The sequence below is a fragment of the Triticum urartu genome, chromosome 6A (genome assembly GCF_056163025.1).
Source record: "Triticum urartu cultivar PI428250 chromosome 6A, HENAU_Tu73, whole genome shotgun sequence".
Classification (NCBI taxonomy): domain Eukaryota; kingdom Viridiplantae; phylum Streptophyta; class Magnoliopsida; order Poales; family Poaceae; genus Triticum; species Triticum urartu.
Window position 1 is genome coordinate 75,478,715 of NC_141878.1, and position 72,089 is coordinate 75,550,803.

General features: G+C 46.3%; 1 protein-coding gene and 1 pseudogene across 2 annotated transcripts; both read left to right on the forward strand.

Annotated features, from left to right (window-relative positions):
* The first annotated feature begins 25,992 nt into the window (after positions 1 to 25,992).
* LOC125516108 (uncharacterized) lies at positions 25,993 to 29,511 on the forward strand. 2 transcript variants are annotated; one of them, XR_015607354.1, is made up of 5 exons: positions 25,993 to 26,152; positions 26,287 to 26,348; positions 26,509 to 27,823; positions 28,333 to 28,412; positions 29,287 to 29,511. XR_015607354.1 is itself a non-coding variant. In XM_087526668.1 (5 exons), exons 2-4 carry the CDS (start codon positions 26,320 to 26,322, stop codon positions 28,379 to 28,381), a joined length of 1,308 nt encoding a protein of 435 aa, XP_087382794.1. In that variant the 5' UTR covers positions 25,993 to 26,152; positions 26,287 to 26,319; the 3' UTR covers positions 28,382 to 28,412; positions 29,287 to 29,511. The 2 variants fall into 2 exon arrangements, 1 of the variants encoding a protein (XP_087382794.1); XM_087526668.1 differs by having other exon boundaries at positions 26,509 to 27,738.
* Positions 29,512 to 31,267: 1,756 nt separating this feature from the next.
* On the forward strand, positions 31,268 to 31,898 carry LOC147964037 (uncharacterized; annotated as a pseudogene).
* The last annotated feature ends 40,191 nt before the right edge of the window (positions 31,899 to 72,089 follow it).

The following is a 72,089-nucleotide window of genomic DNA, read 5'->3' on the forward strand; positions in this document are numbered from 1 at the left end:
CCACTATAGGTGGAATAGAATGGTGGTTGTGGAGAAGACAAAAAGGGAGAAGAAAGTCTCACATCAACTAGGTGTATCAACGGGCTATGGAGATGCCCATCAATAGATATCAATGTGAGTGAGTAGGGATTGCCATGCAACAGATGCACTAGAGCTATAAATGTATGAAAGCTCAACAAAAGAAACTAAGTGGGTGTGCATCCAACTTGCTTGCTCACGAAGACCTAGGGCACTTGAGGAGGCCCATTGTTGGAATATACAAGCCAAGTTCTATAATGAAAAATTCCCACTAGTATATGAAAGTGATAACATAGGAGACTCTCTATTATGAAGATCATGGTGCTACTTTGAAGCACAAGTGTGGAAAAAAGGATAGTAGTATTGCCCCTTTTTATTTTTTATTTTTTGGGCCTTTTTTTCTTTGGCCTTCTTCTTCTTTTATTTGGGACAATACTCTATGAATGATGATCATCACACTTCTATTTATTTACAATTCAATGGTTACAACTCGATACTGGAACAAAGTATGACTCTATATGAATGCCTCCGGCGGTGTACCGGGATAGCAATGATGCATGAGTGACTTATATGAAATAATTATGAATGGTGGCTTTGCCACATCTAAAATGTCAACTACATGATCATGCAAAGCAATATGACAATGATGGAGCGTGTCATGATAAACGGAACGGTGGGAAGTTGCATGGTAATATATCTCGGAATGGCTATGGAAATGCCATGACAGGTAGGTATGGTGGCCGTTTTGAGGAAGGTATATGGTGGGTGTATGATACCGGTGAAAGGTGCGCGGTATTAGAGGGGCTAGCAATGATGGAAGGGTGAGAGTGCGTGTAATCCATGGACTCAACATTAGTCATAAAAAACTCACATATTTATTGCAAAAATCTATTAGTTATCGAATCAAAGTACTACGCGCATGCTCCTAGGGGGATAGATTGGTAGGAAAAGACCATCGCTCTTCCCCGACCGCCACTCATAAGGAGGACAATCAATAAATCCATCATGCTCCAACTTCTTAACATAACGGTTCACCATACGTGCATGCTACGGGAATCACAAACTTCAACACAAGCATTTCTCAAATTCACAACTACTCAACTAGCACGACTCTAATATCACCATCTGAAGGAAATATGCCCTAGAGGCAATAATAAAGTTATTATTTATTTCCTTATAATCATGATAAAAGGTTTACTATTCATGCTAGAATTGTATTAACCGGAAACATAATACATGTGTGAATACATAGACAAACAAAGTGTCACTAGTATGCCACTACTTGAGTAGCTCGTTAATCAAAGATGGTTATGTTTCCTAACCATGAACAATGAGTTGTTATTTGATTAACTGGATCACATCATTAAGAGAATGATCTAATTGACATGACCCATTCCATTAGCTTAGCACCCGATCATTTAGTATGTTGCTATTGCTTTCTTCATGACTTATACATGTTCCTGTAACTATGAGATTATGCAACTCCCGTTTACCGGAGGAACACTTTGGGTACTACCAAACGTCACAACGTAACTGGGTGATTATAAAGGAATACTACAGGTGTCTCCAAAGGTACATGTTGGGTTGGCGTATTTCGAGATTAGGTTTTGTCACTCCGATTGTCGGAGAGGTATCTCTGGGCCCTCTCGGTAATGCACATCACATAAGCCTTGCAAGCATTGCAACTAATGAGTTAGTTGCGGGATGATGTATTACAGAACGAGTAAAGAGACTTGCCGGTAACGAGATTGAACTAGGTATTGGATACCGACGATCGAATCTCGGACAAGTAACATACCGATGACAAAGCGAACAACGTATGTTGTTATACGGTCTGACCGATAAAGATCTTCGTAGAATATGTAGGAGCCAATATGGGCATCCAGGTCCCGTTATTGGTTATTGACCGGAGACGTGTCTCGGTCATGTCTACATTGTTCTCGAACCCGTAGGGTCCGCATGCTTAAGGTTACGATGACAGTTATATTATGAGTTTATGCATTTTGATGTACCGAAGGTTGTTCGGAGTCCCGGATGTGATCACGGACATGACGAGGAGTCTCTAAATGGTCGAGACGTAAAGATTGATATATTGGAAGCCTATGTTTGGATATCGGAAGTGTTCCGGGTGAAATCGGGATTTTACCGGAGTACCGGGAAGGTTACCGGAACCCCCCGGGAGCTAAATGGGCCATGATGGGCCTTAGTGGAAAAGAGAAGAGGCAGCCCTACATGGGATGCGCGCCTTCCCCTTCCCCTAGTCCTTTTAGGACTAGGAAAGGTGGCCGGCCCCCTCTCTCTCTTTTCCCCCTCCGCGAATCCTATTCCAACTAGGATTGGGGGGGAATCCTACTCCCAGAGGGAGTAGGACTCTCCTGGCGCGCCACACCTTGGCCGGCCAGCCTCCCCCCTCTAGTCCTTTATATACTGAGGCAGAGGCACCCTAGAACACACAAGTTGATCCACGTGATCTATTCCTTAGCCGTGTGCGGTGCCCCCAGCCACCATAGTCCTTGATAATACTGTAGCGGAGTTTAGGCGAAGCCCTGCTGCTGTAGTACATCAAGATCGTCACCACGCCGTCGTGCTGACGGAACTCTTCCCCGAAACTTTGCTGGATCGGAGTCCGGGGATCGTCATCGAGATGAACGTGTGCTCGAACTTGGAGGTGCCGTAGTTTCGGTGCTTGATCGGTTGGATCGTGAAGACGTACAACTACTTCCTCTACGTTGTGTCAACGCTTCCGCAGTCGGTCTGCGAGGGTACGTAGACAACACTCTCCCCTCTTGTTGCTATGCATCACATGATCTTGCGTGTGCGTAGGAAATTTTTTGAAATTACTACGAAACCCAACAGTGGCATCCGAGCCTAGGTTTTTTATGTTGATGTTATATGCACGAGTAGAACACAAGTGAGTTGTGGGCGATATAAGTCATACTGCCTACCAGCATGTCATACTTTGGTTCGGCGGCATTGTTGGACGAGACGACTCGGACCAACATTACGCGTACGCTTATGCGAGACCGGTTCCCCCGACGTTCTTTGCACATAGGTGGCTTGCGGGCGACTGTCTCTCCAACTTTAGTTGAACCAAGTATGGCTACGCCCGGTCCTTGCGAAGGTTAAAACGGAGTCTATTTGACAAACTATCATTGTGGTTTTGATGCGTAGGTGAGATTGGTTCTTGCTTAAGCCCATAGCAGCCACGTAAAACTTGCAACAACAAAGTAGAGGACGTCTAACTTGTTTTTGCAGGGCATGCTGTGATGTGATATGGTCAAGACATGATGCTGAATTTTATTGTATGAGATGATCATGTTTTGTAACCGAGTTATCGGCAACTGGCAGGAGCCATATGGTTGTCGCTTTATTGTATGCAATGCAATCGCAATGTAATGCTTTACTTTATTACTAAGCGGTAGTGATAGTCGTAGAAGCATAAGCTTGGCGAGACGACAACGATGCTACGATGGAGATCAAGGTGTCACGCCAGTAACGATGGTGATCACGACGGTGCTTCGTAGATGGAGATCACAAGCACAAGATGATGATGGCCATATCATATCACTTATATTGATTGCATGTGATGTTTATCCTTTTATGCATCTTATCTTGCTTTGATTGACGGTAGCATTATAAGATGATCTCTCACTAAATTATCAAGAAGTGTTCTCCCTGAGTATGCACTGTTGCGAAAGTTCTTCGTGCTGAGACACCACGTGATGATCGGGTGTGATAGGTTCTACGTTCAAATACAACGGGTGCAAAACAGTTGCACACGCGGAATACTCAGGTTATACTTGACGAGCCAAGCATATACAGATATGGCCTCGGAACACGGAGACCGAAAGGTCGAGCGTGAATCATATAGTAGATATGATCAACATAACGATGTTCACCATTGAAAACTACTCCATCTCACATGATGATCGGTTATGGTTTAGTTGATTTGGATCACGTAATCACTTAGAGGATTAGAGGGATGTCTATCTAAGTGGGAGTTCTTTAATTAATTTGATTAACTGAACTTAAATTTATCATGAAACTTAGTACCTGATTAGTATCTTGCTTGGTTATGTTTGATTGTAGATAGATGGCTCGTCCTGTTGTTCCGTTGAATTTTGATGCGTTCCTTGAGAAAGCAAAGTTGAAAGATGATGGTAGCAATTACACGGACTGGGTCCGTAACTTGAGGATTATCCTCATTGCTGCACAGAAGAATTACGTCCTGGAAGCACCGCTGGGTGCCAGGCCTGCTGCAGGAGCAACACCGAATGTTATGAACGTCTGGCAGAGCAAAGCTGATGACTACTCGATAGTTCAGTGTGCCATGCTTTATGGCTTAGAATCGGGACTTCAACGACGTTTTGAACGTCATGGAGCATATGAGATGTTCCAGGAGTTGAAGTTAATATTTCAAGCAAATGCCCGGATTGAGAGATATGAAGTCTCCAATAAGTTCTATAGCTGCAAGATGGAAGAGAACAGTTCTGTCAGTGAGCATATACTCAAAATGTCTGAGTATAATAATCACTTGATTCAATTGGGAGTTAATCTTCCAGATGATTGCGTCATTGACAGAATTCTTCAATCACTGCCATCAAGCTACAAGAGCTTCGTGATGAACTATAATATGCAAGGGATGAACAAGACTATTCCCGAGCTCTTCGCGATGCTGAAAGCTGCGGAGGTAGAAATCAAGAAGGAGCATCAAGTGTTGATGGTCAACAAGACCACTAGTTTCAAGAAAAAGGGCAAAGGGAAGAAGAAGGGGAACTTCAAAAAGAACGGCAAACAAGTTGCTACTCAAGAGAAGAAACCCAAACCTGGACCTAAGCCTGAAACTAAGTGCTTCTATTGCAAGCAGACTGGTCACTAGAAGCGGAACTGCCCCAAGTATTTGGCGGATAAGAAGGATGGCAAGGTGAACAAAGGTATATGTGATATACATGTTATTGATGTGTACCTTACTAATGCTCGCAGTAGCACCTGGGTATTTGATACTGGTTCTGTTGCTAATATTTGCAACTCGAAACAGGGACTACGGATTAAGCGAAAATTGGTTAAGGACGAGGTGACGATGCGCGTGGGAAACGGTTCCAAAGTCGATGTGATCGCAGTCGGCACGCTACCTCTACATCTACCTTCGGGATTAGTATTAGACCTAAATAATTGTTATTTGGTGCCTGCATTAAGCATGAACATTATATCTGGATCTTGTTTGATGCGAGACGGTTATTCATTTAAATTAGAGAATAATGGTTGTTCTATTTATATGAGTAATATCTTTTATGGTCATGCACCCTTGAAGAGTGGTCTATTCTTGTTGAATATCGATAGTAGTAACACACATATTCATAATGTTGAAGCCAAAAGATGCAGAGTTGATAATGAGAGTGCAACTTATTTGTGGCACTGCCGTTTAGGTCATATCGGTGTAAAGCGCATGAAGAAACTCCATTCTGATGGACTTTTGGAACCACTTGATTATGAATCACTTGGTACTTGCGAACCGTGCCTCATGGGCAAGATGACCAAAACACCGTTCTCCGGTACTATGGAGAGAGCAACAGATTTGTTGGAAATCATACATACAGATGTATGTGGTCCGATGAATATTGAGGCTCGTGGCGGATATCGTTATTTTCTCACCTTCACAGATGATTTAAGCAGATATGGGTATATCTACTTAATGAAACATAAGTCTGAAACATTTGAAAAGTTCAAGGAATTTCAGAGTGAAGTTGAAAATCATCGTAACAAGAAAATAAAGTTTCTACGATCTGATCGTGGAGGAGAATATTTGAGTTACGAGTTTGGTGTACATTTGAAAAATTGTGGAATAGTTTCGCAACTCACGCCACCCGGAACACCACAGCGTAATGGTGTGTCCGAACGTCGTAATCGTACTTTACTAGATATGGTGCGATCTATGATGTCTCTTACTGATTTACCGCTATCGTTTTGGGGATACGCTCTAGAGACAGCCGCATTCACGTTAAATAGGGCACCATCAAAATCCGTTGAGACGACGCCTTATGAACTGTGGTTTGGCAAGAAACCAAAGTTGTCGTTTCTGAAAGTTTGGGGCTGCGATGCTTATGTGAAAAAGCTTCAACCTGATAAGCTCGAACCCAAATCGGAGAAATGTGTCTTCATAGGATATCCAAAGGAAACTATTGGATACACCTTCTATCACAGATCCGGAGGCAAGACTTTTGTTGCTAAATTCGGAAACTTTCTAGAGAAGGAGTTTCTCTCGAAAAAAGTGAGTGGGAGGAAAGTAGAACTTGACGAGGTAACTGTACCTGCTCTCTTACTGGAAAGTAGTACATCACAGAAAACTGTTTCAGTGACACCTACACCAGTTAGTGAGGAAGCTAATGATAATGATCATGAAACTTCAGATCAAGATACTACTGAACCTCGTAGATCAACCAGAGTGAGATCCGCACCAGAGTGGTACGGTAATCCTGTTCTGGAAGTCATGCTACTAGATCATGATGAACCTACGAACTATGAAGAAGCGATGGTGAGCCCAGATTCCGCAAAATGGCTTGAAGCCATGAAATCTGAGATGGGATCCATGTATGAGAACAAAGTATGGACTTTGGTTGACTTGCCCGATGATCGGCAAGCAATTGAGAATAAATGGATCTTCAAGAAGAAGACTAATGCTGACGGTAATGTTACGGTCTACAAAGCTCGACTTGTCGCAAAAGGTTTTCGACAAGTTCAAGGGGTTGACTACGATGAGACCTTCTCACCCGTAGCAATGCTTAAGTCTGTCCGAATCATGTTAGCAATTGCCGCATTTTATGATTATGAAATTTGGCAAATGGATGTCAAAACTGCATTCCTGAATGGATTTCTGGAAGAAGAGTTGTATATGATGCAACCAGAAGGTTTTGTCGATCCAAAGGGAGCTAACAAAGTGTGCAAGCTCTAGCGATCCATTTATGGACTGGTGCAAGACTCTCGGAGTTGGAATAAACGCTTTGATAGTGTGATCAAAGCATTTGGTTTTATACAGACTTTTGGAGAAGCCTGTATTTACAAGAAAGTGAGTGGGAGCTCTGTAGCATTTCTGATATTATATGTGGATGACATATTTCTGATTGGAAATGATATAGAATTTCTGGATAGCATAAAGGGATACTTTAATAAGAGTTTTTCAATGAAAGACCTCGGTGAAGCTGCTTACTAGAGATAGATCAAAACGCTTAATTGGACTTTCACAAACAACATACCTTGACAAAATTTTGAAGAAGTTCAAAATAGATCAAGCAAAGAAAGGATTCTTGCCTGTGTTACAAGGTGTGAAATTGAGTAAGACTCAATGCCCGACCACTGCAGAAGATAGAGAGAATATGAAAGATGTTCCCTATGCATCAGCAATAGGATCTATCATGTATGAAATGCTGTGTACCAGACCTGATGTGTGCCTTGCTATAAGTCTAGCAGGGAGGTACCAAAGTAATCCAAGAGTGGATCACTGGACAGCGGTCAAGAACATCCTGAAATACCTGAAAAGGACTAAGGATATGTTTCTCGTATATGGAGGTGACAAAGAGCTCGTCGTAAATGGTTACGTTGATGCAAGCTTTGACACTGATCCGGACGATTCTAAATCGCAAACCGGATATGTGTTTACATTAAACGGTGGAGCTGTCAGTTGGTGCAGTTCTAAACAAAGCGTCGTAGCAGGATCTACATGTGAAGCGGAGTACATAGCTGCTTCGGAAGCAGTGAACGAAGGAGTCTGGATGAAGGAGTTCATATCCGATCTAGGTGTCATACCTAGTGCATCGGGTCCAATGAAAATCTTTTGTGACAATACTGGTGCAATTGCCTTGGCAAAGGAATCCAGATTTCACAAGAGAACCAAACACATCAAGAGACGCTTCAATTCCATCCGGGATCTAGTCCAGGTGGGAGACATAGAGATTTGCAAGATACATACGGATCTGAATGTTGTAGACCCGTTGACTAAGCCTCTACCATGAGCAAAACATGATCAGCACCAAGGCTCCATGGGTGTTAGAATCATTACGGTGTAATCTAGATTATTGACTCTAGTGCAAGTGGGAGGCTGAAGGAAATATGCCCTAGAGGCAATAATAAAGTTATTATTTATTTCCTTATAATCATGATAAAAGGTTTATTATTCATGCTAGAATTGTATTAACCGGAAACATAATACATGTGTGAATACATAGACAAACAAAGTGTCACTAGTATGCCTCTACTTGACTAGCTCGTTAATCAAAGATGGTTATGTTTCCTAACCATGAACAATGAGTTGTTATTTGATTAACGGGATCACATCATTAAGAGAATGATCTGATTGACATGACCCATTCCATTAGCTTAGCACCCGATCGTTTAGTATGTTGCTATTGCTTTCTTCATGACTTATACATGTTCCTGTAACTATGAGATTATGCAACTCCCGTTTACCGGAGGAACACTTTGGGTACTACCAAACATCACAACGTAACTGGGTGATTATAAAGGAATACTATAGGTGTCTCCAAAGGTACATGTTGGGTTGGCGTATTTCGAGATTAGGTTTTGTCACTCCGATTGTCGGAGAGGTATCTCTGGGCCCTCTCGGTAATGCACATCACATAAGCCTTGCAAGCATTGCAACTAATGAGTTAGTTGCGGGATGATGTATTACAGAACGAGTAAAGAGACTTGCCGGTAACGAGATTGAACTAGGTATTGGATACCGACGATCGAATCTCGGACAAGTAACATACCGATGACAAAGGGAAGAACGTATGTTGTTATGCGGTCTGACCGATAAAGATCTTCGTAGAATATGTAGGAGCCAATATGGGCATCCAGGTCCCGCTATTGGTTATTGATCGGAGACGTGTCTCGGTCATGTCTACATTGTTCTCGAACCCGTAGGGTCTGCACGCTTAAGGTTACGATGACAGTTATATTATGAGTTTATGCATTTTGATGTACCGAAGGTTGTTCGGAGTCCCGGATGTGATCACGGACATGACGAGGAGTCTCGAAATGGTCGAGACGTAAAGATTGATATATTGGAAGCCTATGTTTGGATATCGGAAGTGTTCCGGGTGAAATCGGGATTTTACCGGAGTACCGGGAAGGTTACCGGAACCCCCCGGGAGCTAAATGGGCCATGATGGGCCTTAGTGGAAAAGAGAAGAGGCAGCCCTACATGGGCTGCGTGCCTTCCCCTTCCCCTAGTCCTATTAGGACTAGGAAAGGTGGCCGGCCCCCTCTCTCTCTTTTCCCCCTCCGCGAATCCTATTCCAACTAGGATTGGGGGGGAATCCTACTCCCAGAGGGAGTAGGACTCTCCTGGCGCGCCACACCTTGGCCGGCCAGCCTCCCCCCTCTAGTCCATTATATACTGAGGCAGAGGCACCCTAGAACACACAAGTTGATCCACGTGATCTATTCCTTAGCCGTGTGCGGTGCCCCCAGCCACCATAGTCCACGATAATACTGTAGCGGAGTTTAGGCGAAGCCCTGCTGCTGTAGTACATCAAGATCGTCACCACGCCGTCGTGCTGATGGAACTCTTCCCCGACACTTTTCTGGATCGGAGTCCGGGGATCGTCATCGAGCTGAACATGTGCTCGAACTCGGAGGTGCCGTAGTTTCGGTGCTTGAGCGGTTGGATCGTGAAGACGTACAACTACTTCCTCTATGTTGTGTCAACGCTTCCGCAGTCGGTCTGCAAGGGTACGTAGACAACACTCTCCCCTCTCGTTGCTATGCATCACATGATCTTGCGTGTGCATAGGAAATTTTTTGAAATTACTACGAAACCCAACACCATCTCCATATCTCAAAACAATTATCAAGTTTCAAACTTCTCATAGTATTCAACACACTCATAAGAAAATTTTATTTATTTAATCTTGAATGCCTCAAATAATTAAAGCAAATTACCATGCTGTTTTGTAGGACTCTCAAAATAATCTAAGTGAAGCATGAGAGAACAATGGTTTCTATAAAACAAATCCACTGACGTGCTCTAAAAGATATAAGTGAAGCACTAGAGCAAAAACTATATAACTCAAAAGATATAAGTGAAGCACATAGAGTATTCTAATAATTTCCGAATCATGTGTGTCTCTCTCAAAAAGGTGTGTGCATCAAGGATGATTGTGGAAAACTAACAAATAAATACTCAAATAATACAAGACGCTCCAAGCAAAACACATATCATGTGGTAAATAAAAATATAGCTCCAAGTAAAGTTATCGATAGAAGTAGACGAAAGAGGGGATGCCTTCCGGGGCATCCCCAAGCTTTGGCTTTTAGGTGTCCTTAGATTATCTTGGGGGTGCCATGGGCATCCCCAATCTTAGACTTTTGCCACTCCTTGTTCCATAATCCATCAAATCTTTACCCAAAACTTGAAAACTTCACAACACAAAACTTAAAGTAGAAAATCTCGTGAGCTCCGTTAGCGAAAGAAAACAAAACACCACTTAAAGGTACTGTAATGAACTCATTATTTATTTATATTCGTGTTAAACCTACTATATTACAACTTCTCTATGGTTTATAAACTATTTTACTAGCCATAGATTCATCTAAATAAGCAAACAACACACGAAAAACAGAATCTGTCAAAAACAGAACAGTCTCTAGTAATCTGTATCTAGCGCAAGATCTGGAACCCCAAAAATTCTAAAATAAATCTCTGGACGTGAGTAATTTATATATTAATCATCTTCAAAAATAATTAACTAAATAGCACTTTCCAAATAAAAATGGCAGTAGTTCTCATGAGCGCTAAAGTTTCTGTTTTTTACAGCAAGATTAACAAGACTTTCCCCAAGTCTTCCCAACGGTTCTACTTGGCACAAACACTAATTAAACACAAAAAAACAACCAAAACACAGGCTATATAAATTATTTATTACTAAACATGAGGAAAAAGCAAGGAATAAAAATAAAATTGGGTTGCCTCCCAACAAGCGCTATCGTTTAACGCCCCTAGCTAGGCATAAAAAGCAAGGATAGATCTAGGTATTCCCATCTTTAGTTGGTAGTTCTTTAATAAGACATCTATCACCTTTAGGAGTTTCTTCCCTTTTATCAATAATCAAACTTCTAGGCACAAGATCGAAAAAATCATTAGTAGCAAATGGTTCCTTAATGATAGCAAAAAGATTAGGATGAATACTTATAGATTTGAGATCCGCGGTTTCCTTGCTAGAGGATTCACCCTTATTTTTAGGAACATACATAAGCTTGGAACTTTTTGTTGGAGGACTTGGAGTATTCTTTACGGAAGAAAAAGAGGTTCCCAAGTTGGTAATAATACCCTCAAGTTTATCGATTCTAGTGGAAGCATGATTTATTCTTTCATTAACTATAGGTTCCTTCTCTTTAATATTTTTCAAAGTTACTCCTACTTTAGATCCATATTGGGTAATTTGGTTGTGGATCTTTTTATCAAAATTTTCAATTAAATCAACGGTAGCAACTTTATTTTCAATAATTTCCTGTTTTTGCATTAGATGCTCCAAAGTTAACATAGTTCCATTAATCATAAGAGGGGGTGAGCCAAACAAATCTATCATAGCATTATAAGAATCAAAAGTATGGTTGCCCAAGAAATTCCCTCCAGTAATGGTATCAAGGATATATCTGTACCAAGGAGTAGTGCCTACATAAAAATTGCAGAGAAGAACGGAAGTGGATTGCTTCCTGGTAGATCTATTTTGAGCATTGCAAATCCTATACCAAGCGTCTTTTAAATTTTCTCCTTCCCTTTGTTTAAAATTAAGAACTTCAGTCTCGGGAGATAACGGAGAATATAAGGGACTAGCCATAACGACAAGAAAGCAATCTGACGCACAAGCAAACGAGGAACAGGCAAAAAGAGGCAAATAGAGAAAGAGAGGGAGGATATAGAGAGGGCGAATAAAACGGCAAGGGTGAAGTGGTGGAGAGGAAAACAAAAGGCAAATGGCAAATAATGTAATGCGGGAGATAAGGGTTGTGATGGGTACTTGGTATGTTGACTTTTGCGTAGACCTCCCCGGCAACGGCGCCAGAAATCCTTCTTGCTACCACTTGAGCACTTGCGTTGGTTTTCCCTTGAAGAGGAAAGGGTGGTGTAGCAAAGTAGCATAAGTATTTCCCTCAGTTTTTGAGAACCAAGGTATCAATCCAGTAGGAGGCCACGCACGAGTCCCTCGTACCTACACAAACAAATAAATCCTCGCAACCAACGCGATAAGGGGTTGTCAATCCCTACACGGTCACTTATGAGAGTGAGATCTGATAGATATGATAAGATAATATTTTTGGTATTTTTATGATAAAGATGCAAAGTAAAATAAAAGGCAATAAAAATAACTAGGTATTGGAAGATTAATATGATGGAAGATAGACCCGGGGCCATAGGTTTCACTAGTGGCTTCTCTCGAGAGCATAAGTATTCACGGCGGGTAAACAAATTACTGTTCAACAATTGACAGAATTGAGCATAGTTATGAGAATATCTAGGTATGATCATGTATATAGGCATCACGTCCGATACAAGTAGACTGACTCCTGCCTGCATCTACTACTATTACTCCACACATCGACCGCTATCCAGCATACATCTAGAGTATTAAGTTCAAGAGAAAAGAGTAACACTTTAAGCAAGATGACATGATGTAGAGGGATAAACTCAAGGAATATGAAATAAACCCCATCTTGTTATCCTCGATGAAAACAATACAATACGTGCCTTGCTGCCCCTACTGTCACTGGGAAAGGACACCGCAAGATTGAACCCAAAGCTAAGCACTTCTCCCATTGCAAGAAAGATCAATCTAGTAGGCCAAACCAAACTGATAATTCGAAGAGACTTGCAAAGATAACCAATCATACATAAAAGAATTCAGAGAAGATTCAAATATTGTTCATAGATAAACTTGATCATAAACCCACAATTCATCGATCTCAACAAACACACCGCAAAAGAAGATTACATCGAATAGATCTCCACAGGAGAGGGGGAGAACTTTGTATTGAGATCCAAAAATAGAGAAGAAGCCATCTAGCTAATAACTATGGACCCGTAGGTCTGAGGTAAACTACTCACACTTCATCGGAAGGGCTATGGTGTTGATGTAGAAGCCCTCTGTGATCGATGCCCTCTCTGGTGGAGCTCCGGAACAGGCCCCAAGATGGGATCTTGTGGATACAGAAAGTTACGGCGGTGGAATTAGGGTTTTGGCTCTGTATCTGGTAGTTTGGGGGTACGCAGGTATAATAGGAGGAAGGAGTACGTCGGTGGAGCAACAGGGGGCCCACGAGGGTGGAGGGCACGCCTAGGGGGGTAGGCGCGCCCCCTACCTTGTGGCCTCCTAGTTGATGTCTTGACGTAGGGTCCAAGTCCTCTGGATCATGTTCGTTCCGAAAATCACGTTCCCGAAGGTTTCATTCCGTTTGGACTTCGTTTGATATTCTTTTTCTGTGAAACCCTAAAATAGGCAATAACAGCAATTCTGGGTTGGGCCTCCGGTTAATAGGTTAGTCCCAAAAATAATATAAAAGTGTATAATAAAGCCCAATAATGTCCAAAACAGAATATAATATAGCATGGAACAATCAAAAATTATAGATACGTTGGAGACGTATCAGATAACTTCAAAGGGAAAACTCAATTCATCACAAGAGAGTAGAGGGGGAGAAACATCATAAGATCCAACTAGAATAGCAAAGCTCGCGATACATCAAGATCGTACCACCTCAAGAACACGAGAGAGAGAGAGAGAGGGAGATCAAACACATAGCTACTGGTACATACCCTCAGCCCCGAGGGTGAACTACTCCCTCCTCGTCATGGAGAGCACCGGGATGATGAAGATGGCCACCGGAGAGGGATTCCCCCCCTCCGGTAGGGTGGCATAATGGGTCTAGATTGGTTTTCGGTGGCTACGGAGGCTTCTGGCGGCAGAACTCCCGATCTATGTTTTATTTCTGGAAGTTTTGGGTTATATAAGAGGTGTTGGAGTCGGGGACAAGTCAGGGGGGTTCCCGAGGTGGCCACGAGGCAGGGGGCGCGCCCAGGGGGGTAGGGCGCGCCCCCACCCTCTTGGTGGCCTCAGGACTCTTCTGGCCCACCTCCGGTACTCCGTGGGCTTCTTTTGGTCCAAAAATGATCTCCGTGAAGTTTTAGGTCAATTAGACTCCATTTGATTTTCCTTTTCTGCGATAGTTAAAAACAAGGGGGAAAACAGAAACTGGCACTGGGCTCTAGGTTAATAGGTTAGTCCCAAAAATCATATAAAATAGCATATTAATGCATATAAAACATCCAAGGTTGATAATATAATAGCATGGAACAATCAAAAATTATAGATACGTTGGAGACGTATCAAGCATCCCCAAGCTTAATTCCTGCTCGTCCTCGAGTAGGTAAATGATAAAAACAGAATTTTTGATGTGGAATGCTACCTAACATATTTATCCATGTAATTCTCTTTATTGTGGCAAGAATATTCAGATCCATAAGATTCAAGACAAAAGTTTAATATTGACATAAAAATAATAATACTTCAAGCATACTAACCAAGCAATTATGTCTTCTCAAAATAACATGGCCAAAGAAATCTATCCCTACAAAATCATATAGTCTGGCTATGCTCTATCTTCATCACACAAAATACTTAAATCATGCACAACCCCGATGACAAGCCAAGCAATTGTTTCATACTTTTGATGTTCTCAAACTTTTTCAATCTTCACGCAATACATGAGCGTGAGCCATGGATATAGCACTATAGGTGGAATAGAATGGTGGTTGTGAAGAAGACAAAAAGGAGAAGATAGTCTCACATCAATTGGCGTATCAATGGGCTAGAGATGCCCATCAATAGATATCAATGTGAGTGAGTAGGGATTGCCATGCAACGGATGCAGTAGAGCTATAAGTGTATGAAAGCTCAAAAAGTAACTAAGTGGGTGTGCATCCAACTCGCTTGCTAATGAAGACCTAGGGCATTTTGAGGAATCCCATCATTGGAATATACAAGCCAAGTTCTATAATGAAAGATTACCACTAGTATATGAAAGTGACAACATAGGAGACTCTCTATCATGAAGATCATGGTGCTACTTTGAAGCACAAGTGTGGTAAATAGTAGCATTGCCCCTTCTCTCTTTTTCTCTCATTTTTTGTTTTTTTTTGGGACTTTTCTCTTTTTTTATGGCCTCTTTTTTTTCTTATTTTTTTCGTCCGGAGTCTCATCCCGACTTGTGGGGGAATCATAGTCTCCATCATCATTTCCTCACTTGGGACAATGCTCTAATAATGATGATCATCACACTTTTATTTACTTACAACTCAAGAATTACAACTCGATACTTAGAAAAAAAATATGATTCTATATGAATGCCTCCGGCGGTGTACCGGGATGTGCAATGAATCAAGAGTGACATGTATGAAAGAATTATGATCGGTGGCTTTGCCACAAATACGATGTCAACTACATGATCATGCAAAGCAATATGACAATGATGAAGCGTGTCATAATAAAAAGAACGGTGGAAAGTTGCATGGCAATATATCTCGGAATGGCTATGGAAATGCCATAATAGGTAGGTATGGTGGCTGTTTTGAGGAAGGTATATGGTGGGTTTATGGTACCGGCGAAAGTTGCGCGGTACTAGAGAGGCTAGCAATGATGGAAGGGTGAGAGTTTGTATAATCCATGGAGTCAACATTAGTCATAAAGAACTCACATACTTATTGCAAAAATCTATTAGTTATCGAAACAAAGTACTACACGCATGCTCCTAGGGGGATAGATTGGTAGGAAAAGACCATCGCTCGTCCCCGACCGCCACTCATAAGGAAGACAATCAAAAAATAAATCATGCTCCGACTTCATCACATAACGGTTCACCATACGTGCATGCTATGGGAATCACAAACTTTAACACAAGTATCTCTCAAATTCACAACTACTCAACTAGCATGACTCTAATATCACCATCTTCATATCTCAAAAAATCATCAAGTATCAAACTTCTCATAGTATTCAATGCACTCTATATGAAAGTTTTTATTATATCCCTCTTGGATGCCTATCATATTAGGACTAAATTCATAACCAAGCAAAATACCATGCTGTTATAAAAGACTCTCAAAATAATATAAGTGAAGCATGAGAGTTCAAAAATTTCTTCAAAATAAAACCACCTCCATGCTCTAAAAAGATATAAGTGAAGCACTAGAGCAAATGACAAACTACTCCAAAAGATACAAGTGAAGATCAATGAATAGTCGAATAATTATGAAACTATGTGAAGACTCTCTAACATTTAAGAATTTCAGATCTTGGTATTTTATTAAAACAGCAAGCACAACAAAATAAAATAAAATGACGCTCCAAGCAAAACACATATCATGTGGCGAATAAAAATATAGCTCCAAGTAAAGTTACCGATGAACGAAGACGAAAGAGAGGATGCCATCCGGGGCATCCCCAAGCTTAGGCTCTTGGTTGTCCTTGAATATTACCTTGGGTGCCTTGGGCATCCCCAAGCTTAGGCTCTTGCCACTCCTTATTCCATAGTCCATCGAATCTTTACCCAACACTTGAAAACTTCACAACACAAAACTTAACAGAAAACTCGTAAGCTCCGTTGGTATAAAAAAATAAATCACCACTTAGGTACTATTGTGAACTCATTCCAAATTCATATTGGTGTAATATATACTGTATTACAACTCATCTATGGTTCATACCCTCCGATACTACTCATAGATTCATCAAAATAAGCAAACAACACATAGAAAACAGAATCTGTCAAAAACAGAACAGTCTGTAGTAATATGGATCAAATGTATACTTATGGAACCCCAAAAATTCTAAAATAAATTGCTGGACGTGAGGAATTTATCTATTAATTATCTTCAAAAAGAATTAACTAAATAGCACTCTCCAATAAGAAATGGCAGCAAATCTCGTGAGCGCTAAAGTTTCTTTTTTTTACAGCATGATCGCAAAGACTTTCCCCAAGTCTTCCCAAAGGTTCTACTTGGCACAAACACTAACTAAAACATAAAACCACATCTAAACAGAGTCTAGATGAATTATTTATTACTAAACAGGAACAAAAAACAAGGAACAACAATAAAAATGGGGTTGCCTCCCAACAAGCGCTATCGTTTAACGCCCCTAGCTAGGCATGATGATTTCAATGATGCTCACATAAAAGATAAGAATTGAAACATAAAGAGAGCATCATGAAGAATATGACTAGCACATTTAAGTCTAACCCACTTCCTATGCATAGAGATTTTGTGAGAAAACAACTTATGGGAACAATAATCAACTATCATAGGAAGGCAAAACAAGCATAACTTCAAAACTTTAAGCACATAGAGAGGAAACTTGATATTATTGCAATTCCTACAAGCACATGTTCCTCTCTCACAATAATTTTCAGTAGCATCATGAATGAATTCAACAATATAACTATCACATAAATCATTCTTTTCATGATCTACAAGCATAGAATTTTTATTACTCTCCACATAAGCAATTTTCTTCTCATGAATAGTAGTGGGAGCAAACTCAACAAAATAACTATCATGTGAGGCATAATACAATTGAAAGTTGAAATCATGATGACAAGTTTCATGGATATCACTATTCTTTATATCATACATGTCATCACAATAATCGTCATAAATAGGAGGGATGCTATCATCAAAATAAATTTGCTCATCAAAACTTAGGGGACAAAAAGTATCATCTTCATCAAATATAGCATCCCCAAGATTGTGGCTTTGCATATCATTAGCATCATGGATATTCAAGGAATTCATACTAACAACATTGCAATCATGCTCATCATTCAAATATTTAGTGCCAAACATTCTAATGCATTCTTCTTCTAGCACTTGAGCACAATTATCGGAATCCTTATTTTCACGAAAAACATTAAAAAGACGAAGCATATGAGGCAACCTTAATTCCATTTTTTTGTAGTTTTCTTTTATAGACTAAACTAGTGATAAAACAAGAAACTAAAAGATTCGATTGCAAGATCTAAAGATATACCTTCAAGCGCTACCTTCCCAGCAACGGCGCCAGCAAAGAGCTTGATGTCTACTACACAACCTTCTTCTTGTAGACGTTGTTGGGCCTCCAAGTGCAGAGATTTGTTGGACAGTAGCAAATTTCCCTCAAGTGGATGACCTAAGGTTTTATCAATCCGTGGGAGGCATAGGATGAAGATGGTCTCTCTCAAGCAACCCTGCAACCAAATAACAAAGAGACTCTTGTGTCCCCAACACACCCAATACAATGGTAAATTGTATAAGTGCACTAGTTCGGCGAAGAGATGGTGATACAAGTGCAATATGGATAGTAGATAATGGTTTTTGTAATATGAAAATATAAAAACAGCAAGGTAACTAATGATAAAAGTGAGCACAAATGGTATTGCAATGTGTTGAAACAAGGCCTAGGGTTCATACTTTCACTAGTGCAAGTTCTCTCAACAATAATAACATAATTGGATCATATAACTATCCCTCAACATGCAACAAAGAGTCACTCCAAAGTCACTAATAGCGAAGAACAAACGAAGAGATTATGGTAGGATATGAAACCACCTCAAAGGTATCCTTTCTGATTGATCTATCATAGAGTTCGTACTAGAATAACACCTTAAGACAAAAATCAACCAAAACCCTAATGTCACATAGATACTCCAATGTCACCTCAAGTATCCGTGGGTATGATTATACGATATGCATCACACAATCTCAGATTCATCTATTCAACCAACACAAAGAACTTCAAAGAGTGCCCCAAAGTTTCTACCGGGGAGTCAAGACGAAAACGTGTGCCAACCCCTATGCATAAGTTCACGAGGTCACGAAACTCGCAAGTTGATCACCAAAACATACATCAAGTGGATCACATGATATCCCATTGTCACCACAGATAAGCACATGCAAGACATACATCAAGTGTTCTCAAATCCTTAAAGACTCAATCCGATAAGATAACTTCAAAGGGAAAACTCAATTAATCACAAGAGAGTAGAGGGGGAGAAACATCATAAGATCCAACTAGAATAGCAAAGCTCGCAATACATCAAGATCGTACCACCTCAAGAACACGAGAGAGAGAGAGAGAGATCAAACACATAGCTACTGGTACATACCCTCAGCCCCGAGGGTGAACTACTCCCTCCTCGTCATGGAGAGCACCGGGATGATGAAGATGGCCACCGGAGAGGGATTCCCCCCCTCCGGTAGGGTGCCGGAATGAGTCTAGATTGGTTTTCGGTGGCTACAGAGGGTTCTGGCGGCGGAACTCCCGATGTAGGTTTCTTTCTCGAAGTTTTGGGTTATATAAGAGGTGTTGGAGTCGGGGACAAGTCAGGGGGGGTTCCCGAGGTGGCCACGAGGCAGGGGGCGCGCCCAGGGGGGTAGGGCGCCCCCACCCTCGTGGTGGCCTCGGGACTCTTCTGGCCCACCTCCGATACTCCGTGGGCTTCTTCTGGTCCAAAAATGATCTCCCTGAAGTTTCAGGTCAATTGGACTCCGTTTGATTTTCCTTTTCTGCGATAGTTAAAAACAAGGAAATAACAGAAACTGGCACTGGGCTCTAGGTTAATAGGTTAGTCCCAAAATCATATAAAATAGCATATTAATGCATATAAAACATCCAAGGTTGATAATATAATAGCATGGAACAATAAAAAATTATAGATACGTTGGAGACGTATCACCCTCCCCTAGTCCTATTCGGACTCCCCTTGGGGGGGCGTCACCTCCTGGGCTGCTGCCCTGTCTCTCCCCTAAGGCCCGCTAAGGCCCAATACTTCCCCGGGAGGTTCCGGTAACCCTTTCGGCACTCCGGTTTTCTCCGAAATCACCCGGAACACTTCCAGTGTCCGAATATAGCCGTCCAATATATCGATATTTATGTCTCGACCATTTCGAGACTCCTCTTCATGTCCGTGATCATATCCGGGACTCCGAACTACCTTCGGTACATCAAAACACATAAACTCATAATACCGATCGTCACCGAACGTTAAGCGCGCGGACCCTACGGGTTCGAGAACTATGTAGACATGAAGGATACTCATCTCCAGTCAATAACCAATAGAGGAACCTTGATGCTCATATTGGTTCCTACATATTCTACGAAGATCTTTATCGGTCAAATCGCATAACAACATACGTTGTTCCCTTTGTCATCGATATGTTACTTGCCCGAGATTCGATCGTTGGTATCGCAGTACCTAGTTCAATCTCGTTACCGGCAAGTCTCTTTACTTGTTCCGTAATCCTACATCCCGTAACTAACTCATTAGCTACATTTCTTGCAAGGCTTATTTTGATGTACATTACCAAGAGGGCCCAGAGATACCTCTCCGACAATCGGAGTGACAAATCCTAATCTCGATCCATGCCAACTCAAGAAACACCATTGGAGACACCTGTAAAGCACCTTTATAATCACCCAGTTACGTTGTGACGTTTGGTAGCACACAAAGTGTTCCTCCGTTATTCGGGAGTTGCATGATCTCATAGTCATAGGAACATGTATAGTTATGGAGAAAGCAATAGCAACAAACTAAACGATCATCGTGCTAAGCTAACGGATGGGTCAAGTCAATCACATCATTCTCTAATAATGTGATCCCGTTTAATCAAATGACAACTCATGTCTATGGTTAGGAAACATAACCATCATTGATTCAACGAGCTAGTCAAGTAGAGGCAAACTAGTGACACTCTGTTTGTCTATGTATTCACACATGTATTATGTTTCCGGTTAATACAATTCTAGCATGAATAATAAACATTTATCATGAAATGAGGAAATAAATAACAACTTTATTATTGCCTCTAGGGCATATTTCCTTCACCAACATGCACAACCAAAGACACGTAGAGATGTGTAGTTACGCTTGACATGAAGAAGCCGTTCTATGGGAGTTTAATTGTTTATGTCACGGCTTGGGAGCATATTAATAATATGAACGGCAGTGGGAAACGCTTCATCCCAAAACTTGAGAGGCATGGAAGCACCTGCTAAAAGTGCTAGACCAACTTCAACTATATGCCTATGCTTGCGTTTGGCAGAACCGTTTTGTTGGTGAGCATGAGGGCATGACACATGGTGTGAAATGCCAAGCGCTTGGAAGAAGGAATTTAATTTCTTGTATTCCCCCCCAGTCGGATTGGACATAAATGATCTTGCTATCAAACTTGCGTTCAACAAGTGCTTGAAAGTTTTTGAACACTTGGAAAATGTCAGATCTTTTCTTAAGAAGATAGATCCAAGAAAATTTGCTATAGTCATCAATAAAACTTACATAGTATGTGTGTCTACCAACAGAACTAGGAGCAGGCCCCCAAACATCGGAAAAAATTAATTGCAATGGTTGAGTAGAGACACTTGTAGAAATAGGATAAGGTAATTGATGACATTTTGCTCTTTGGCAAGAATCACAAATAGTTTCAATATTTCGCTCACCAACAAACTGGAGCTTATTTTTCCTAAGCAAACGTTCAACAAGAGGAAAAGAAGCATGGCCTAAACGATCGTGTCAACGTGTTGAAGAGAGTTTGACAACACCATAGGCTTGTTTATTGAATCTCCTAAGCTCCAGAATCAATGGGTAAAGCCCTCGAACACATCTACCTCGATATAGTACCTTCTTCGTGGCCTGATCCTTTATCAAAAAGAAAAAAGGATGGAATTCAATAAAGACGTGATTGTCAATGGTAATGCGATGAACGGATAGGAGATTTTTGTTGGCACTAGGACATGCAAAATTTTGCGAAGATGAATTTTACAAGAAGGGGTGCGTATAACCGAGTGACCAATGTGACGTATGCTCATACCTGCACCACTGGCGGTGTGAATCTGGTCCTTCTCGTGATACTTCTCATGGAGAGTCACCTTCTCTAGCTCACCCGTGAGGTGATTGGTCGCGCCACTATCAAGGTACCAGTTGGTGTCGACGCCATATGATCTTTCAGCGGCAGTAGCAACCTTGTCATCATCTTCAGAGGAGGCATCATCTTCGTTAAAACGATACCAGCAGTCTTTCGTGGTGTGGCCTGGTTTCCCGCAAATTTGGTAGCGAACAGCGTCAGGACATGAACGGCCCGAGCCGCCGCGGCGCCCCCTAGGCCTATTGTTGGTGGAGGTGGGGCGACCACCGCGAGAGCCAGAGTTGTTGGTGTTGTCGCTGCTGTGCTTGCCCTTGGAGCGAGGAGGGCTGCGATGACGGGAGGAGTACCCACCGCGCCCGCGGGTTGCGGCGTTCGCCGAAGACTTGAACCCGCCGCCAGCACTGTGGTACTGGGCGATGCGCTGGTCGAAGTTGCTCGACATGGCGTAGAGCTCATCAAGGGACACCGGCGTGATGCGGGCATCCAGGGTAGAGACGAGCGGCTGGTAGTCCATGTCCAGCCTGTGAAGCAGATACGAGATCAGCTCATCGTCCTGGATGGGCTTGCCGGCGGCGGCGAGCTCATCAGCAAGGCCACTCATGGCGGCGAAGTAGACGGCCACCGATTAGTTCCCTTTCTGTGCATTGATCAAGGCAGTGCGAATGTTGTTGACGCGGCTCAAGGACTGCGACGAGAACATACCTGCGAGTGCTGTCCACAGAGCGTGTGCGGTGGTGACCGCGGTGACCGCGATGAACACCTCTTTTGTGAGGTTGTTGAGCAGGTAGCCCAGAACCTGCTGGTCCTCCCTTACCCAGATGGGATGGAGAGGATTTGGCTCGGAGGACTCCTTCCCGTCCTTGTCCTTGGTGACGAGAAGGCGGGACGGCTCCGGCAGGGTGCCATCGACGTAGCCATAGAGGCCGGCTCCCCTCAACTGCGTAGTGATTTGGGTACGCCACATGACGTAGTTCGTCCGGGAGAGCTTCTCCATGATCTGACCACTTAGGTTGGATTGGGTGGCACTGGAGGAAGACATGGCTGGCACTAGTGGAGATCGAGAGCTAGGGTTTGGAAGAGGAGGCTCTGATTACCATGTGCATTAAGTGGAAACGTCTTACCTCGATCTGAGGCGACGTGCTTTGTGTTTATAGACATGGGCACACATCCCTGAAGCACATACATTGTTGGAGATATTACAGGAGGCAGGAGGTCTACAACTTGGAGAACAAGAGATAGAATTGGTTACAAGAGATAAGGAGAGATAGAATTATATGTAACTTAAACTACCTATCATATCTTCCCTGGATCCTGCGCCTCTTGGACTCTGTCATACGTGACATATTGTGTCACAATATATTGTGTTTAACACTGTCTCCGTAAATCTGAAACAAAATAATTTGGTCCATATGTCATAAGAAAATTGATGTATGCTAGATTTTGGCTTAAAAACTGGTCCCGTACCTCTAGCAAAAACCGCTCGAATTGGGTTTTTTTGAGGGGATAGCCAAATTTTATTCATCAAAGACCACAATGGGTGGGATACAACTCGGATCATGGGGTTGGCCTAACGAGAGATGGCGCCCCGGGCCGAGACTAAGCGAGTATTTGACAAGTTTGTGTGCGTCGACATTAGCCGCACGACCTTCAAAACAGAAATTACATTGAAACATAAAAGCCCTACTCGAATTGGGTGGGTTGAGAAAAATGTAGTGTGGAGATATTGTACTCAGACCCAGTTCACCAAAGCACTAGCTTGAAGCCCAACTTGCCTCAGCCCATTGGTTGTCCATTTCAAAGAAACACTTCAATTTGACCCTTTTGACTACTATATTAGTATGGGTGAACACTTACCAAAAGCCGATGATTGAACCTGAACTAAATAAATCGATGTAGCCATTTTATTTTGCGAGAAAACTTATAATCTATTTATCAATGTCAAGGTAGTACAAAGAACACCAGAAATAAAAAATAATATCCATATCTGTAGACCATCTAGTGAGGGCTATATTATTTGCCGGAAGAAAAGAACACATTTCCTTCTTCGGTGCAAAAAACATCTTCGTAACGCTATACTCATGTCAATCGAAGTGATAAGTTAGCAGTGCGTGTTTCAGTGACAGGAGCTATGTGTGTTTCTTGAGGCGGCTATGCCCCCTCCTCTACAGAATGATTAACCACACTTAAAATCATGTAGTTGAGCCAGTGTTATTCAATATACCTATAGGTTATATGAAGATCAATAACATAAAGCACATTGCTTGAAAATTACTTAACTACGAATTGTAGAGAAGTTAGGTTTTTTTTTTGCAAAACAAAATATTATAAAGATCCAATAGATTAATCACAATGTCATTACCAACTTTTACATTCCATAATCACATCCATGGCATAAGTACATGAAAATCTTAAAATTTGTAAAGTTCAGGAGGAGTAAAACTCTCAAATTATAACCTAATAATGATCATCGGATTGCATATATTGTATTCTCTTTTCCTTTATGAGTTGTTCCCTAACGGTTTCTCATATAAGGTTTCTAACAAGATAATATAAACACAAGGGTCCATATATGCCATACCACCTTCTCTTTATATTTTCCCATCGAGTTTTAAAGGAGTTTTTTAATGGCATATCGTATTGCACTCTTTTTCATTTGTGAGTTTTTATCTCAATGTTTCTCATAATGTTTCTTAATGAGGCAGTATCTTCTCAAAAATCATATATCATGCTTTTTGTTTTCCCTTACCAGGGGTTTTAAAGGAAAACATATAAAGCATATTTATTGTTCTATAAACTTACTAAAATTTTTATCCCCCTTCAGAATTTTTTCTCATATGAGTTGCCAAGAGACAATAATCATTATATGTTGTATTATTTTCTACTTATTTATCCCACTGATTGAAGGAGTTTAAACAACATATCAAAATATTATTCTCCTCATATTTTTCCCACAACGTTTTTGGAGGAATCTTTCTCGAAATGAAGATGATGAACATTCTTAGGGAGGAATCTTTATCAAGACGATGCGTATTTTAGACTAACATAGATTGGAGAGGAGTGTTAAGGATTAAATTTATCTCGATGCAAAAAAATTAAATTTATCCTAATAATCAATGCTTAAGTCGGTTGTAGTTAGCGATAAGGTAATGCTAACTGCCTAGTAAAGAAGGTATAAATACCCAGTTTTCAATCAATGAGATTAATCGTTCCATCATTTTCTTTCATTTTAAAATAATTTTCTCTATATCAAAATCTAGGCAAACATATCTAAATGAGCTGCATAATAGTGTAATCGTTCATTTGGAACTTGTTAATGAATAAAATCAAGCACATATTACTTTCTCTCGTTTCCTTGCTAACCCTAGGTAGCTAGGGCAAACTTTCCCCTCCAGATTTTACCAGTGAGCCTGTGGACTCGCCTTCCCTTTGCCTGCCGTTTCGGCGGTCGGTGGTGGGAGGGAAGTCCCGCCACCTCCGCCCCGTTAGTAGTTTGGGTTAGGTTTTTTAGTCCTCGCCGGTGCGGCGCTCGAGCAGATGACGATGTTTCTTCTTCAAGTTTGTCTGCCGAGTTTCGATCCCCTTTAGTTCGTCCGCTTGGATGTAGTCGACGGAGTTCCGACATAGATTCCTCCTGTCTCCTTGGGGTAGGGGGTGGGGGGGGGGGTGAGGTTAGAGTTTCTCATCATGTGGCGAGATTTGGTGTCAGGTAGTTCAAATCTATGCAAGAGTTCAATAACAACGACTGTGACTCCAAAACGTTGGTCCTAAGGGGCACGTGCACGAATATTTTCTCGGCTGTCATCGACAAAGGTCAAGCTGGCCCCGGTAGGGGAACGACAACAGCAGCGCGTCGGCGGCTCGTTCTGGTGACAGTAGTGATCGTTCAGGTCTCGGAGTCTTGATGTAATTTTTATTTTGTTTGAGATGCTTTGTATTTTTAGTGAACTTTTATAATATCTGATCCTTAAAAAAAACTCGTTCATGAATAAAGTTTTGCAGTTCCCTGAAAAAAAGTATCTCACGGGAAATTCACTTGACCCAGTTCTCTAGCCCCCGTGAGGCCGTGACTCCAAAAGAAAAAGAAAAGGGTCGGTGTCCTCCGGCGACTTCGCCCAGCCATCTCCCCGGCGATCCCGGCGGCGGCCACTGAAGGCTTTGGCTTCACCTCCCTCTCCCGATTCGATCGATGTGAGTTCTTCTTCTTCCTGTAATCTCACAGTTTCCTTTTTCTTTTCTCTTCTCTTCTCTTCTCGCGGAACCGAACCCTAGCTACAGTTTTGTGATTTGTCCCCAAATTACCGTAATTGCATCTACTTGCTCAGTGCGGAGCCTAGCTGAGGCGGGAAGGTAGATCGATGGATGCTCCGGAGGTGATTCCCCAACGGTGAGACCTCCAATCCCTCCCATCTCTTCTATTCTCCCCAACAGTTTCTTTCCTTTAGTCCGTTCCGCTGGATGTTGTGTGTTGGATGTTTTGCCCCGGCAGTTGCTTCAAGAAATTGACGCCAGTTTGCATTTTTCTTTTGTTGGCGCCAATGTCTCAGTGTCCATCCCAAGAAGAAACCATGTGTGGATGGCAATCAACAGCAGCATTCCCAGACATCCATGGGCCGCGCGATATCCGAGGTGCTTAACGATGACAACATCCTCATCGAGATCCTCATCCGTGTCGGCTTCCCTACCACCCTCGTCCGCGCCGCCCTCGTCTGCAAGCGCTGGTACCACCTCGCCTCAGACCGCGGGTTCCTCTGCCGTTTCCGCAAGCGCAACCCACCCCGCCTCCTTGGCTTATACATCGACGTAAGGTGGACCGGGTTGGGGTTGTACGCTACTCCGCGCTTTGTCCCACTGCAGCCCCAGGCCCCGGAGCTTGACACCGTTGTCCGCCGCGTGGCGAGCCATAGCTTCGACACCTACGGTGACGGAATATGGATCATGCACTGCCAGAATGGCAGCATCTTCACCAGATACCGCAAAGGAACAGAAGTGACACATGGAGTTTACCGCCCATTGTGCCCTGAGAGAGACATGGACTTCATCCCACCACTCCCAACCGCCCAGAACCGCATGCAAAAACTTCTTGGTGCAATCCTCTCCAAAGAAGGCGATGGGCTGTCCTACCTGTATGTGTTGGCGGAGTGTACCGCGCAAACAAAAACTTTCAAGGTGCGTGTGTATATGTTGCAAGGCGGCGTCTGGTGCATGCATACCTCGGCCACAACACAACTCCCTCATATGCTGCCTGCACTGAAACCTGTGCTTGTTGACGATAAAATTTATATGGCTGACGTCTTCAGTAATGACATTATTGTCTTGGATTTGGCGACCTCGAGTTTTTCCAGAATTCTGCTCCCACAAGGAGTGAAGTATCACACTCTTCACACCATCTTGTCTCGGGCTGATGATGCTTCTGGTCTATATCTCATCCATGTCCATGTCAAGGAGCATCAACTTTGCATCTGGCTCCACAAGGGGGACAACTGGTTGCTGGTCGACACCCTTTGTTTGCATCAGATGTGGGCTAACTTGAGGATGCGAGATCACACGCTTGAGGACGAGGATATTAGTTACGCCTATATAAGCCAGGTGGGAGATAATGTTCAGTTTGTGTTCTTGAAGACAATGTGTGGACGCATACTCTATCTGGACGTCACTAGCAGGACACTACATAAAGTGCATGGGATGGCAGAAAAGGATCGACATTTCAGTGCTATCTGTCCTTTTATGATGATTTGGCCGCCCATATTCCCTGCGCTCAAGGATGATCATGCAAGGTTTTCTCTTTTGAAGGCCTTTACATGATCTATGTATTGCTCTTGTTGAGGCAGTTTGTTTTGCACAGAAATTTCTATACTGCGGGTAATACCTTCGTATTAAGTTTACTCTGTACCTAACATGATTTATTCGACTCACTTGTGGAAGCTTAAAGTTTGTTATGTTTTTCATTTAATACTTATCCATGCAAGATAAGAATATCTTGATATCAATCAATCGATTCATAACAGCATGTATTTACTTTCTGATCCAAAAATTGTACGAATTCATTAATTTCTGATGTACCAAGTAAATACTCATTGTCGGAGGTTTCTAAATATGTGCATATTTTGTTTGGCCCATTGAGTGTAAATGGTACAAGCTCTCTCAACAATAATTTTGGATGAACGCAATTTCTGTGAACAGTCAAACAGTTTTAACATGTCTTGGCAAAAGATTATGATCAGTCCTGGCGGCTTTATTTTTTACTGCCCTTCACAAATGCTACTATCCCTTCCTATCAAGTATCAAGTTACATCATATATAAACGTTTTGCACACATGTCTTCTAGTTGATTCAACTTCTCCTTGAATTGGCCTTCTTTTTTCTGGTAGGCAGGGGAGTTGGGTGGAAATGGGTCAACCTGAAACTGTAAGCACATGAGATCTTCTAGTGTACAATGTTGGTTGAGCAGGTGAAGTAAATCTATGTGCATATCTTTTTTTGCTTTCTTACCAATTTAAAAGGTGATGTGTGATACATTGTTTTAGGATTCCAGTGCATGAATTTGATTAATTACTAAACTGTTTAGTTATCACATTTCCAAAAAAGAGAACTTGTCTTTGAGTTACATATCGGATGTGTCTGCTATGTACTCTGTGGAGGTATGATAGTACAGCTAATTGTTCTTCTGCTGCTTGGATGATGCTTGTTTTGTGTAGGTACGTTTCTTTTTCGCGAAGCAGCTTCAATAGAAGTTTTTATTTGAGTTATCATAGAGGAGAAACATTCGTAATAGGGGTGTCCCCTGTGCATGAGTGCATGGTTGGCGATATCACAATGGGCAATCAAGGATAGCTAAGAGAACCTAGAGGGACAGGGGTTAGACTATGAACTGTGGTCGTCAAGCTAATATACCTCAGAGTATCAATCCTTTGTATGTTCGGAGTTTTGTTGTATAACGGAATTGATGTGTCATGTCTGTATGCTGAAGCATGCTGTCTCTCTCACATGGATTTCAATTATGAATCGTATGCTCATGGTTATGTATGCTTTCTGTTTCATATATGTGTCAATGAAGATTTTCCTTTTATATGACAAGTAGTGTATAATAAATCCATTCTAAAAAGTATGGTACCTGGGTGTGGTTTTCCCCTCTATAACCTGCTTGTAGTTTGGGAGGGATATCAAGGGTCAGGGCATTTATTATATGAACAGTTCCATCGTTTTGACTTTTGGGTACTGCGTAGAGTTGGACCTCCATTTGTAGAGCTACTTCTCAGTTCTCCAGATCCTTGTCATGCTCAATTATGTCCATCCTGATCCTTGTTCTGTGTTGCTTTGAACAGGGACGCCAAGTGAAGAAAAGGGGATATCCGGAAGGTCTTTAGATCACAGTACTTTTCTGGCAAAGCCTATCTTAGTGTGCACAAACTTTGTTTTCAGTCAGTCACAAGTTTATTGGGTACTGGATAAGGATGTTATGTATATGTGTAACTGGATCAGTTGCTGCTCTGCCCCTTTTGTAAGAATCCTTGTATGTTTATGCTTGAAAAAGCTATCTGTCCAGAGTCCGATCTATCTGTGTTGCGGTATGTCTTCTCCATTTTCAGATTATGTTCTGTTTAGCAATGTGCAGCTCTACCGACTGTTTACAGATGATATTTTGCACCTGGCAACTCAGTATGCATGATGGATTGCGCTAAATACAAGATCCTTCTTCATCCGAGGAGCTTCTATTAAGCTGATGTGTTGCCTCGAGTCTTGGTGCACACTAACCTATGAAGCTCAACTCTATCTCGAACTGAGCTACTAATGCTTTTTCTAACAAAAAGTTCGAGCAGTGAATTGAAAAAGGGTCAAGCTTGCACCTGCTTGACGTTTTTTTCATTCTTCATTCTGAGGTGGATTCGAACTTGAGAAGTATCCCTTGATGCTACAAATAAACATTTCAAGTGTCCAGAATGTTATCGTAGTCGCTGATAGTTTGACGTGCTTATTATCTTTTGTTCGGTTTCAGGAATGCAAGACCAAGATCCGCAGAGGAGAACTTTGCCTACTTGAGATTTTTCTCTTCCTAAGGAAATTATTTCATTAAGGTTCGTTCTAGGAATTACACAAAATAGCCCTCTTCAACTTTGGAGCTCATTTGATCCCCTCTCGATCTCCTGTGCCTCCTCGGTGAGGTGACGGTCCCCCAAGCACTCCTCTTCCTTCCGGTGACGATGGTCGTCCATGTCCTGTCCCCGAGCTGAGCTCATCCCCGCCTCACAGCTCCTGTCCCCTCCAGTTGTCTTCCTCCTTGACCAAGGTTAGCCTCTGCCACAGTTCAAAAAAAAAAAAAAGTTAGCCTCTGCCTCCTCCTCTCTACCCGGATGAGATAAGCTTGCTGCTCCAGATCCAAGATTGATTGCTTACTGCACAATGTCACCTTGTTAGTGGCCAAGACAGGCCGACTGTTCCCTCTGCCATGTTTCCTTTTGAGCAAGTTAAGTTAGACATCACAGTACTTAGTAATGCTTGCTACTACTCCCTCCGTTCCAAATTACTCATCGTGGTTTTAGTTCAAATTTGAACTAAAACCACGACGAGTAATTTGGAACGGAGGGAGTAGTATATGACATGAACAAGCCTTGCATGGTGACGATAGCCCTTGATACATTTTGCTTCTTTCAATAACTTCTATGAGCAATGCCAGCCCTGATTGCCCTGTTACCTGCTTCTGTCTATATATGAATGTTACATCTGTGCTGATCTTGTCTGAAAACAATCACAATCTGATAGTTTCTGTAACCAGCTGTGTAAGAAACTTTTGGTGCAATTTAAGGGCAAGTTCAATCAATACTTGTACAGTCCATCTTGCAATTTAGAATGTGTCCATTACACACACGTGCGATTCAGGATGATATGTCTTCGTTCAAATATCCTAAGCCCAGGATAATGTACCTATCTACATAGTCTTACATTTAACGGGTTAGCTTGAGCAAATTTATCAGTCACAGCAGAAGGTAACAGTTTAGCTTCGAGTTCAAAGGATGATATCGAACTAGCAGTGGGTCTTGTGAGCTTCTGTTTAGACAGGCTAACTGTTACAGACTTTATCATGCTCTGTGTGTGTGTGTTCTTTATGGTGCTTTTGGTCTGGTTGCAGTAATGTCGTCGTATTTTATGTTTCAAAAGTTGACGTTGCCTTGCTATGATCAATCCATGCGGACGGAATAAATAGTCTATTAGTTCAGTTGTGATAATGATCTGGCGACTGGTGTCTGGTGGCACATAAACTTTAACTGACTGAGTTGGTGTATTCATATACAGATAGATGGGCTTGTGTGGATGCTGCTGGTGGTTTTTTTGCTTGTCACAAATTTGTTGGCATACTGAATGAAGACCGGTTTCTTGGTCCCAGGGGATGGAGCATGTCTGAAGTTTGAGAACATACAACTTTTGTACATGAACCTATAGTTGTTTTAGATGCGAATGTACAGTTTTTGTATGAATATTAATTCTTTTCTTTTGCAGGAGGAACGAATATTAATTCCTACTTAATTAATATCTGCATTCGTACATCACTATATCTCTTTTTGCCCGAATCTATTAGCAAATCTTGGACCTTTTTTATTTCTTTTACCAAAATCACTCCTTGTGCATTGCACGTGTATATACATACTAGTACACATAAACAAAGTCATCGAGGGCAGATCATGGGGCTCATGTACGCCACTCAGTTCTCGCGGGTGCCTTTTGATAGCGCTCGATGTTCTTATCATTTTCGTGAAGTTGGCGTCAGGCAGAGGGTCGGTGTCGGCTGTTGTTGGGGTTGAACTGATTTCAGTCCCAGCATTATTAGGTAAAAACTAATCATGTTCGAAAGCTGCCGCAAGAATGTTCGCGCTGACTTGAATGTGGCTTGTTGGTATTGTCGCTGTAAATTTGTTCTGGACACCCTATGAGGGTATCTTCCTGTATTACTTCTGACTCATATTGGGATTGATTGATCATGAACATGGTAAATTGCATGTATTTGCTAGAACTACACTGGAAAGATTTCATTGGCCAGGCAAAACAAAATATGCAATGTATTTTCTTCAATATTTCATCCTCAAGGAAATAAATGCATGCAGTTCCTTCACCCCAATACGAAGAGTATTGCTCACCCTCTCGCACTCGGCTGGATCCATGACGCAAAATCTGAGTCGTTTTTTTCTTCTTCTGAAATTGGGTAGGACATAATAATTGAACCTAAGCAATAATCAAAAGGATATGGATCCAATCTATAACTCAATCTAGCATCTTTCCTATTTTAATTACTCTCTTTACTACTGTACTTAGATAAATATTCCATATCAATATGCATACATATTGCTTAATCCTATATTCATGGACATAACAGTATATAGGAAGGTATAAGAATAAACATTTTCACTACTATATACTAGGTAGGTATAAGAATAAACATTTTCACTTCTTATTCTTTGGTCATGACCATGTTATAAAAAAGCATGCATTTGTTGGAGAACGCAGTAATTTTAAAAAAATTCCTACGCACACGCAAGATCCATCTAGGTGATGCATAACAATGAGAGGGGAGAGTAGACCGTAAGCGGAAGCGTTATGACAACGCGGTTGATGTAGTCGTACGTCTTCACGATCCGACCGATCCTAGCACCGAAAGTATGGCACCTCCGCGATCTGCACACATTCAGCTCGGTGACGTCTCATGAACTCTAGATCCAGCTGAGGTCGAGGGAGAGTTTCGTCAGCACGACGGCGTGATGACGGTGATGATGAAGTTACCGACGGAGGGCTTCGCCTGAGCACTAAACGATACGACCGAGGTGGAAATCTGTGGAGGGGGCACCGCACATGGCTAAACAATCAACTTGTGTGTCTATGGGGTGCCCCCTCCCCCGTATATAAAGGAGTGGAGGAGGGGAGGGCCGGCCCTCTCATGGCGCTCCCAAGGGGGGAGTCCTACTCCCGATGGGAGTAGGATTCCCCCTTCCCTAGTTGGAGTAGGAGAGGAAGGAAGGGGGAGAGAGAGGGAAGGAAAGGGGGGCGCGCCCTCCACCTTGGCCGCCTCCTCCTCTCTCCCACTAAGGCCCAATAAGGCCCATTGACTCGGGGGGGGGGGGGGGGTGTTCCGGTAAATGCCCAAACTCACCCGGAACCATTTCAATGTCCAAACATAGCCTTCCAATATATCGATCTTTATGTCTCGACCATTTCGAGACTCCTCGTCATGTCCGTGATCATATCCGAGACTCCGAACTACCTTCGGTACATCAAAACACATAAACTCATAATACCGATCGTCACCGAACATTAAGCGTGCGGACCCTACGGGTTCGAGAACTATGTAGACATGACCGAGACTCACTTTCGATCAATAACCAATAGCGGAACCTGGATGCTCATATTGCTTCCTACATATTCTACGAAGATCTTTATCGGTCAAACCGCATAACAACATACGTTGTTCCCTTTGTCATCGATATGTTACTTGCTCGAGAATCGATCGTCGGTATCTCAATACCTAGTTCAATCTCGTTACCGGCAAGTCTCTTTACTCATTCCGTAATGCAACATCCCATAACTAACTCATTAGTCACATTGCTTGCAAGGCTTATAGTGATGTGCATTACCGAGAGGGCCCAGAGATACCTCTCCCATACACGGAGTGACAAATCCTAATCTTGATCTATGCCAACTCAATAAACATCATCAGAGACACCTGTAGAGCATCTTTATAGTCACCCAGTTACATTGTGACGTTTGATAGCACACTAAGTGTTCCTTCGGTATTCGGGAGTTGCATAATCTCATAGTCATAGGAACATGTATAAGTTATGAAGAAAGCAATAGCAACAAACTAAACGATCATCGTGCTAAGCTAACGGATGGGTCAAGTCAATCACATCATTCTCTAATGATATGATCCCGTTTATCAAATGACAACTCATGTCTATGGCTAGGAAACTTAACCATCTTTGATTAACGAGCTAGTCAAGTAGAGGCATACTAGTGACACTCTGTTTGACTATGTATTCACACATGTACTAAGTTTCCGGTTAATACAATTCTAGCATGAATAATAAACATTTATCATGATATAAGGAAATATAAATAACAACTTTATTATTGCCTCTAGGGCATATTTCCTTCAGTCTCCCACTTGCACTAGAGTCAATAATCTCGATTACAGTGTAATGATTCTAACACCCATGGAGTCTTGGTGCTGATCATGTTTTGCTCGTGAGAGAGGCTTAGTCAATAGGTCTGCAACATTTAGATCCGTATGTATCTTGCAAATCTCTATGTCTCCCTCCTTGACTTGGTCACGGATGGAATTGAAGCGTCTCTTGATGTGCTTGGTTCTCTTGTAGAATCTGGATTCTTTTGCCAAGGCAATTGCACCAGTATTGTCACAAAAGATTTTCATTGGACCCGATGCACTAGGTATGACACCTAGATCGGATATGAACTCCTTCATCCAGACCCCTTCATTTGCTGCTTCCGAAGCAGCTATGTACTCTGCGTCACATGTAGATCCCGCCACGACGCTCTTCTTGGAACTGCACCAACTGACAGCTCCACCATTCAATAAAAATATGTATCCGGTTTGTGACTTAGAGTCATCCGGATCAGCATCAAAGCTTGCATCGACATAACCGTTTATGACGAGCTCTTTGTCACCTCCATAAACGAGAAACATATCCTTAGTACTTTTCAGGTATTTCAGGATGTTCTTGACCGCTGTCTAGTGATCCACTCCTGGATTACTTTGGTACCTCCCTGCTAAACTAATAGCAAGGCACACATCAGGTCTGGTGCTACCTCTTGAGCACTGCGTTAGTTTTCCCTTGAAGAGGAAAGGGTGATGCAGTAAAGTAGCGTAAGTATTTACCTCAGTTTTTGAGAACCAGGGTATCAATCCAGTAGGAGACTACACGCAAGTCGCCTCGTACCTACACAAACAAATAAGAACCTTGCAACCAACGCGATAAAGGGGTTGTTAATCCCTTCACGGCCACTTGTAAAAGTGAGATCTGACAGAGATAATAAATATTTTTGGTATTTTTATGATATATATGGAAAGTAATGATTGAAAAGTAAAAATAGATTGGAAACTTATATGATCGAAAATAGACCCCGGGGCCATAGGTTTCACTAGTGGCTTCTCTCAAGATAGCATAAGTATTATGATGGGTGAACAAATTACTGTCAAGAAATTGATAGAAAAATGCATAATTATGAGAATATCTAGGCATGATCATGTATATAGGCATCACATTCGCGACAAGTAGACCGAAACGATTCCACATCTACTACTATTACTCCACACATCGACTGCTATCCAGCATGCATCTAGAGTATTAAGTTCATAAGAACAGAGTAACACATTAAACAAGATGACATGATGTAGAGGGATAAACTCAAGCAATATGATATAAACCCCATCTTTTTATCCTCGATGGCAACAATACAATACGTGCCTTGCTGCCCCTGCTGTCACTGGAAAAGGACACCGCAAGATTGAACCCAAAGCTAAGCACTTCTCCCATTGCAAGAAAGATCAATCTAGTAGGCCAAACCAAACTGATAATTCGAAGAGACTTGCAAAGATAATTAAATCATACATATAAGAATTCAGAGAAGAACCAAATATTGTTCATAGATAATCTTGATCATAAACCCACAATTCATCGGATCTCGACAAACACACCGCAAAAAGAGTTACATCGAATAGATCTCCAAGAAGATCGAGGAGAACTTTGTATTGAGATCCAAAGAGAGAGAAGAAGCCATCTAGCTAATAACTATGGACCCGAAGGTCTGAGGTAAACTACTCACATATCATCGGAGAGGCTATGGTGTTGATGTAGAAGCCCTCCGTGATTGATTCCCCCTCCGGCGGAGCTCCGGAAAAGGCCCCAAGATGGGATCTCTTGGGTACAGAAGGTTGTGGCGGTGGAAATAGGGTTTCGTGGTGATCCTGGATGTTTTCGGGGTTTATGGGTATATATAGGAGGAAGAAGTAGGTTGGTGGAGCTACGAGGGGCCCACGAGGGTGGAGCGCGCGCCCCCTGCCTCGTGGCCGCCTTGTTTGTTTCTTGACGTCCACTCCAAGTCCCCTGGGTCACGTTTGTTCCAAAAATAACTCTCCCGAAGGTTTCATTCCGTTTGGATTCCGTTTGATATTCCTTTTCTGCGAAACACTGAAATAGGCAAAAAACAACAATTTGCACTAGGCCTTGGGTTAGTAGGTTAGTCCCAAAAATAATATAAAAGTGCTTAGTAAAGCCCATTAAACATCCAAAATAGATAATATAATAGCATGGAACAATCAAAAATTATAAATACGTTGGAGACGTATCAAGCATCCCCAAGCTTAATTCCTGCTCGTCCTCGAGTAGGTAAATGATAAAAACAGAATTTTTGATGTGGAATGCTACCTCTTGAGCACTATGTTGGTTTTCCCTTGAAGAGGAAAGGGTGATGCAGCAAAGTAGCGTAAGTATTTCCCTCAGTTTTTGAGAACCAAGGTATCAATCCAGTAGGTGACTACACGAAAGTCCCTCGTACCTGCACAAACAAATAAGAACCTCGCAACCAATGCGATAAAGGGGTTGTCAATCCCTTCACGGTCACTTACGAGAGTGAGATCTGATAGAGATAATAAGATAAATATTTTTGGTATTTTTGTTGTATAGATTGGAAAATAAAGATTGCAAAAATAAACGGCGATAGAAATAGCTTGTTGACGGCAGATTAATATAATGGAGAATAGACCCGGGAGCCATAGGTTTCACTAGTGGCTTCTCTCAAGATAGCATAAGTATTACGACGGGTGAACGAATTACTGTCGAGCAATTGATAGAAAAGTGCATAATTATGAGAATATCTAGGCATGATCATGTATATAGGCATCACGTCCGCGACAAGTAGACATAAACGATTCTGCATCTACTATTATTACTCCACAAATCGACCGCTATCCAGCATGCATCTAGAGTATTAAGTTCATAAGAACAGAGTAACGGATTAGGCAAGATGACATGATGTAGAGGGATAAACTCAAGCAATATGATATAAACCCCATCTTTTTATCCTCGATGGCAACAATACAATACGTGCCTTGCTGCCCCTGCTGTCACTGGGAAAGGACACCGCAAGATTGAACCCAAAGCTAAGCACTTCTCCCATTGCAAGAAAGATCAATCTAGTAGGCCAAACTAAACTGATAATTCGAAGAGACTTGCAAAGATAACCAATCATACATAAAAGATTTCAGAGAAGAATCAAATATTGTTCATAGATAAACTTGATCATAAACCCATGATACGTCTCCAACGTATCTACTTTTCCAAACACTTTTGCCCTTGTTTTGGACTCTAACTTGTATGATTTGAATGGAACTAACCTGGACTGACACTGTTTTCAGCAGAATTGCCATGATGTTGTTTTATGTGCAGAAAACAAGAGTTCTCAGAATGACCTGAAACTCCATGGAATATCTTACAATAAATAATAAAAAATCCTCGCGAAAGATGAAGACCAGGGGGCCCACACCCTTCTCACGAGGGTGGGGGGCGCGCCCCCCCTAGGGCGCGCCCCCTACCTCGTGGGCCCCCTGGAAGCCCCCAGACTCCAACTCCAACTCTATATAACTGCTTTCGGGGAGAAAAAAATAGGAGAGAAGTAATCATTGCGTTTTACGATACGGAGCCACCGCCAAGCCCTAAAACCTCTCGGGAGGGCTGATCTGGAGTTCGTTCGGGGCTCCGGAGAGGGGGATTCGTCGCCGTCGTCATCATCAACCATCCTCCATCACCAATTTCATGATGCTCACCGCCGTGCGTGAGTAATTCCATCGTAGGCTTGCTGGACGGTGATGGGTTGGATGAGATTCACCATGTAATCGAGTTAGTTTTGTTAGGGTTTGATCCCTAGTATCCACTATGTTCTGAGATTGATGTTGCTATGACTTTGCTATGCTTAATGCTTGTCACTAGGGCCCGAGTGCCATGATTTCAGATCTGAACCTATTAGGTTTTCATCAATATATGAGAGTTCTAGATCCTATCTTGCAAGTCTATAGTCACCTATTATGTGTTATGATCCGTTAACCCCGAAGTGACAATAATCGGGATACTTACCGGTGATGACCGTAGTTTGAGGAGTTCATGTATTCACTATGTGCTAATGCTTTGTTCCGGTTCTCTATTAAAAGGAGGCATTAATATCCCTTAGTTTCCATTAGGACCCCGCTGCCACGGGAGGGTAGGACAAAAGATGTCATGCAAGTTCTTTTCCATAAGCACGTATGACTATATTCGGAATACATGCCTACATTACATTGACGAATTGGAGCTAGTTCTATGTCACCCTATGTTATGGCTATTACATGATGAACCGCATCCGGCATAATTATCCATCATTGATCCAATGCCTACGAGCTTTCCATATACTGGTTTATGCGTATTTACTTTCCCATTGCTATTGTTACAATCACTACAAAATACCAAAAACATTACTTTGCGTTCATTACTCTTTTGTTACCGTTACCATCACTATCATATTACTTTGCTACTAAACACTTGGCTGCAGATACTAAGTTTCCAGGTGTGGTTGAATTGACAACTCAGCTGCTAATACTTGAGAATATTCTTTGGCTCCCCTTGCATCGAATCAATAAATTTGGGTTGAATACTCTACCCTCGAAAGCTTTTGCGATCCCCTATACTTATGGGTTATCAAGACTAATTTCTGGCACCATTGCCGGGGAGCATAGCTCTATTCTTTGAGTCACTTGGGATTTATATCTGCTGGACACTATTGAGAACTTGAGAGATCCAAAAACCAAGATCTATCCCTCAACTACGAGGGGAGGTAAGGAACTGCCATCTAGCTCTGCACTTGATTCACCTTCTGTTATGAATAAGCTTGCGACACCTACACCCGCTTCTGCTATTTGTTCTGATATGTCGCATGTTATTGATGATGCTACTTCTGCTATGCATGATACTTATGATGAAACTACCTCTATGCCTGATACTACTATGCCACTTAGTGATTTTCTCGAGGAACGACTTGCTAGGGCTAGAGAGATTGAAAATATTGAATCTGATTATGAAGATGAAATTGATGATGAAGAATCACTTGTTGTTCCTGAGGGTTATTTATTTGATCAAGATGCTTCTTTAGCTATTTTAGCCTGCAAAGATAGATATGAACTCAAAAGGTTATTAGCTAAATGGAATAAGCAATCTCCAAATGCTAGGATGAGACCTGACCCTGCTTTTGCTACTTCACCTATATGTGTTGCTGATAAGGATTATGAATTCTCTGTTGATCTTGATATAATTACTTTGGTTGAATCTGATCCTTTTCATGGTTATGAATCTGAAACTGTTGTAGCACATCTTACTAAATTAAATGATATAGCCACCCTGTTCACTAATGATGAGAGATCTCGCTACTTTTATATCCTTAAAATATTTCCGTTCTCATTAAAGGGTGATGCTAAGATATGGTTTAATTCTCTTGATCCTGGTTGTGTGCGTAGTCCCTAGGATATGATTTACTACTTCTTTGCTAAATATTTCCCTGCGCATAAGAAACAAGCTGCTTTAAAGGAAATATACAACTTTGTGCAAATTAAAGAAGAGAGTCTCCCACAAGCTTGGGGGAGGCTTCTCAAGTTACTTAATGCTTTTCCTGATCATCCTCTTAAGAAAAATGAAATACTTGATATCTTTTATAATGGACTAACCGATGCTTCCAGAGATTACCTGGATAGTTGTGCTGGTTCTCTTTTCAGGGAAAGAACACCGGATGAAGCTGAAATCTTATTGAATAATATGTTGACAAATGAAAATATTGGGCACCGCTTGAGCCAGCTCCTGCTCCAATTAATGATCCTATTCCTAAACCCACTCCAAAGAAGAGAGGTGTTCTATTTCTCAGTCCTGAAGATATGCAAGAGGCAAAGAAATCTATGAAAGAAAAAGGTATTAAAGCTAAAGATGTTAAGAATTTACCTCCTATTGAAGAAATACATGGTCTTAATTTACCGCCTGATGAAGAAATATATGATCTTAATCCTTTATTTATTGGAGAACCTCCAGACCTCGATAACCCGACATAGGTAGTAAAGGTAAATTCTCTATAGATATGATAAAGCTGAAATCCCTCCTACTAAAATTGCTAGTCAATGCTTGGATGAGTTTGATAATTTTATGTTTAAGCAAGAAGACTTCAATGCTTATTTTGGTAGACAATTAAAACAAGATGCTGATATGATTAAATACTTAGGTGATTATATGGCTAATATTAGAGGTGAACTTAAACTTGTTAGCAAACATGCTTCTGTGGTTACCACTCAAGTAGAACAAGTACTTAAAGCTCAAAAAGAATTGCTCAATGAGATGAATAGTAAGAAAAATGATTATGCTGTTAAAGTGGCTACTAGAACTGGTAGAATGACTCAGGAACCTTTGTATCCTGAAGGCCACCCTAAGAGAATTGAGCAAGATTCTCAGAGAAATAAAATTGATGCACCTAGTTCTTCTAAAAAGAAGAAAAAGAAAAATTATAGAACTGTGCAAACTTCTAGTGAACCTATTGCTGAACCACCTGATAATCCAAATGATATCTCTATGTCTGATGCTGAAACACAATCTGGTAATGAACATGAACCTAATGAAAATGTTAATGATGATCACTACAAAAAAAGACACATCCGTGACATTTTGGGCCGAACAAATTTTTTTCCTGTCATACATATGACACTTCTATGACGATAATTGTGACAAAACCCGGTATCATCATAGATGTCGTGGGCTCCTACTTCTATGACAAAAAATCATGACAGAAAATGGGCTTTTCGTCCTGGGTGGGCCGGAGATGCAGCTACATGACATTCTTTGGGCCGTCCATGATGGAAAAAACCGTGGTAGAAGCGAGGGCGAGGAAAATTTCGGGGAGTTCCCGGCTACGGTGGGAGGTCGGGGGCCGAGCGATGCGCGTTTCTCTCGTACACGTACACGCGTGTGTGCGAGGCGTTGGCTCTAACTGAACCCAAGTGAGGCGTTGGGCTCTAACTAAACCCGAGCGATTGCACTGCAGGCTATGCGTTACTGAACCCGAGCGATCGATCGATGGTTTTTAACTGAACCCGATCGAGCGATTCCTTCGCTACTGCTGCTAACTGAAGCCGGTCGATGCTGCCTCTTGATGAACAGTGAGCGTTACGGGGGGGGGGGGGGGGGGGAGGGTTGGATGAACAGTTTCCGGTGGGGGTGGATGAACAGGACCCCGTGGTGTTGCCTCTGGATGAACAGGACCCCGATCGATCGAGCCGGTTGGGGCTGGATGAACAGGACCCCGTGGAGGGCTGGATGAACAGGACCACCCCGTGGAGGGTTGGATGAACAGTAGACGGTGGAGGGCAGGATGAACAGTAGCCCGTGGAGGGGTGGTTGAACAGGAGCCCGTGGAGAGGGCTGGTTGAACAGTAGTAGGTGGAGTAGCGCGCGGTGGAGGCTGGATGAACAGGAGCCCGTGGATGAACAGTCGCAGATGGAGGCTGGAGGAGGTCGACGGTGGATGAACAGTAGCTCGTGGAGGCTGGAGGGGGTCGACGGTGGAGATGAACAGTATCCCGTGGAGTCCCGTTTTGCGGTACGCCACACCCCTCCCGATGAATAGGACCCCCATTTCGACCGTAGCGCTCCAACACAAGTCCGTTTCGTCCGTTTTGCGGTACGCCACACCCCTCCCGATCAACAAGACCCCCATTTCGACCGTAGGAGGTCCGTTTCCTCCATTTTTCGGTACGCCAGACCCCTCCCGATCAACAGGACCCCGTTCCGAACGTAGGAGGTATGTTTCCTCCCTTGTGCGGTACGCCAGGCCTCGTTTCCATCACCTGTTCCGTCCAAGCCCTCCCAATGAACACGACCACGCATTTCGTTTCGACCCAGCCGGTTGGCTCCCATGCGTTCCGTTGCCTCCCCATGAACACGACGCATTTCGTTGCCTCCCCATGAACACGACGATGATGATGTTTCTCCGTTCCGACACAGCAATGTACACGAGCCCTGGCCATACGTATGCGCGAGTAGGCGTTCGAGACCCCACCCGTATGTACACACACGTGGCCGTATTTTCTTTCTTGCACCCTGGCCGCTGTATGTACGTGTACATGCTACGTGCGCACCTCTACTACGACACGTGCGCCCCTCTACATCGACCAGTATGTACGTACACGTTTGCGACCAGAATGACAACGCTACGTACGCTTCGACCAGGTGGGTCCCAACTGTCAGGCACTTCCTTACCTGTGAAGATGTAGCTGGTGGGTCCCAGTAGTCAGGGGGCGAATCATTTTTTTGCCCGGACGCACTTCCTTGCGTGCGAAGATGTAGCTGGTGGGTCCCAGCAGTCAGGGGGAAATGTTTTTTTTCGCGAAATACAGTGGCCCGTCCGGTGGGTCCCAGCTGTCAGGTGGAGGAATCATTATTTTCCGTGTAATAAGGAGGCACTTCCTTGCTGCGGCCGTGGACCCAGCTGTCAGCCTCTCCACATACAGTCCACGTCCGATGGAAGTCGTTCCTTGACCACATTGACCACGCCACGCCGAGAGCACCAGGGCGGTGGACAACGGCGATTCCTAGGAAGGGGACGACACAGAGGCAGGGAATACTTGATAGTTGTTTCCCACGCGGAGGGGAGTACGACTGTACGAGGGTTTACTGGTTCGTCTGCCATCTCCGGAGAATAACAGCAGGTGTGGGTGAGTAGAGGGATGGCTAGGCCAGCGATGGGAGTATGGTCGGGCGGTGAGGCCTGCGCGGCAGCACAGCCGGCCGCGAGGAGGAGGGAGCAGGCAGTCCCGCCGGCGCTTGTTTGAGCGGCTGGAGCAGGAAGAGCAGAGATTGAAGAAGCATGACGGCCGTTGGATGGACATCCAATAGTCAGTTCTTGTGCGTCAACCTTTTTTTAGGAAAGCCTTAAATCTGTGGAAAACAGCATACAGCCCATCTACCATTATTTCTAATAATTTACAGCCCACTTGCTAATTCTTAAAGTTTTTTTGGAGCCCATATTCTTTTTGTTAGCATTACAGCCCATATTGTGGAAATGGTTAAAAAATTATATGAAATTTTGCATATTTCGGTGCGGTCCGAACTGTTTTTAATCCCGAAATTTCGACTCACATTCAAACTGATTTTAAAAATATATGTATATCTATATAAAATCCAACAAATTCTCCACGCATGAAAATTAATGTAATTTAAAATCTTGAAATAAAAAAAAGATATTTGAAACTAATTGTCGGTTTGATGTGTTTTAAAAATGTACAGCCCATTTCTCATTACTGATGGGCCATTTTCTCGGCCATCCGAATGAAAGCTCTCCTCGTCTTGAAAGATTTGTAGCCCAACAGGCCTGACAAAGCGACTTACTTGGCAAATCACAAAAAAAACTGTGCTGTGGCCGTGGACCCAGCTGTCAGCCTCTCCACGTACAGTACTCTTTCGATGGAAGTCCTTCCTTGACCACGTTGACCACGCCGCGTGGAGAGCACCACGGCGGTGGACGACGGCGAGGCCTAGGAAGGGGACGATGCGACAGTGGAAGCCCGCACGGAGAGGACTATGAGGGTTCACTGGTTTGGCTGCGGTGTGAGGCTGCCGTCGCCGCAGGGCCTGGCCAGCGGTGGGAATAGTAGGGGGCGGTGAGGCCTCTGCGGCAGCATAGCCGGCCACGGGAGGCAGGAGCATGCGGCACGACCGGCGCTGCTTTGGACGGCTGGAGCAAGAAGACCAGAGGTTGAAGAAGCACTACGGCCGTTGGATGGACATCGTACGGTCACTGGAGCTAGAATCGTTCATATTGACTATGTTGACAAAGCCCTTCGTCCCCGCCAACTTAGTAGGCCCACAAGTCAGCCTCCCAGCAAGGTGGGTCCCAGCAAGGAGGCACTTCCGGTGGGTCCGAGCTAACAGCGGGGGGGGGGGGGGGGGCATTTTTTTGCGAAATACGGTGGCCCGTCCGGTGGGTCCCAGCAGTCAGGGGGAAACGATTTTTTTCGCAAAATACTGGTGGCCCGTCTGGTGGGTCCCTACTGTCGGGTGGAGGAATCATTATTTTCCGCGTAATAAGGAGGCACTTCCTTGCTGCCGCCGTGGACCCAGCTGTCAGCCTCTCGACGTACAGTCCACGTCCGATGGAAGACGTTCCTTCCATGTTGACCACGCCGCGCCGAGAGCACCAGGGCGGTGGACGACGGTGAGGCCTAGAAAGGGGACGACGCGGAGCCGGTGAAGACGCGGTAGTGGATGCCCACGCGGAGAGGAGTATGAGGGTTCACTCGTTCAGCTGCGGTGTGAGGCTGCCATCGCCGCAGGGCCTGGCCAGCGGTGGGAATAGTAGGGGGCGGTGAGGCCTCCAGGGCAGCACAGCCGACCACGGGAGGCAGGAGCAGGCGGCACGACCGGTGCTGCTTTGGGTGGCTGGAGCAAGAAGACCAGAGGTTGAGGAAGCACTACGGCCGTTGGATGGACATCGTACGGTCACTTCAGCTAGAATCGTTTATATTGACTAAGTTGACAAAGCCCTTGGTACGTCAACTTAGTAGGCCCACAGGTCAGCTTCCGAAACGGTGCGCCCCAGATGTCAGGGGGAGGATTCATTTTTGGGCGGGTGAAGCTAGAATATCCGAGATTGAAGAAGAAGCACGACATCCCTTGGATGGACATCCAACGGCCACTGCTGCTAGAACCATGTTTTGACTATAAGTTGACAAAGCCTTGCATACACGTCAACTCTGTTTTTTTAGGGGACGCGTCAACTTAGTAAGGCCAGAAGTGTGTGGCAGAGAACTTATAGCCCATTTGAGATTTGTAAGAATGTGTAGCCCATTTTTGAATTCTAATGAAATTTACTACAACCCATTTACAGTTTGTTAAAAGTACATCCCATTTCAACCAACCGTTCAAAACAGAATTCAATAAAATTTCCCACATTTTGATGGGATCTGAAATATTTTTATCCCGAAATTTCTAGTCAGATTAAATACAATTTCAATATAAATTTATATTATGTAAAAATCCAACGAAACATTGCACTCGCAACAATTAATGAAATTAAAATTTTCAATATCCAAAAATAATATTTTATAAAGTAATCACGTGTTTGGTGCATTTTTTATAGTTACTGCCCAGTTTTTATAATTACATCCCATTTATTATTTCTTAATGCCCATTTTCTTGTTAAGCCTAATGCATCCCTCCTAGGAAAGTTTTTCAGCCCAGCGGGGCGGAGAATAACAACTTGACCTTGCCTAGGTATTCCTAAAAAAAGTATAGCTGGGATAGCCATTTTGTCGGTGGGAGCGACACCTATGGGATCACAAGAATCCCTACTACGGTTGCGAGGCGCGGGGTCGTGAGAAGAGCGGATCAAACAGATAGCACACGGTTCGTTTATCCAGGTTCGGGCCGCGAGGATGCGTAAAACCCTACTCCTTTGGTGGATTGTATATCTGTGTTCTTGAGCTAGCTATGGGGCGTGAGGTGCTCCAAAAAGCCGAATCCTCCTCCTGGTCGCCTCGGGCCTCCTTTTATAGGAAAGGGGCTGCCACAGTGGCACACAGGAGGTGGAAAGGGTACAGTGATGTGAGGTTATCCCTTGCATTACATGACAAGGCGCATTTAATGCGTCTTGCCCAGGTGTCCTTGCTTTATCTGGGACGGGGGAGAGCCCTGTCTCGTCCGTCGCCGCTCCCTCTCGTGTCGACACGCGCCCTGGCCAGCGGCGCCCGCGGTGCCATGTAGGCAGGCAGGCAGCTGAGGTGGCGTAGTGGTGGGTCTCCATGAAGATCCGCATGCCGCCACGCAGGTGCCTGCCCAGCTGATTGGGTCGGCAGCTGCATGCGAACGGTGGTGGAGGTTTAACTGGCGTGGGCCTAATGGTGGCCCTACGGGTGTTCTTGGTAAGGGCCTTGTCGGGGCCCCGACAAGGGTCTTGCCGTGGCACCTGCTGTCATCCCCGGCAAGGCTCTTGCCAGGGGCCTTGTGGTCCTCCTTGGCTGGGATCCCGCCAAGTATCATCATCTTCTAAATGGTGTATCTGATCTTGAATGCCTTCACAAAGATCTGCATGCCACCACGGGGACGTCTCCCGAATCCTTGCCCCATGGGGGCAGTGGACTCAAGGGTGACTCACTCCGTAGGTGTGGGGCGAGCTGCCACGGCAAGGGTCTTGCTGGGTTTGCTAAAACCGCCTTCCGGCAAGGATCTTGCCGGGGGGGGGGGGTCCGCTTCGTCCCCTTTGCTCTTTGTGGTCTTGGTCTTGGTGTCGTTCTGCTTCTCCTGAGCTTCGGCCTTACCTTGGCTCACCTCCCTTGCCTTGCTCAGTGTGGTGGTGCCCGTGGCTTAGACTGCCCGTGCACAATTATAGGGGTACAAAAAGTGTACCCCTCTTTTTGTACACCGACAGGAGCCCCCGGGCCTGGGCCACACGTAAGCGCAATCGCGTCGTTGGGCTAGGCCCAAAAACGGTGCGCGGGCAGGCGGGACGGTTTTTACCGCGGTAAGTCTCTTCGCGCGCTGTGCTTCCCATGCTTCCCGCGCGTGGCGCGGCGTGGGGAGGCGTGTGTAATGTGGGCGGCATGCGTGGGGCTGAGCTCTGCATGCATGCATCACGTCGTAGTAAAGGGGCGGTTCGCGCCTTCCCCATAAACGGAGGGAGGCGTGGAGGCGTGGCCCATTTACTGAATGGGGCCGAGGCGTGGTCTTCAAGGCGTCCACTCCCCACGATCACGGGGTGGGGAGAGGTCGCCTCACCCGTTGCCTCGGTCCTGCATGCCTGCCACGTGGCTCTCATGTGCTTGGGGTGGCGAACGGTGGAGGTGGGAAACCGGGCCGCCGCGGGCTGGGGCGGCGGGTCGGTCCCAGTTCCCTGCGCCTTCCGCGTCTTGATTGGATGAGCGGGGCGGCCGAGCCCCCACCCCGTTCCTTTATAAAGAGCGGGAGGGGGGGATGGCGTCCCGCATTCCTTCATCTCCTCCTTCTTTCAGCTTCTGCTCCCCCCTTCCATCCGCCATGGAGAGAGGGAATCCTGGTCCTTCAACGGTGGCGGCGAGGGTCGCGCTCGACAACGCATCCCTCCTTCTCCCACACCCGCGGTGGCAGAGCCAGCCGCGAGGGGAAGGGGGAGGGGGTGAGGCCGTGGGCGAGGCCGAGGCGCTCGGGGAAGAGTTGGACAGGGCGGCGCGCCGGCCTCGCCTCCGCCAGCAGTTCCTCCCCCCATGGAGGGCCACGTTGGAGATGACCCTTGAGAATTCTTCGTCAGGCTGCGCCGGCCGCCTCGCCGTCGCCTTCGTCTCCCGACTCCATTCACGCGGGAGATGGAGCTGGATCCGCCGGAGTCGTTGTGGCTGCACATGAGGGGCTGTGGGATCAGCGGCACGCGGGTTCACGTCGACTTCCCAGCCCCTCACGTGATGTATCTTCGTCGAGGATGGAAGACGTTCGCTCATATCGACCGCTTGACGGAGGGACTCACTCTCCATTTCAAGCTGATGGAGGGTGGCCTTCTCTCCATCAAGGTCTTCGGGTGCTTTGGGACCCGTGCAAGGTGCTGCATGGAGAGCTCTTCTGATAGCGAAGACTCCTCCTCGGGAAAGAGTGACGAGGAGGACAGCGGCAGCGACGACGAGGGTAGTAGGCGGCAGGATGACGGGTCCGACTAGGTGTCGGGCACCGCTCCATGCGGCACCGGCGACCCCATCATCCGTGTCGCCGTCTCCCTGAACTTCTCGGGGTCGTCTCCTTGGGCGGCTGGCGTTGGGACGCTGTGGAAGAGGAAGAGGGCGGGCGGCAAGGCCATCAAATCAGAGTACGCGGGCACCGACGCCTTCGACGCGTGCTGACGTCCTGCCGCCTCATCTTCGAGCTCTGCTTCCGGCGCTGCCATCACCATCCAGCCTTCGGACGGCCACCGAGATGTTCTCTTGGTGTCTTCTGCCACCCGTAGCTCGCCTAGGCGCCCCTTTTGCCCTTTTCGCCTCCTTGACCTGCCTCCTGAGGTGAGGGACAAGAAAGGGATTACGGGCACCTTATCTCTTTTTAGTTTGTAAGCCTTCGGGCCTTAGCTGAATTTAAAACTTGTAATCCCATCATTCATGTTTTTCATTCCCTATGGACTGTACCTGAGTGGAATGTTTTTAATGAAAAAGGGATGCTTGCCGAGTCATTTGTTTGTGGGTAGAACCCGCAACAAGGAGTAAATCCTTGATATCTTTAAGATAAACATTTCCTTGCCCGGCAACAGGCCTTGCAGTCTCCCCACTTCGCTCGACCTTTCTCACACCTTTGGCGGAGGCAGGGATGAGGTGGGTTCAGGCTCCTTGTTTCATCCTCTCGCTGCCGCGACTACGACCAAACCTGGCCCCAGGAACGAGCCCTAGGGCCTAGAGTTAGGGGAGCACGATAGCTTTTAGGAAAAAACGAGGTTTCACATACCTCAGTCCATAAGGGAATGCATGATAAGGGATGAAGAACTTATCTGAAGCTGTAGCCCCCGGCAACTCTGGTTTGCCATGGGTGAATCTTTGCTCTTGCAGCCCCCGGCAATACTGGCTTGCCGGGGTCTAGATGCTGGTCTGTCCCTCTTCTCTTTTTCGTCCTCAAGTGATCCGGCAAGGATACCTGTGAGTCCTGCGAACCAAAGAAGACGAAAGAACGGAAAAGAGACGCACACTCGACCTCTAAGCTAGGGGTTAGTCGCCGCTAAGCACTATCAACACTAACCAAGGACGAGACTCGACCTAGCATGCATGCTATAACTTAGGGCGCCAGCGCTTCATTTATTTATGCTCAGGGTCTGCACCTGGCTTTGTACAAAGGGTTACATGCATCATCGGCAATGCTTGTACAAAAGGTGGCTTGCCGGGGGGCCCGGCAAGCCGCGCCTCACGGGTAAAACTTGCGAAGATGCTCAATGTTCCAGGAGTTACTCACCGGAACGACATCTTCGGTCTCCAGGCGGACCGCGCCGGGCCTGGTTACTCGTATTACCCGATAAGGGCCTTCCCACTTTGGCGTCAACTTGTTGGAATTCTTGGCCGATTGAACGCGCCGAAGGACAAGGTCGCCTTCCTCAAGGCTTCGGGCATGAACCTTGCGGCTATGGTAGCGGCGCAAGGCTTGCTGGTAGCGTGCTGCTCTCACAGCCGCCCGAAGACGATCTTCCTCAAGGAGCATTGCGTCATCTTGCCGCAGTTGCTCTTGCTCAAGCTCATCATAAGCGAGCACTCGAGGTGACCCGTATATGAGTTCAGTGGGGAGAACTGCTTCTGCCCCGTATACTAGGGCAAAGGGTGTCTGGCCGGTGGCTCGATTTGGCGTCGTCCTGATCGACCAAAGAACCGTCGGCAACTCATCAATCCAGCACCTTCCACTCTTATGCAGCCTGTCAAAGGTCTTGGTCCTTAAGCCTCGCAGTACTTCAGCGTTTGCCCTCTCAGCTTGACCATTGCTTCGTGGGTGAGCAACGGAAGCGAAACAGACTTTGCTACCAAGGTCTTGGATATATTGCATGAAGGTGCGGCTTGTGAACTGTGTGCCGTTGTCGGTGATGACCCTATTGGGTACACCAAAATGGCACACTAGTCCCTTGAAGAACTTGACGGCTGACTGAGCTGTGACCTTCCTCACTGCCTCCACCTCCGGCCACTTTGTGAACTTGTCGATTGCAACGTACAAGTACTCAAAGCCCCCGACAGCGCGGGGAAAGGGCCCAGTATGTTGAGCCCCCAGACTGAGAAGGGCTAGGAGAGAGGAATGGTTTGAAGGGCTTGAGCTGGCTGATGAAGCTTCTTTGAATGGAACTGACACGCTTCACACCTGGTGACTAGTGTCGTCGCATCCTGGAGGGCGGTGGGCCAGAAGAAGCCTTGCCGGCAAGGGCCCTTGACCCGATGTAGGATCCACATATGCCTTCGTGTATCTCCGCCAACAGCTCCAGTCCTTCCTCCCGAGGGATACACTTCAATTTCACACCGTTCGGCCTCTTTCTGTACAGGACGTCATCGACGAACTGGTACATGTTAGAGCGACGGGCTACTTTTTACGCTTCTTCCTGCTCTTCAGGAAGTCCCCCTGTTTGGAGGAATCGGACGGTATGCTGTGCCCACGCTGGAGCCTGGGGCTCGACGGCGAGGACTAAAGGCATCTCCTCCGCTATAGGAGTGGCTATCTCGACGACAAGAGCTTGATGCTCCGCCGGAGCTAGCCGTCCCGTGGCGGGCTCAGTGTCCCCGGCAACATCCTTGCCGGCGGCTCCGGGGAGCTCGGCGGGAAAGTACTTGCCGGGTCTTGATTTCCTCCTCTTGTTCTGCTCCGTTGATGGATCAACGGATGGCTGAGTTAGCTGGAGCACAAAGGTACCTGGTTCCACAGGTAGCTTGAGGGCAGCGCGTTTTGACAGGTAATCGGCGATATCGTTCTCCGCTCGGGGAATGTATTCAGCCTGTATACCGTCGAAACGCTCTTCCATCTTTCTCACTTCATCAACGTAGGCCTTCATCAACGGGCTCTGGTAGTCCTTGTTGACTTGCTTGACGACGAGCTGCGAGTCGCCCCTGACGATGAGCTTCTTGATTCCGAGGTCCGCCGCGATCCTAAGACCGGCAAGCAGCCCTTCGTACTCTGCCGTATTGTTTGTTGACACCTCCCTGGGGAAGTGCATCTGGATCACGTACTTGAGGTGCTCTCCGGTGGGCGCGGCAAGCAGTACGCCAGCCCCGACGCCGTGTAAGGAGAAAGCTCCATCAAAGTACATGATCCAACTGCAACTTGCCTCCTTGCCAGGGAGAGCAGTCTCTTGGGCTTCTTCGCCAGGCGTTGCGGTCCACTCTGCAATGAACTCCACCAGGACTCAGCTCTGAATCGTCGAAGTACTTTCAAACTTGAGGCCAAAGCTGGACAGCTCCAGTGCCCATTCCACAATTCTTCCCGTTGCATCTGGATTGTGCAATATCCGTTGTAGAGGGAGGCGAGTGACGACAGTGATCTTGTGTGCCTGGAAGTAGTGACACAGCTTCCTCGAGGCCATAAGAAGGCCGAAGAGCAGTTTCTGCACGCCGGAGTACCTTGATCTAGCTCCCTGCAGGAGGGAACTAACAAAGTAGACCGGGTGCTGCATCATTTTCTTCTTCGGCGGCACTTCAACTGGCTGTGTCGTCTCTGCATTGGTGGTGTCGGGCCCTGTTGCTGCCATTACCTCGTCGTCAACCTCTCTCTACGCCACTAGTGCGGCGCTGACCACCTGGTTCGTTGCCGCCAGGTATAGCAGCAACGGCTCATGTGGCCTAGGCGCAACTAGTATTGGCGCGGAGGAGAGGTACTTCTTCAAATCTTGCAATGCTGCTTCGGCTTCTGGCATCCACTCCATCGGGCCCACCTTTTTCAGGATCTTGAAAAAGGGAAGGGCGCGCTCGGCAGACTTGGAAATGAATCTGCCCATGGCGGCGACGCAACCAGCAAGCCGACGCACATCCTTGATTTGCTTGGGTGCTTCAATCTACTCTATAGCTTTGATCTTGTCCGGATTGGCCTCTATCCCACGCTGTGATACAAAGAACCCGAGAAGCTTGCCGGACGGGACACCAAAGACGCACTTCTCAGGGTTCAGCTTGAGATTGATCTTGCGTAGGTTTGCAAATGTTTCTTGCAAATCTGGTATGAGGGTTGCCCTGTCCTTGGTTTTGACCACTATGTCATCCATATAAGCTTCCATATTTCTATGGAGCTGGGGTTCAAAACCAATCTGGACCGCCCTTGCAAATGTTGAACCAGCACTCTTCAGCCCGAAAGGCATCCGCATGAAACAATACGTACCACATGGGGTGATGAATGCTGTTTTCTCTTCGTCTTCTCTTGCCATGAAGATCTGGTGGTAGCCGGAGTAGGCATCGAGGAATGACAACAGATCATACCCAGCTGTGGAGTCAACAATCTGGTCGATGCGCGGCAGCGGGAAGGGTCCTTAGGACAAGCCTTATTGATATCTGTGTAATCAATACACAGCGTCCACTTCCCATTAGCCTTGCGCACTACGACCGGATTGGCCAACCACGTTGGATGGAGCACTCCTCTTACCAAACCTGCTGCTTCCATTTTCCGGATCTCCTCTGTGATGAACTCTTGTCGTTCCAAAGCTTGCTTTCTGACCTTCTGCTTGACGGGCCGCGCATGAGGACAGACAACAAGGTGGTGCTAAATCACCTCCCTGGGAACGCCGTGGATGTCGGAAGCTTGCCATGCGAACACATCGACATTCGCCCACAGGAAGATGACGAGCGCGTCTTCCTATTTGTCGTCAAGGGTGGAGCTTATGGTGAAAGCCCCTCCCGTGCCGTCCTCATTGACAGAAACCTTCTTGGTTCCCGGCGGTATGGCCCTGGGCTTCTTGTTTCCGCCGGTGGAGCTCTCTGGCACGTCCTCGACGGGAGCGCTACACTCCGAAGAGGTGCGCTTGCCGGAGTGGGTGTCCGAGGTCTCACCGGTCTTCTTCTTCTCCTTCCCTCCCGGGGTCCCAGCGGCAGGAGCAAGTGCCCTAGTGGCGGCAGCTGCTGCAACTGCTTGCTGGTATAGTTGGTCAGCACAAATCAGCGCATCTTTCTTATCGGAGGGGATGGTGATGATCGTCACAGGTCCTGGCATCTTCAGGGTGTTGTAGGCGTAGTGTGACGCCGCCATGAACTTGGCCAGCGCTGGGCGGCCAAGGATCCCGTTGTAGGGCAAGGGGATCTTGGCAACATCAAACACGATCCTCTCCGTCCTGTAGTTCAGATGGCTTCCAAAAGTCACGGGCAGCGTGACCTTTCCCTTAGGTTGGCTTCTTCCCGGGTTGACCCCCTGAAACGTGCCCGTCTCTTCGAGGTCTCCATCAGGAATCTGCAGTTTCTCAATCACGGCAGGCGAGATCAAGTTCAGACCGGCCCCGCCATCGACTAGCATCTTTGTCACCTTGAGGTTGCGTATTGTTGGTGAAACCAACAATGGCAAGTACCCGACCGTAGCAGTGCGATCAGGGTGATCCTCAGTGTCAAAAATGATAGGTGTGCTGGACCACTTCAGCGGCCTTTGGGCATCAAACGACGGCTCTGCCGCTATAATCTCTCGCACCCACTGTTTAAGCTGGCGGTGAGAAGTATGCAGCGAGGCGCCGTCGTCGATGCAAATGGCCTCTGTAGCTTTCTGAAACTCTTGGTCGCCGGATTCGTCGTCCTCTTCGTGATCGTCGTCTTCTGGCTTTTTGTCACGGCCCCGGGCGGGCCTCTCCTGTTGTTTATCCTTGCCGCGACAGCCCGCCTGGCCGTCACGCTTCTTGCCGGACCCCTCAGCACCGTCTTGGCCCTTCTTGTCCCGCCTCTCATATTCAGCCCTCTGCTTCTCAGCGAGGAGCTCAACCTGTCGGCAGTCTTGGAGAGCATGGCCTTTGGTGCGATGGATCTTGCGGTATCGCTTGTCGGAGTTTCCTGGCTTCTCGGCAACCGCCAAGGCCTGGCAGGCGACACATCCGGCAATTTCCTTGCCGGGGTCATCTGCGTTGGTTTTCTTGGTGGAGCCGGTGTCACCAGATCCCTCGACGGCAAGCACGGCTTTACCTTTGCGCTTCCTGTTGCGGCGCCGGCCCTTCTTTGCTGGGGCGGCAGTATCTTCATCTGAGGAGTCCGTTTCCATGCCGGCGTCTTCGCTGGGGTACTTCCTCCCCTCTTCAGCCCAGGCACATCTGTCAGCAAGAACATAGAGTTCTGCTACATCTTTCACCTTGTTCATTGCTAGCTCTTCGTGCATCTTGCGGTTACGCACGTTCTGATGGAACACGCTGATGATGGTGGCAGGGTGAACATCAGGGATATTGTACTGTATCCGGCTGAACCTCTGTATATACTTGCGGAGACTCTCGCCTCCCTTCTGGGGAATGACGTGCAGGTCTCTCGCTTGGCCATGGGCTTGGTGGCGTCCAGTAAAGGCACCCACAAACTCATGGCACAAATCCGACCAGGAGGAAATAGAGTCTATCGGCAAGTGCATCAACCATGACATGGCGTTGGGTTTAAGAGCCAACGGAAAGTAATTCGCAAGCACCTTATCGTCGCGGGCTCCGGCAGCTTGCATCGCAATGGTGTAGATGCTGAGGAACTCGGACGGGTGGGTCTTGCCGCTGTACTTTTCGCCCACGTCAGGTTTGAAGGTGCGGTGAGTGGGCCACTGGAACTGCCGCAGCTCACGGGTAAAAGCCGGACAGCCTACCTCGTAAGGTAGGCCTCCAGGGCTCTCCGGTGCCGGGTGGTTCACAGCTGGCCCTGCTCGCCTGTCTGACTGGTGGCGGGCTCCGCGCCGGCGCTTGATAGTGGTTCGAGCGTCTTCATGTTCTCGTCCTGAAGGACTTGGCGCTGGTCACGGTGGGTCCGCGGGTCAGATGACGCTATGGAGATTTCGTTGCCCGTAACGTCGCGACGGGCTGGCGTCCGCGGTACCGGGCGAGGAGGAGGCGAGTGCACCGTGGTCGCGGCGCCGCCGGCTTTCCTACCACTGGTGCGTGGGACTCCGTCGGAGCGTCGACCCGGGGGCTCCACCGGACTCGGTTCGTCTTTGTTGGCCACCGCAACAAGGCTTCGGATAGTGGCTCTCCATTCGTCAAGTTTCCCCGTAGTGGGAGGAAAATCGAGGAGCAACTGCGCGCGTGCCAGGGCTTCTGCTGGCGTTGGTGGCAGCGAAACCTACACGGATCGCGACGCGCTTCGACTTCTGACCATGTCAGAAGGAGCTCTATCACAACCCCGCGGTCGCATGCCATCTTCACCAGCGCCTCGGCGAGCGGGCAGGTCTTCTACCTCCCGGGAGTGGCGCTCGGGGCTCTTCCCGCGGCGACGCCCAGGGTCTTCGGCGTGATTACGCCGTTCATCGCGCGCCGCTTGAGAGGAGCGCGCCATCGGCGCCGGCGTGGGAGTCTTGGAGGCCCTCGCATTGCCTTCGGGCGGGGTGGCAGCGATCTTGGAAGGCCACGCGCCACCCGCGGAGGGCCTGGCTCCATCTTTGGATTTGGCGGCGTGCGGCCCATTACCAAGCGCACGAACATCGCCGCCTCCCAAACTCCGGCTGCTGGGACGGTGTTGGTGTTTGCGAACGGCGCCCCGGGTCCTTTCTGCGACCGGTCCGCTGGTCGCCCGCGTCGGGACGAGATGTCCGGCTTCCGACGGGCCAACCGCCACCGTCGTCTTCTTCTTGCGCGCCATGACGATGAAGAAGCGTCGAACTAACTACTAAAGCCGATTCTCACAACTGCGCCCCCTACCTGGCGCACCAAAGATGTCGGTGGGAGCGACACCTATGGGATCACAAGAATCCCTACTACGGTTGCGGGGCGTGGGGTCGTGAGAAGAGCGGATCAAACAGATAGCACACGGTTCGTTTATCCAGGTTCGGGCCGCGAGGATGCGTAAAACCCTACTCCTTCTTTGGTGGATTGTATATCTGTGTTCTTGAGCTAGCTATGGGGCATGAGGAGCTCCAAAAAGCCGAATCCTCCTCCTGGTCGCCTCGGGCCTCCTTTTATAGGAAAGGGGCTGCCACAGTGGCACACAGGAGGTGGAAAGGGTACAGTGATGTGAGGTTATCCCTTGCATTACATGACAAGGCGCATTTAATGCGTCTTGCCCAGGTGTCCTTGCTTTATCGGGGACAGGGGAGAGCCCTGTCTCGTCCGTCGCCGCTCCCTCTCGTGTCGACACGCGCCCTGGCCAGCGGCGCCCGCGGTGCCATGTAGGCAGGCAGGCAGCTGAGGTGGCGTAGTGGTGGGTCTCCACGAAGATCCGCATGCCGCCACGCAGGTGCCTGCCCAGCTGATTGGGTCGGCAGCTGCATGCGAACGGTGCTGGAGGTTTAACTGGCATGGGCCTCATGGTGGCCCTACGGGTGTTCTTGGTAAGGGCCTTGCCGGGGCCCCGGCAAGGGTCTTGCCGTGGCGGCTTCTGTCATCCCCGGCAAGGCTCTTGCCGGGGGCGTTGTGGTCCTCCTTGGCTGGGATCCCGCCAAGGATTATCATCTTCTAAAGGGTGTATCTGATCTTGAATGCCTTCACAAAGATCTGCATGCCACCACGGGGACGTCTCTCGAATCCTTGCCCCATGGGGGCAGTGGACTCAAGGGTGACTCACTCCGTAGGTGTGGGGTGAGCTGCCATGGCAAGGGTCTTGCTGGGTTTGCTAAAACCGCCTTCCGGCAAGGATCTTGCCCGGGGGGGGGGGTCCATTTTGTCCCCTTTGCTATTTGTGGTCTTGGTCTTGACGTCATTCTTGCTTCTCCTGAGCTTCGGCCTTACCTTGGCTCACCTCCCTTGCCTTGCTCAGTGTGGTGGTGCCCGTGGCTCAGACTGCCCGTGCACAGTTATAGGGGTACAAAAAGTGTACCCCTCTTTTTGTACACCGACACATTTTCAGCTTGAAAAAATTAATATCTAGGCTGGATATCTGGCCTGGGCTAGACGGGCCACAGCCCGCCCAGTTAATACCTGCAGCGATGTTTTCCTTGTTGTTCAGAGGAGAAAAATTAATATCTGGGCTAAACATCAAAAAACTCTGCAGTGCTCACACCTCAAAAACACAAATACTGCTCGAGCTGCTTGGTCCCAGCTGTCGACCGCTTCTTGTGCAATTCTCTCGTTTATTGCCTAGTACTACATAGGTTGACAATGGTGTGGGACCGTGATGTCAGGAAACCAGGGGAAGCAAAATAAATAACTCCAGCAAGCGCTTCCACCTCTGCCTCGTTGTCTCCCGTGGAAACCCCTTCCCTCCTTTTTTTTTGCTCAGGCAAGGACCAATGCATGCAGCACGTCCATGCGGTTATTAGGCAAGAAATAAAAGCGCTTTGCATGCTATGAATTACGATGGCCTGTGTGGGTAGCTAATAAGGCATCCTCTTAACTGCTGTGATTAAATGTTGTGTTTAGAAGAGAGAAATATTCTTCTTTTCCACCAATCTACTTGCACCAAGGTCGGGATGCACCTTCTAATAGGACTTATTCAGTTAGACGGAGGGAGTATAGTTTTATACATACATACATATATATATATATATAATAAGGAGGCACTTGCGTACGTGAGGCTATGGACCTAGTGGGTCCCCATTGTCATCCTCTCCAAGTAAAGTCATCTCCTTGCCCGCGCGCGCTTTCCGCCCGAAACAGTCAGCGCCGCCCGCCCCGCTTCCCGGTGCAGGCGATTGCTTCGCCTTCAAACGACACAAGTGCCATCCGTCCATCCATCTGCCGCCCACATTAATGATACGTGGTTGGCGAGGCGGCTACTCCGGCGCCACACGTCCGTCCCTCCGCTCGCCCACCATTGCTATATAAACTGCTGCGTCGGCCATAGCCGCAGTCATCCGCATCCGTTCCCTTTCTCCTGTCCACACCACTACTGCCCACCATGGCTTCCTCGCGCTCCAGCGCTCTTCGGGACGTGCGGACGACGGACCACAAGGAGATGGCAGCCATTGCTGCCGACCGGCTGGCCGGCAAGCAGCCGGAGGACGACGACGTCCCAATGGAGAACATGGTAGTCGATGATCCGACGCCACCCCCCTCCTCCGCGCCATCCTCGCTGGTGCATTGCACTATGACCATCGGCGAGGCCCGTGCCCAATATATGGATAGTGTGAGGCAGATGCGTTAGTCGCAGTTCCGGGAGGCGCAGGCCGACGCCGCCTACAACCACCATCTCCTCCAGGAGCATCTACAGGTCGAGGAGCAGATCGCCGCGGAGCGGGTGGAGCAGGAGGCGCTGCTCGACTCGTACTGCTCCGCCTGCAAGGGCCGCCTCGAGCGCTGGCGGGAGCACATGCGGGTGGCGGAGGTTGCGGCCGCCTACAAAGAGGCTAGCAAAGAGGGCGATGAAGCGGGCGAGGAACTGTTTGGCGAGACTGAGGACGAGGCAGAGGACAACGCCGGCTCCGACGAGTCCCCGCTCCGCTGGCGTCGATGAGGCCCTGCTCCGCCGAGGCCCCGCGGCGCCAACAACGAGGCAGAGGACACCGCCGGCTCCACCGAGGCCCCGCCCCGCCAACAATGAGGCAGAGGACATCGCTGGCTCAGCCGAGGCCCCACCCTGCCGGCAATGCAAGGGAGGATTTCCACCGCTCCTCTGAGGCGCCGCCCGCCGGCAACGAGACAGAGGATATCGCCGGCTCCGCCCCGCTGCCAACGAGGCCGCACCACACAGAAAACGAGGAAGAGTAGAACACGGTAGGTCGCCGCCACTCGGGTCCAAGTAAGGCCACCGCTGCTACCCTCCTGTTGAAGCCAAGCTAGGTGGGTTGACCATTGACGGCCGGTTAGCTTCTTGGCGGCGACGTGGAGTCGGGGAGTTCTGCTGGAGAATAACGCTGCTTCTACTTAATTGCTGGTGCAGTTGGCTGACTGACACGTGGGCCCAATAGGCCACATGTCAGTTACGCAACTGCACCTGCAGTTAAGTCACTGAAGCTTCTGTTTGGCTCAGCGGGACACAGGTGGGTAGCTTCGGTTAATTAATTATACCTCCAGCGCACCCCTTTTTAGTTGAAGAATATATGAAATGTAATGAAATCTGGCATGTTTATATGAAATCCGACCGTGTATGAATGAATTTATTTCAATTAGTTCGAATTCCTATATCACTGGCATTGGATGAACATGCAAAACAATATGTACTAGCATTATTCCCAGGGTGATCACCTCGTTTGCAGCAGTTTCACATGTACTCCCTCCGGTCCTTTCTAGTCTGCATACAAGTTTTGTCTGTAGTCAAAGTATCTCTACTTTGACCAATATTATACAAAAAAGTATGCACTTTCACAATGTGCAAAGTAAAAAGGAACAGAAGGAGTACAAAGAGTTTGAGCAGGTTTTTAGCGTTTTTGTACATTGCAATCAAACACAGGCCTGGAAATTCATAGAGAACATTCAAAACAATCGATGATTATGCATCTTAGTGTCATAGCCCTAGAATTTGATTGCAATTAGTATCATAAGTATCCATGCATCATGTCTATATTTGTTTGAAATTTTAAATGGGGATGACAAGCCCTAGCACTAAATGAAATGCAATTAGGATCAAAATAAAAATATTTTCAATGAGCCCAGAATGCCCTTTAGAAAAGTTCATTATTTTTGATAAAGGTGAAAACCTCTGCCAAAAATGATGCACATATTTTTAGGCCATTCTGGATTTTTGAATAACCCATATTGTATTTGAATCGGGGCATTTAAATACTATTAGTATTTTTTTAAATGCTCCAATAATTCTGAAAATAGTTAAGGGCCTCTGTAATAATTCATTTAATGCCCACAATTATTTTCAGGATTTATTAAAATGATTTGGGTTATAAACTAAATCAAAACAAAATAACATAAATAGAAAACAGAAACAGAATTAGAAAGAGAGAAAGAGACTTACCTCAGCCTACCTGGCGGCCCAGCTGGCGGCCCAGCCCACCAGGCGCACTCCTGTCGTCGTCCTCCTGGCGCTAGTGGACAGGGCGCGTGCCCGACGTGCGCTCGCTCCCCGCGCGCCACGCCACCTACCTGTCTGGCCGCCCGAGGCTAGCACAACGCCGCGAAACATCTCGCCGCTGTCGTCTGGATCGCGCCGACCGCTCGTCTCTTTCCCCCTGCCCCCTCCCTCGCCGTTCCCCACCTCACAAAACGCACCCGCCGTCGCCGACTAGCACCACCGCGGCCATCGCCTCCCCCTCGTCCCCTTGAGCAGTCCAGAAGATCCGCCTCGTCGCCCTAGTCCTCTCCGCCGAGCCACGCGGCGCTGGATGCTTTGAAGCACCGTCCCCGACCCCTTCATCCTCCTCGGGTCGCCGGAGATCGTGACCGCCGGCCCGTCGACTCCAGAACCTCCCCCGAGCCGCGGAGCTTCTCTTCGACTTTGTAGTGAGCCCCTCCGCCGTTCCCCTCTACCCTCCGTGTCGATTTCTCCCTCTAGCTAGCTTCGCCGTCGCGGCCGAGAGCTTGCTCCGCCGGCCATGTAACCGCCGTGGCCACAGTTGCTGTCGCCCGCGTTTGAGCGCGTGTCTGTGCTCAGTGTGGTCCCAGGATCCCAGAACAAGCATCCGTTCGTCCTCCCGTCCACCGTAGCTTCGTTTCCGTCGAGGTCCGAACTCCGGCCGCAGCTGCGAGCTTCGTTCCAGCGAGCTCCGGCGCCCCCACGACCACCCACCTACCTCCCTGGATGCGGGCGAGTCCGGGCTACGCCCCGATGCCCTTAGCCACCGCCCCTGTCGCCTTTAGCGCAAGTCCGGCACGTTGCCGCCGCGGGTTTGGTCGCCGCCGGCCAACTCCGGCGACAGCCGACGTGGCGGGGTCATTAGTGCTAATCCCCGCCAGCTGGACAGCACCTAGTCACTGACAGCGGGCCCCGCAGTGGGTCAAAGCCCAGTTAGCGCCGGCTTGACCTCTGTTTGACCCTTGAGTCACTGACATGCGGGCCTCGCCGGCTAACCAGTTAGTTAGAGCTAAACTTAATTAAGTTAGTTTAGTTAGTCACTCACCAGTGGGCCCAGTGTTGTTTAGTTAGTTTAGTTAACCCAAATAGTTAACTGTGAGACTGACTAGTGGGGCCCAGCCGTCAGGTTTGACCTGGACAGCCTTGTCGACCTGCTGACGCCAGCATGATGCAATGCTGACGCAGTTAATCATTTTCTGGGTTTAAAATAATTCAGAAATTCCAGAAAATGCCCAAAACTTCTAAAATTCACAGAAATTTAACTGTAACTCCAAATGAAATAATTTATATATGAAAAATTATCAGAAAAATTCAAGGAATCCATCTGTACCATTTTCATGCATGTTCGAGCAAGTTAACCTCACTGTTTAGGATGAAACATGATTAGGGCAAATTTCATAATAGGTTTGGAGTTGGAATTGATATAGTTTTGAATTCCCCTTCAATTAAAATGACTTTCTGTTGCATTAGCCCAAATCACAGCATATTGCCATGTCATGATCATGCATCATATTGTTGCATTGCATTGATTGTGCTCTTCCCCTCTGTTGTTGGCATTCGTCCCCTCTCGATAGACGTGCTTCCGACGATGAGTTCAATGACACCGATGAAGAGCTATAATATCTTCAGAAGTGCCAGGCAAGCAAAACCCTCTTTTTCATTCCGATACAATCCCACTCTCGCGCTCCTGCTCTCTTTTACTGCATTAGGACAATAATGATTCAACTGTTACTTGCTACGGTAGTTGAACCCTTATCCTCTGCATGACCTGTCATTGCCATAGTAAATAGATGAAACCCACTAGCATGAGTAGGAGTTGTTTGAGCCTTGATGTGCCTACTCATTCATGCTTGTTTGTCATGCCTGCTATTGCTTAGAGTTGTGTCAGGTCTGATTCATCAGGGATGAGTTGGAACAGTGATGAACATGTCCTACTTGTTTGAGCTAAGTGTGTGAACACGATTTGGTAAAGGTAGCGATGAGAGGCCATGTAGGAGTACATGGTGGGTTGTCTCATTGAAACCGTTCTTAGGAACTGAGTTCTGTGTTTGTGAACCATGACCAGCTACTACCACGCATTGGGCCCGAAACCAATGGACCCTCTCGACTTATTAACTGCCCTTGTCCTCTGTCCAGGAGTTGCAACTAGTTTCTGGTGTTTGTAGGATATGTGTTGGTGGCCGTGCATAGTGCTGATCCTAGGGGTGGGCTATGATGCAGTAGATACACCATGGCACGGTGTAGCGGGCGCCCGTTTGGTGTCTCGGGAACCCTGCACACATCGTTTGGGGCTTTGAGCGACACTCCGGCCGGATCTCCTCGCGGATGGAACCCGAATAGGGAATAAACCTGGACTAGAGACTCGTGTGGTTAGTCAGGTCGTGGCCGACTCCCTCGCCAGGCTTCTGCTTGAAGGTTGCCGAGATACACGATGTGTACATGGTGGTAAGTGGCGAGAGCATGTGTGAAGAAGTACACCCCTGCAGGGTTATAAATGATCTATTCGAATAGCCGTGTCTGCGGTGAAGGACTTCTGGGTTGCCTATAATAGTTCATAGACAAGTGAAAGTGGATACTCTAAAACTCGCAAGATAAGCGTGAGTGCTATGGATGGCCTTCTCGTAGGGAGATGGGAGCGGATCCATAGTGGTGTATTGAATGGTGAATATGTGCACTCGTGTGCGCTAGCTCAAAAAGTTGCTTGCAGTCATAGTTCAGGTTAGCCACTGAGTCAAAGCTGGCTTGCTGCAGTTAAACTCCACCACCCCCTTTGTTGATACCGATGCATATGTAGTTAGCTCTGATGTAAGTCTTGCTGAGTACATTTGTACTCACGTTTGCCTATTCTATGTTTTTGCAGAGAGATGTCAGTCTTGCTAGTAGTTCCGTGTGGACTTTGACATTTAGCTTGATACCTCAGCTACGATCTTGTGCCCTCGGCAGGATCTGGTAGATAGTCAGGCTTCTTAGCCTTTTTCATTTGTAGATGTCTGTACTCAGACATGTTAAGCTTCCGCATGTGCTTGATTTGTATGCTATGATTGTTGGGTCATGAGACCCATGTTTGTAATATCTCGCTCCTCGAAGCCTAATTAATAAATGTTTGAGTCGTAGAGTCTTGTTGTGATGCCATGTTGTATTTACACATGTCGAGCATATTGTGTGTATGATTGAAATGCTTGGTATGTGTGGGATCCGACAATCTAGTTGTTTATCCTTGGCAGCCTCTCTTATGGGGAAATGTAGTCTTGTGCTTCCATGAGCCATAGTAGTCCGCTACAGCCCGGTTCACCGGAGTCCTGTTAGCCCAGCACTACTGCTCAGGACACTTGACTGGCCGGCATGTGTTTCACTTCGTTCCTGTGTCTATCCCTTCGGGGAAATGTCACGCGGTAACATCCGGAGTCCTGCCTAGCCTGCTACAGCCCGGGTTCCCGGAGTCCTGTTAGCCCAGTGCTACAGCCCGGATTTACACGCTGCTGACCGACATGCTCGATGTGATTCATGTATGCCTGTCCCCATAGGTTAGTGCCGCTTTGGGTTCACGACTAGCCATGTCGGCCCGGGTTCTCTGTCATATGGATGCTAGCGACACTATCATATATGTGAGCCAAAATACGCAAACGGTCCCGGGCCATTGTAAGGCGACACCTGTGGGAATACCGTGCGAGAGGCCGCAAAGTGATATGAGGTGTTACCGGCTAGATCGACGTGACTTGGAATCGGGGTCCTGACAGCTTTGGTATCAGAGCCTGACTGCATGTAGGATTACCATGCCAAACTGGTTGAATTCATGTCTAGAAATGCTTTAGATATATAAGGGAATTGATTGTGGAAGGGAACGTAAGGCTCTTTTTACTCCTTTACCCTGTGCCCTTCTGATCTGAGTCAACCTCTTCTTTTCTACAGGGATTAAGAACTAGGCCTTCTCATCTATCTATCAGGATGACGTGTTACTAATCCATAGACTTATAGAGTTGATAGTTTCAAGCCTCAGTTCCGTTCCTACTACTTCCGTATGATGACAGTTGATCTCGGAACCTTGATATTGTGTTGTTAAGTGGTTATGCCACCATTTTGCAGGATGTATCAAATATTTTTGAGCATTTATAGCCGTCATGCTGTCTGAGTCATCCCAGGTTTCTAAGTAGTCTGATGCATTTGCAAACCCCTTTCTCCTGTTCCTGATGTCCATTTGGGCCAGATTAATCACACTAATCGGTGAGTTGAGGTACTTTGTTGCCTCGACATATATGTTGGAGCTATTACTATGACCCTAGGTGTTTTAGGGAGTCACCTTGTAATCTAGCCATGTTTTGTGTTCTGGTGTGATGATTCTGGCCACCACTCTCGAAAGCATCCCGTGATGCCATTTAGTAGTAGGTATTCTATTCCTGGGTTCTTGACCCAAGATCCACTCTATTTACCTCGTGTCGATAGTGTTGCTCGTACCTCTAGGATATTAATAATCTTTGTGGTAGTCTTCGAGGTCTGTGGTGTATCATTCTTCCAAATACCATGAACCATCATGGTAGGAGTTCTCTTGAACCAAAGATCACAACCAGAGTGCTCTTAATGAGTTCTCCATTCTACATTGTGAATCTGCCAGTTCTACCTTTCTGCATGGGTTATCCGGGAGAAATGTTGAGCTTTGCTCAACATACTAACCTATGTATCCATAACTCAGAAAGATATATGTTCCCTTGAGCTGTCCCTCTTCATTTGTATTCCAACCATCATCTATCAATTGATAGTCAGGAGTAATTGTGCATCCGTGTTATCGATGCTTATTATTCCTGTGGTCCGTCAAGCCATTCTAGTTCAGAATGACTAGGAGAAACAAACTCCAGTACCTCATCCATTTCTAGGATTGGGTCAAAGCAGTTGTATTCCGCCGATCAAATGCAATCAAGCTTTGATTCTGTTCTACCCTGAGGTATTACCCACTTTTATGTCAGGAACGTCATGAGAATTGCACCTTCTCTTATGAATTCTTGATGCACTGATACTCTCGCCATCATCGTTCATTCCTCGGTCCCGTGTTGCCATAACCGGAATGCCGACAAGTGAACTGTGATGTGTGAAATCGATACTCCTAGCAACCTCGTTGCTTGGTAGTTAATGGACAATATTCTCATTCTTAGCGTGTTGTTTATTGAATCATCATTCTAAGATTGATCGTGCTACCTAGTCCATTTTCCTGGTGCACTCTTTGATCAAGAGTTGGGACTGTGTCTATCCTTGCTTATTTGATCATATCGTCTTGCCCTGAAAAGCAAGATTGTTCTCGAGCTTAGTAACATATCGGTGGTTCGTGATTTTCCGAAGATCTTCTCGGAAGTATTACCTGGTTGTCACCTGACCGGTATGTTGAGTTCGTGATTAAATGGGTTTTCTTATAAATCACCCCTTCTCCAAGAATCTGTGTTGGATATCCCTGAGCTAGTTGGTTGAGCAAAACAACAACTTGGAGAGTTGGAACATAAAGCTTGTCTGACTTAGTTCATGTTAAGGGATATTTTTTTGTGTGTGGGTGTGTTGAAGAAAGATGATATCTCCCTCGATTGGTCCTCGTGATCAGTTGTTGGATCTATAGTCTTGTCAAAACTTTGACTTGAGTATGGGCTATCATCAAGTCAAATCAGAACCAACGATGTTTGTAATGTTGTCTTACTCGTGGATGATCCCTCGAGCATACACCATTACATCTTTTGGTCTGACCAATGCTATCACCGTGTTCACATGATGGTGGAAGTCCAGTGATATGGAAATTCTGATGAGTTGCTATTGAGCTCATCAGCGGCATTTTGTCTCCCCCATGACATGTTGGACATTGAGCTAGTGGTGGAAACTTTGTAAGCATTTCCTTTGTGTTCCGCCCATGAAGTATATGTTTGGTGAAAGAAGTGACTTTCTCTAAGTTCATGTGCACTAGGTGTAAGTTGCCGCCATGAATTTGAGAAAGGTTTGTTTTGTTTCCCCTGGAATCATCCCAAATCAGTCATGCATATGTGCGAAGTATTCTATGGTTTGGTAGATTAATTACCTCCACTCCATATGTGTTCCTAGCACACCAAGCCACTGATTGGTTTGTTCAAGGAGAAGAAGTTTCTTCTTAGGAGCTAGACTTACGCAAGGACTTTGATATCCTCGTTGATGGTTCCTCCTGAACTCGGTAGTGTTTCATTGTAAGACTACCAGGTGGCCATGCTTGTCTAGGACAACATGTTCACAGGTTTGTAGCAAAACCAGCTCATGTTTTGGAGCTTGCTATCGCAGTTAATTCCCGGGAATCTCGCAACGTCATCTCGTCAAATTGTGTTGCAAACTCTCATTTTCCTTCTAGACCGGATGGGTCTGGAATATCCTAACACCAACCAGATCTGAATCTCAGGCAGATATGATGGTTGGAACGTACTCCAAGAACTATATTGTTGGTCTCTCTGTAACCGGTAACATGGATGTCGTGGCCAACACACCTAGCCGGAAGGCCTATTATTGTAGTATCCTGGTTGAAGAAGTTGGTCACCTCCCCATAAGGATCTCGCAGGATCTGCCTCCGTAGTTATTCCTTATGGATTCTTGAGCTTCCGAAGTCCGACCTTTTACTTGATGTTCTAGATATCAGACCATATCTATAAATGGATTACACTAGCACATCAAGGAGAACATTAGAAGCGGAGTGCTAAATGTCTCTCGGTCGATCGTCCAGATTTTGTTCCCTTGGCCTCGCTATGGTGAAATTTGAGAAAGTGTTATCTTCCTTTGCATCTGCATCATCCATCACCATTCATCATGGTGGTATGTTGTGTTGCCAGGATCCTTGACACGGATATTGGTAAAACCTTGATGAATATGGAGATGCTCAAGTTCTTGAGAGCACACGCAAGCACTAGGTTTTACCGTTGGCGTTAACTGGGATTTGCTTCCAGTTTCCTTGGTTATGTTATAACCTTTTCAAACAGTGGACTCACTCTCGACTATTGAGTTCTTCCCCAGTTACCAGAATCATTCCCAACATTTGCATTTTGTTCCCAGCTTGCACCTCAGTAGTTGTTGTTCAGGATCATCTTCAAAAGTGGACTTACCATGGGTCCCATCCATTTCCGATGATAAGCAAAATCATCCATTGCGTTGTCTTCAACAAGGGAGTCCACATCATCCTTTCTAGTCCAAGTATGTCATTCTTTTGAACTCCTTCAAATGATCGATTGTGATTTCCTTAGGCTGGTATAAAGAGTTTCAATGATCTCCGAATCAAAAGTAATTCCTTTTGCCACTTAAGGGAATAATTCTACGAGTCACCTTCCCCGAGGTATCACGTTACGAAATCATGGCAAATATCTCCTTGCTACTTTGAAATTCATGCTCCATCTTATTCGAGTATGGAATTGTTGCCTACCTAGTGAACCTTCGCCATCCGTTTCACTCCATCCCTCTAGGTGTATGCTTCATGTCTCAGCTCGAGAGATGTTACTATGTCTCATTCCATGAGTTGATCTTGTGATCATTAAGATGATCCTAAGTTGCTCGAACCTCCGGGAGGTCGGTTCTTCTTAAATTCTCCCTTTCTACTCGTTGTCATGTTGGATGTAGTTCTCAAAGCAAGACGTCAAGATCAAGGTGATGCAATGAATCAACATCCTCGAGAAAGACATCTGGATCGTGAAGGTCGTGTTAGCTTTGTATCCCCTCTGTCTTCTTACCTCACGTCTTGAATCTCAGGACGAGATTCTTGTTTAGTGGGGGCAAGTTGTCACAGCCCTAGAATTTGATTGCAATTAGTATCATAAGCATCCATGCATCATGTCTATATTTGTTTGAAATTTGAAATGGGGATGACAAGCCCTAGCACTAAATGAAATGCAATTAGGATCAAAATAAAAATATTTTCAATGAACCCAGAATGCCCTTTAGAAAAGTTCATTATTTTTGATAAAGGTGAAAACCTCTGCCAAAAATGATGCACATATTTTTAGGCCATTCTGGATTTTTGAATAACCCATATTGTATTTGAATTGGGGCATCTAAATACTATTAATATTTTTTTAAATGCTCCAATAATTCTGAAAATAGTTAAGGGCCTCTATAATAATTCATTTAATGCCCACAATTATTTTCAGGATTTATTAAAATGATTTGGGTTATAAACTAAATCAAAACAAAATAACATAAATAGAAAACAGAAACAGAATTAGAAAGAGAGAAAGAGACTTACCTCAGCCTACCTAGCGGCCCAGCCCACCAGGCGCTCTCCTGTCGTCGTCCTCCTGGCGCCAGTGGACAGGGCGCGTGCCCGACGCGCGCTCGCTCCCCGCGCGCCACGCCACCTACCTGCCTGGCCGCCCGAGGCCAGCACAACGCCGCGAAACACCTCGCCGTTGTCGTCTGGATCGCGCCGACCGCTCGTCTCTTTCCCCCTGCTCCCTCCCTCGTCGTTCCCCACCTCATCGAACGCGCCCACTGCCGCCGACTTGCACCACCGCGGCCATCGCCTCCCTCTCGTCCCCTTGAGCAGTCCAGAAGATCCGCCTCATCGCCCTAGTCCCCTCCGCCGAGCCACGCGGCGCTGGATGCTTCGAAGCACCGTCCCCGACCCCTTCATCCTCCTCGGGTCACCGGAGATCGTGACCGCCGGCCCGTCGACTCCAGAACCTCCCCCGAGCCGCGGAGCTTCTCTTCGACTTTGAAGTGAGCCCCTCCGCCGTTCCCCTCTATGCCCCGTGTCGATTTCTCCCTCTAGCTAGCTTCGCCGTCGCGGCCGAGAGCTTGCTCCGCCGGCCACGTAACCGCCGCGGCCATAGTTGCTGCCGCCCACATTTGAGCGCGTGTCTGTGCTCAGTGTGGTCCCAGGATCCTAGAACAAGCATCCGTTCGTCCTCCCGTCTACCGTAGCTTCGTTTTCGTCGAGGTCCGAACTCCAGCCGCTGCCGCGAGCTCCGTTCCGGCGAGCTCCGGCGCCCCCATGGCCACCCACCTACCTCCCTGGATGTGGGTGAGTCCGGGCTACGCCCCAATTCCCTTAGCCACCGCCCCCATCGCCTTTAGCGCAAGTCCGGCGTGTTGCCGCCGTGGGTTTGGTCGCCGCCGGCCAACTCCGGCGACAGCCGACGTGGCGGGGTCATTAGTGCTAATCCCCGCCAGCTGGACCGCACCTAGTCACTGACAGCGGGCCCCGCAGTGGGTCAAAGCCCAGTTAGCGCCGGGTTGACCTCTATTTGACCCTTGAGTCACTGACATGCGGGCCTCGCCCGGCTAACCAGTTAGTTAGAGCTAAACTTAATTAAGTTAGTTTAGTTAGTCACTGACCAGTGGGCCCAGTGTTGTTTAGTTAGTTTAGTTAACCCAAATAGTTAACTGTGAGACTGACTAGTGGGGCCCAGCCGTCAGGTTTGACCTGGACAGCCCTGTTGACCTGCTGACGCTAGCATGACGCAATTCTGACGCAGTAATCATTTTCTGGGATTAAAATAATTCAGAAATTCCAGAAAATGCCCAAAACTTCTAAAATTCATAGAAATTAAACCGTAACTCCAAATGAAATAATTTATATATGAAAAATTATCAGAACAATTCAAGGAATCCATCTGTACCATTTTCATGCATGTTCGAGCAAGTTAACCTCACTGTTTAGGATGAAACATGATTAGGGCAAATTTCATAATAGGTTTGGAGTTGGAATTGATATAGTTTTGAATTCCCCTTCAATTAAAATGACTTTCTGTTGCATTAGCCCAAATCACAGCATATTGCCATGTCATGATCATGCATCATATTGTTGCATTGCATTGATTGTGCTCTTCCCCTCTGTTGCCGGTATTCGTCCCCTCTCGATAGGCGTGCTTCCGATGATGAGTTCGATGACACCGGTGAAGAGCTATAATATCTTTAGAAGTGCCAGGCAAGCAAAACCCTCTTGTTCATTCTGATACAATCCCACTCTCTCGCTCCTGCTCTCTTTTACTGCATTAGGACAATAACGATTCAACTGTTACTTGCTGCGGTAGTTGAACCCTTATCCTCTGCATGACCTGTCATTGCCACAGTAAATAGATGAAACCCACTAGCATGAGTAGGAGTTGTTTGAGCCTTGATGTGCCTACTCATTCATGCTTGTTTGTCATGCCTGCTATTGCCTAGAGTTGTGTCAGGTCTGATTCATCGGGGATGAATTGGAACAATGATGAACATGTCCTACTTGTGTGAGCTAAGTGTGTGAACACGATTTGGTAAAGGTAGCGGTGAGAGGCCATGTAGGAGTACATGGTGGGTTGTCTCATTGAAACCGTTCTTAGGAACTGAGTTCTGTGTTTGTGAACCATGACCAGCTACTACCACGCATTGGGCCCGAAACCAATGGACCCTCTCGACTTATTAACTGCCCTTGTCCTCTGTCCAGGAGTTGCAACTAGTTTCTGGTGTTTGTAGGATATTAGTTGGCGGCCGTGCATAGTGCTGATCCTAGGGTTGGGCTATGATGCGGTAGATACACCATGGCACGGTGTACCGGGCGCTCGTTTGGTGTCTCGGGAACCCTGCACACATCGTTTGGGGCTGTCAGCAAAACTCCGGCCGGATCTCCTCGCGGATGGAACCCGAATAGGCGATAAACCTGGACTAGAGACTCGTGTGGTTAGTCAGGTCATGGTCGACTCCCTCGCCAGGCTTTCGCTTGATGGTTGCCGAGATACACGACGTGTACATGGTGGTAAGTGGCGAGAGCGTGTGTGAAGAAGTACACCCCTGCAGGGTTATAAATGATCTATTCGAATAGCCGTGTCCGCTGTAAAGGACTTCTGGGTTGCCTATAACAGTTCATAGACAAGTGAAAGTGGATACTCTAAAACTCGCAAGATAAGCGTGAGTGCTATGGATGGCCTTCTCATAGGGAGACGGGAGCGGATCCATAGTGGTGTATTGAATGGTGAATATGTGGACTCGTGTGCGCCACCTCAAAAAGTTGCTTGCAGTCATAGTTCAGGTTAGCCATTGAGTCAAAGCTGGCTTGCTGTAGTTAAACTCCACCACCCCCTTTGTTGATACCGATGCATATGTAGTTAGCTCTGATGTAAGTCTTGCTGAGTACATTTGTACTCACGTTTGCCTATTCTATGTTTTTGCAGAGAGATGTCAGTCTCGCTAGTAGTTCCGTGTGGACTTCGACATTTAGCTTGATACCTCAGCTACGATCTTGTGCCCTCGGCAGGATCTGGTAGATAGTCAGGCTTCTTAGCCTTTTTCATTTGTAGATGTCTGTACTCAGACATGTTAAGCTTCCGCATGTGCTTGATTTGTATGCTATGATTGTTGGGTCATGAGACCCATGTTTGTAATATCTCGCTCCTCGGAGCCTATTGAATAAATGTTTGAGTCGTAGAGTCTTGTTGTGATGCCATGTTGTATTTACACATGTCGAGCATATTGTGTGTATGATTGAAATGCTTGGTATGTGTGGGATCTGACAATCTAGTTGTTTATCCTTGGCAGCCTCTCTTATGGGGAAATATAGTCTTGTGCTTCCATGAGCCATAGTAGTCCGCTACAGCCCAGTTCACCGGAGTCCTGTTAGCCCAGCACTACTGCTCAGGACACTTGACTGGCCGGCATGTGTTTCACTTCGTTCCTGTGTCTGTCCCTTCGGGGAAATGTCACGCGGTAACATCCAGAGTCCTGCCTAGCCTGCTACAGCCCGGGTTCCCGGAGTCCTGTTAGCCCAGTGCTACAGCCCGGATTTACACGCTGCTGACCGACATGCTCGATGTGATTCATGTATGCCTGTCCCCATAGGTTAGTGCCCCTTTGGGTTCACGACTAGCCATGTCGGCCCGGGTTCTCTGTCATATGGATGCTAGCGACACTATCATATACGTGAGCCAGAAGACGCAAACGGTCCCGGGCCATGGTAAGGCGACACCCGTGGGAATACCGTGCGTGAGGCCGCAAAGTGATATGAGGTGTTACCAGCTAGATCAATGTGACTTGGATTCGGGGTCCTGACACTCAGTGACTCACATGTCAGAGGCAATATTTACTTCACACCTAAAGAATAAAGAAAAAATTGATCGACGCTGCTGACAGCAAGGGTGTCCCATTCGAAAATATCAAATGCATGTCTTGCTAAAATCAATGAGCAAAATTTGACAAGGTTGTCCCATTCCAAAATATCAAATGCCTACGATTGTGGAATGGGCAGGGTTTGCCATCAGTTCGGACATTGACATGGCACCTCGTGCTAAATAAACCAGCTGTTCCTTTTGTGCAGTTCCACCAAAATCAACCAAATTCGCGCGTAGCTTGTATGATTTCGCCCTTATATGTTGCAACGCCTTGAACTTATCGGCACCTCCTTTCTTGTGGTGGAAATGAATGATTCGATGTATTCATGAACATTTTGTGCAGTTCCGATTGAAATCAAGCCGAGCACCCCTGTTTGCAGGAATACAAAAAAGTGATTAGTATAGAGCAAACTGTACTATGAATTGATAGTTTCAACAGGCACATACATGGTCCATGTAGAGCACACTTTTAGAAAAATGGAACTCACCAGAAAGAATCCTAGAACAACATTGTACTCGC

Coding starts and splice junctions, on each gene's coding strand:
- LOC125516108 (XM_087526668.1), top strand. CDS start 26,320: ATGGATGCTCCGGAGGTGATTCCCCAACG. Junction 26,349..26,508: donor CCGGAGGTGATTCCCCAACG/GTGAGACCTCCA, acceptor CCAATGTCTCAG/TGTCCATCCCAAGAAGAAAC. Junction 27,739..28,332: donor CTCAAGGATGATCATGCAAG/GTTTTCTCTTTT, acceptor TTTTTCTGGTAG/GCAGGGGAGTTGGGTGGAAA.